This window comes from Nelumbo lutea, chromosome 2, assembly GCF_056320005.1.
Source record: "Nelumbo lutea isolate HS-2025 chromosome 2, American lotus-T2T, whole genome shotgun sequence".
Taxonomy (NCBI): Eukaryota; Viridiplantae; Streptophyta; class Magnoliopsida; order Proteales; family Nelumbonaceae; genus Nelumbo; species Nelumbo lutea.
Genome location: NC_142685.1, coordinates 15017104 through 15089192, shown reverse-complemented (window position 1 = coordinate 15089192; position 72089 = coordinate 15017104). Strand labels below are relative to the sequence as shown.

The window sequence follows — 72089 nt, the reverse complement described above, 5'->3', positions numbered from 1 at the left end:
GGTTTCACCCATTTCGGGTTAATGAGGTCCACTCTTTTGGTCTACAAGTTTCCATTTGCCAAATGGGAAAAGAAAGTTTTTTTTTGGAAAATTATAGTTAGAGCCGGTTCAACATTTCAAATTATGCTACAGGTTGTGCCAGAAATCAGCAAAACTCTAATAGTCGGCCCTACATTTCAAATTATAAAACCCCTGCTATGTCATTGGAGGCCTATGTGGCTGTTGCCAACATGGGACTCTTAATCCTTATTGGACACATCAAAATGCATCTTTCTCTTGATCTCCCTATTAGTCTCACAATCGTCCCTCTATGCTTAATGGAACTCATTTTTGTTTTTGTTTTTCTTGCTCTGCTCGTTCTCTTTCTTCCTTAATCATTATGTCAATCACCTATTCTCTCTCTCTCTCTCTCTCTCTCTCTCTCTCTCTCTCCCTCTCCTTTCTATCAATCTCTTCATCTCATTCTCCTTCATTTTGGATTTCCGTTTTCTCTCATTATTTTTCAATCTTTCTCTCTCAATCTCTATCTTGTTCTCTCTTAGTTGCTCTCTCCTCAATCTCTTTCGTTCTCTATCTCTGTTAATATTTCGTTCTCCCTTAATCTCTATTGGTTGATCTCCCCTTCTCCCTCAAGCAGTTGGTCCCTTGTTTAACATAAACACTTAAACTGTATTAACCAAACCGTATAAATAACATATGATCAACTTGATGAAATTCATAAATCATTATACAAGTTTGACAAAAATTTACAAGAAACTCTGGACCAAGTTGATTAATTTGATAAGTTACTACACCAAGTTCATTTAAATTTAGACATTATTTTTTGCCCTTATATAGTATTAATCAGATTGTATAAAGTAAAGCAGTTGAAAAGCTTAGAAGGTTAATGGTTGGATGTAAGAATAGAAGGTCTAATTTGTCTTTTATTGCTCTTAGAGATAGAGTACAACTAAGAAAAACTGAGAGAGAGAGAGAGAGAGAGAGAGAGAGATGAATTGGAGCAGAAGAGAAACAAAACTGGATTTTGTTGATAGAGAGAGACAACTATGCGAGGGAGTTCATTGAGCAGAGAGAGACGACTGTGAGAGAGAGTTTGTTGAGCAGAGAGAGATGACTCTGGGAGTGAGAGGGAGATCAAGTGATAGAAGGGGCGGGAGAGAAATTGAAATTTTTTTTTATTTTCAAATCACCTAACATTAAGGGCAATTTGGGTATAGGCATTTTGTTGTGTCTAACATGAATTAAGAGTTTCATGTTAGCAGTAACCTAATTTGAAATGTTGAACTAGCTCTGACTATATATTTTCCCTATATTTTTGGTCATGCTAAATCTTCCAAAAAGACTTGTCTAACAGGCCATAATTCTTAATTAACCCACATCTATATTTTCAAATTGACAAGAACCATGACCAGTATAGAGTGGTTTTGATCTTGTGGTCCAAGCACTTTTATGGTCTGCTCACATCAGCTCTTCAAGAAGATCCTCCATCAATATCTGTCCACTTTTTTTTTTCTTGTGGAAACAACACAGACCTACGAACCTCTGGACAAACCAACATGTTTCTACACTATTCAGGAGTTTCTATAGTGATGTTTGATATCATTGTCGATTTCTTAGAAATCAGCACCACGTCAGAGCCACATCAGTGATTCAAAAGTTGTTCATGAATTTGTTGTTTGGTTGGCCAATTTATGAGAAATATGTTAATCGCTCAGAAAATGATTATTAAAATTGGACCTAAAAGAAGAATCACCATTTTCGAAGATTCCTCTTTTTAAGCCCATTCCAACTTTTTGGATGACATGGCATGTGATGTGGATAAAGGAGACATTCCCATAAAATAAAAATTACTATTTATTATCACTACTAAACAAACATATTGCCAATTTCTCAAAAATTGGTTGACATGGCACCAATGATACCAAAACAAACAATTTCTCTGATTTCTAAAAAATCAGTAATTTATGAAAGGTTTCATTGGAGGAATCGACAATTAGTGCCAAACATCACCTATGCCAACCAGAAGAATTGAGATCCTTAAGCTTGCATGATTACAAATTAAGAACGTAAATGCATGCCGAATAATCAAAATTGTAAACTAAAAATGATATCCCAATGTTGGAAAATGGCGCTTGTGAAATTATAATCCAGATTAATTAGTTATTTCTTTCTGGATGGGAGTACTGCAAAGGACTAACTAGTTAGTATTAATGAAAAGTTATAAACACACCTTCTCTGACCATTGTTCCAGTAGGGGAAAAAAATCTCACATACTTATCTAAGTTCAATTCATTTGCTCTCCCATCCCATGTGAACTGTTTGAAGAGATAATTTCTCTGAAACTCTTTTTTTCTGGGTTTGGCTTTCTGCTGTTTTTCCCATGTAAGCTATTGGCTTCAGTATTAGGGGAAAACTCAGAAACTAAAACATTTGGGCACCGAAAACATTGCTTAATTTTTCAATCATTTTCAGATTGTTTAAACATAAAACAAGATAATGTTTTATGCAGAGGCTATTCAGTTGGGAATTACAAAGCATGTTGGCAGGAGCAAGCAACCTTCTTTGACGCAATACACAACACCTTCATTTGTATCTAATTTCAGACTAATAACCCTCTGCTGAAAGGTACTTCGTATCTTGTTTTATTGCTTGTTTTAAGCTAAGAATGATCCAAGAAAGCTAAGTGCAACTTTCAGAGAGGAAAATATAGGGTTTGAGAATGGGGTTGATATCATGATATGGGCATGGATACCTTTGACATGGTTGATCTACAGAATCCATACGCAGATGGACAAATGCTGTCATATCAACCGTTCACATGGCAGAAAAAACTCACGATATAGAGTACAGGCCAGCTTCAAAGACGGCAACGTCTTATTGGAATACTTTTCCCTGTAACATCGTCATCACCGTTGTCGCCATCCTTGTTGTTACGCTGTTGTTGTTAGTGAAGTAAGTTGTTAGAACTTGGAACAATTCTAGCTAGCCGGCGTAGTTTTAACTTTTAATCAGGGGATCGAGGAATCAAGAACTGGAATGCTAGCAGAGAAGTTTTCGGACTTCGTTGTTTGGGTTCTTTTAATTTTGTAGCAGGGCGGGTGGAATTCAAAAACTAAGGCATGCATCAGTTGGTATTCCAGGTTAAGTTTTGGTGGATTTAAAATTCCTACAAAGGCTAATCATTTAATTGAAGGCCCACGAAATTGAGGGGGAGAGTGGAATTTGATGAGCTCACGAAATAATGAACGTGGTTGGCCGCAGCCCAAATGTTAGGGACACGACACCCGGCAACACGCTGCGTGGCAACCGCAGGCAGCAGTGCGCACAGCAGCGCGCCTAGCAGCACACGCCGCGGTACAGGCTGCACGCACCGCTTGGCAGTGCGCCGCGGTACAGGCTGCCAGTCGCACGCACCGCACGACAGCAGCACTCGGCAGCAACACACATCACATGGCAGCAGCACGCGCCTCACGGCAACAGCAAGGTGAGACGCATGCACCAGCGGTAGAGTGGGCCCACACGATAGCTCATCTGGGTGGGCTCACACTTATCCGGCCACAGCAGTCCTGTGTGCCAACGCCAGGTGTACCTTTCCCTTATCCTCTATTTTTGTGTTCCCTTTAGAAATAGGAATTTGAGTTTCGATAGAAGTTTAAGTTGCGATAAGAGAGGGACTACCTTGGCCGAATACAAGAAGGAAACCCTCTTATAATCCCCACATACTGCCCCGTGATGAAATCCTATGCCCAGGCCCATAACACCAAACAGTTCATTTATGAGAAAATTCATCTTTCTTATAACAAAAGTTCATCATTTTCCTTCATTTTGACGTAATCCAAGAAAACGTCATATTGTTTCTACTTTCTACACGTAGTCGTTAACTCTGGTAAGACGTTAGTTTTTTCATTCTTTGTTTGAACCAAACGTGGGAATCACACCCGAACTACCAAAATCCAAAAGAGAATTAGAAAAAAAAAAACCCTGAAAGATCTGAAAAAATCCAGTACCATGCATATGCTTCTATATAACTCTCTACATGTTACATTTATTATTTAATAGTATCTGTTGTTATTTGGAATCTGGATCTCATTCTCATTCCCTGAAAGTTGTCCGAAAAGACTAATTAAAATTAGATCGAGGGCCAGGGCCAGTCTCAATATCAAAATCCTTAAACCGCATGGGTTTAGAAGATAAGATTGCAATCCCTTTCCGCGCGTGGTTCAAGTTGGATATTCTGCAATAATCTCACTACATGTTCAAGTAGTCAAATTCTCCTATCTCTAAGGTTTTTGGGTTGTGTTGAATCTCAACTTGGATTTAGTTTGAAATTCTAATGCATCTTCTGTAATTTTCACCTTCGAATTTGCTTAATTAATTATTAGAGCATGAACCATAGAATGAAATTCTTGTCCAGATTGTAGGATACATTAATTAATCAATATCTTTTCTGGTGGAATAAGTAAGAGAGGAAGACCAACTGACCAAGCAAAAAACTTGAAGTCTTGGGTTCATATGGACTGATTTTGCACTGGGATATGCAATTTCTGCAACTGTTAATGACGGGTTTTCTGCCATCTAGACGACTGAAATGGCCTATAGTTCCTTGTCTATATCAACCCAATAAACTAATTAATTAGGCATTTAATCTCTTACAAGAAGTAGCACTTGGGATTTTCTCTTGCTTCTTCTAACAAGTAAAGAAGGAAGAATTGCGATATGTGGAGAAGCACATGGGTCCATTAATTATGAGCTGCCGTGGCAGCCAATTGTCTAAACAAGGTCCTTGATCTTTTAGGTAGACAAAATTCTTAGGTAGAAACCAGCAAAACTAGAACACACTTATTAATAAACCTATCTTACCCCTCAAAGAAAACGTTGCCTAACCTAAAAGCAGTAATAAATTAATAATTAATTAGGTGAAGAGCTGATGAAGAACAATAATAGTTCAGTACATATCATAGACAAGATTTCTTTTACCACGTATCCTAATATAATTGGGTACCATCAAGCTTACTAGTTAGTTTTGGATGATGGATCACTTCCAATTAGACTTTAGACCCATGCAAAAAAAAGTTGACACGTGGACATTAATTTGGCTGGGAAGAACTTTAAAAGAGATGGTCAAATGACGAATTAGGGTTAGACCATCTTGATCTCCATGGCAGAATTTAAGGGTTAAATGTCGAAGAAGATTATTACTTAGTCAAATGTTTGATTAGGAGTCTTTCTAAATGCAATTAGTTAAGTAATCCATTACTTTTTAAAATAGAACAAGTAAGGTTCTTTGTTTGTATTGGATTTTTAAATGCAATATATCTGTTAGTTGTATGGTCTCTATACATATGTGAAAGCAAGCATGGATGATTAATTAGTCAATACAATTTATGTCCATATAGTTACAAGTTATAATTTCTTTTGTGCACTTTTGGCTTTCTGTGGGGCTCATTCTTTGAATGTTTGGAAGGTGGAGCGTTAGGGATGCCATGGTACTTGTTTTCAATCCCGCTTGGGCCTCTCCCGCTTTCTCATTTACAATATTGCCATGGATTGAATGCCATAGTACCTGTTTTCTCTATACACCTTGAGGGTTTTGCATAGTTGATTCAGACTCATTTGGTAGGAAGACACACTTGTTGGCTTTATCTTTTTTGAAGGTATTTAGCCGGCTTTTTTGGCGCTTCTTAAATTTGCGTTAGTTGTAGAGATTTCTCAAGTTGTTTTTCTCCATGTGCTCATGGTTACCAATTTTTGTCTCATCATGCATAACATGCTTTTTTGGTTGTATTTTCATTCCTGTTAATTTTTTCTACTTTGCAACCTGAACATTTATGAATGACTTGCCTTTAGGTGTAAAAAAATGCAATTTATGCATATAATTAATAAATAATTTGTTTTACCTTCCAAATCAATGTCTTAACACCAGAAACTTAAGTCGACTTCATGGTCCATGGAATCACTGTACTGGTGATTCTTGAGTCAATTAATTAATTACTTATTAAGACTGAATATAACTAAAATAATATTTTTAAGATGAAAAAATAACAAGATAATTTTAATAAGTGATTATGGGTCCACAGTCTAATCTAGTAAAATAAACAGGCAGAGTTTTGATTTGATTCATCTTGGTTAGTATGCCTTCTAGATTTATTTTATTGATTCATCATGGTTGGAGTATTTCTGCTCCATCTGAAAAGCTTGAAATTAATTCATTTTGAGAGTTTGAACTTATTGTTTGGTTGATGCAACACATCGACTATTAGGTTGCATAAAAGAAAATTTTGAAAAAAAAAGCATGAGGTCGCCTGTCTGTTTGTGCCTTACCAATTAATCAATAAAATAAAAAATAAAATGAAGAAAAATAATGCCAAATGTGAGTCTTGATTCAATTCATTTCAAAGTTATCAATATTGTATAAACAGTACCATTAAATTAATATTAAGGTTGTTATCAACTATTCTTAATTAAGCAGTCTCAATTTTGAACCCCATTTAGTAATTTTTCCTTTTCCTCCTTAAGAATTTACTTAAAGAAATTCAAGTAAGGCAATAAGTTAGGAGTGGAGTTATTACCAAGGAGAAGAAATGATTTCTCTGCAGGCACAAAATGCTAATGTTTCCTCAAATTAACAAAAGTGTTTATTATAAATCAGATGAACAATTGATCCAGTCACCCTGTGTCATGTCACACCCATTATACATGGGTGATGGGTCTCCTCCATGTTGTAGTCGGCAGAGATAATGTCTAGTTAAATATGTTTCCTAAGTTCTATTATAAAATGTCCTTGTTTGTCTTTATAAAGGTTTTTTATTTTTTATTTTTTTTTAATTCTGCTTCCATTTTTTTATCTTTCATTTTGTTGTTTCATGATCAAGAGAGAAGCTCAAAGGGAGGAAATGGGGGTTAAGAGATTAATTAATATCTTCTATTTTTTCAAACAAGTGGAGAATACAGACGTTTTAGGTAGAATCTGCCAAGAAAGGACGATATCATAAGTATTTTAGTAAGGAAGAAGCATTGGCCCTTATTGAAATGGCAGTTTTGATAATGAGGGGAAGGTATGTGTCCCTTCTCTTTTGTCTAATCCTTTGGAATTAATGGATTCTGGTCTTAAAAGAAATAAAATAGGAACCAGCATCTTCTCTCCTAAGCAACTAGCCAATTTAATGACTGTTGAAGAGCATAAGTATACTTCTGTAACTTTTTTATTAATTAAATAAATCAAAATTTGTGTTTAATTAATATTAAAATTTAGACTGATTAAGGAGATGGGCTCTTTCAGTCTTTCTTCTTCACCCAAAAGTTTAATCAACTTGTTGTACTATTTTGTCATATAAACGTTTTATTCTAATTTTATTTTATTTTTAATGACACTGAGGATTTCCATATGTTTGTCTTCCCCTCAAGATATGAGCTGTTTTAACTATAAAATTACAGAGGCAACATGTGAACCCAAATGCATGGGGACTTAATTAATTATGATTTTCCTCAACTCGAAGATGGGCCGGGTTGGTTCAACCATTGCAATAAGCCCCAACTAAATGCGTTGTGATGGTTCCATCGGATTTATCCTACCCTTGGACGCTTAACAATGTCTCACGGCCACGGATAAATAAATCCTCAATTCCTTGTACATACTTGTGAATCTCGTACGATTCAATAAATAAAAGAAGATAACAAAGTAAGAAAATCTGTAATAATGAAAACAAGCATTTTTACAAGATCACACAAAAGAATATATATATATATATATATATATATATATATATATATATATAGAGTTAGAGAGAGAGAGAGAGAGAGAGAGAGAGAGAGAGAGAGAGAGAGAGAGAGAGAGAGAGAGAGATCCAAAATGCAAACTACCAAACATTCAAGTGCTCTAATTGGGTCCATGAAAAATCGAAGGATCGGTTTGGTTTTTGGATAACTTATAAATAAATCGGCAGTTAATCGAACCGATCGATATATATATTTATATGTATATTTTATATATATTTAATATATGTCACATATTTTCTATATATTATATATAAATGTATACTTATGTTATATTTATAATAATATTTTTATAAATATATTATATATTTTTAAAATATTTATAATATATTATATATCATTTATTATTTATAATATAATATTATGCATATATTTATATAATATATATTATGAATATAAAAAACCAAAAAACCAAAGAACTGAACCGGTCACAAACAAAAACTGGCAGATTGGTTAATCGGTGGTACCGGTTCAATTTCAGTTTGGAGAAATGGAAAAATCAGTACCACTGGTTCGTTTTGCAAAATATGCCCATGGTTCGGTTCCATTTGTGATATATCCTCAGCAAAAATGAGTCAATTAGCTTAGCATAGCTCATCATCCCCGGCCCTGGTTGATTGTCTTAGTGAGATTCCCTAGGTTGAGCACATTGGTTTTTGTCTCCCAATGGACTCATGTGCCACGAGTGAAGCCATGTGGCTAGACCCCTCCACAACAGGGTTAATCTCATCCATCCCTTGATCCCCTCTAATTTTACAATGACAAAACCTTCTCTCTCATCCTGTGTACATCAAAGTAGGGGTGAGCAAGAAAAACTGAAAAATCCAATTGAAATCAAACCAAAAATTCGGTTAATCAAATATAGAAAATCAATGGTTAATTGAATTGACTGGTATACATATATTTTTAATATTATATATATTTTATATTTTTATATATTATAAATTAATAAACATGCATTATATATAAATATATATATTTATAACATACGATATACTATTAATTATTTAAAATATAATATTATATATACATTTAGTTTTTATTATATATTTATATATTTTTTAAAATATATATTATAAAAACAAAAAACCGATGAACCAACCAACCAGTTAACCGATCATCTTTGGTTCAATTTCAGTTATTGGTTTTTCATAAACTGTAGTACCAGTTTGGTCTAAAAAATAGGCCCATGGTTTGGTTAACCAAACCGTGAGCACCCCTTGATGAAGATAAGCTATAGGCTTAGGTTAAGTTGCGTTTGGGTAATCTTCGTTACATATTATACCTAAAAAATGTTTTAGGATATGTGCTTTTAAAGCCCCAGAAGACCAAAATCTCAGTTTTAAACATTTTGTTTTGGGCTTGAAAGTGTTTGGCTTTAAAACTACTATTATGTTTTTAAAGCGACTTTAATAAAACGGTCGCAATACATTTGGGCTCATTTTAATTTGTTTTTAACAGCCCCAAACTCAAAACCAAAAGGTTATCCAAACAGAGCCTGGCTCTGTTTATAATATAAGCAGCTCATAATGCCCGGAAAGGAGGTTTGACGTGAAGGTACCCAAATAAGAATTTACAAAAAGAATTAATAAAATAATAACAGCCATACTGCATGAATAACAATAAAAATGTACGTGAAATGCCTTAAAATGATTCCTTATATTGATTTGATCCTTCAGGGGATGATTTGGGCATTCCAAACACGTAAAGTAGATTAGAAAGAAAACTAAAGCCACTAATCAAGGTTTTAGCTAATTAATTATGTTCACTCAAAGTTTTTTTTTTTTTTTTAATTGGAACCTACTTATAGCTGTTAGCATATATAGCACGATTGAGAGATTTTGCACAGAGATCTCTTGTAAATTGAGCAACCCAAATGGGACACTCAATAAGTGACGGTCACCTTTCTCCATTCATTATTTAATTGATCAAGCTTTATACTTAATAATTTAATTAATAAACTAGTCTGCAAGGGTTTGTCTTGTCTGATCTCATCTTCTTCATATAAGTTTAACAGTGTTGCTATTGTCTCTCTCTCTCTCTATATATATAGTCTTTTCCTCCTACGCATTAATTGGTTATATTATGAGGATCACAGACGGAAAGTGTTAAAAAGAATACATACTAATCAGTAAGGGTAAGGAAAAAAAAACCAAAAAATTGAATCGATGAAAAAATTGATCGAAATTGAATTGAAAAATCGGTTGACTGAACCGATTGATTCGATTTCGGTTGTTGTTTTTAAAAACCGATAGTTAATCGAACCAACCCGTATACATATTTTTATATATTATATATATATATGTATATATATTTACTATTTTATATATATATTTGTAATACATATTGTAAAAATTAAAAAAACCGAAAACCGACATACCAAATCTGTCAATCGGTTAACCAATTGACTTTAGTTCGGTTTAAGTTACTGGTTTTCCAAAAACCAATAGTACTGATCAGATATAAAAAAAGGTTTGTGGTTCAATTAACCGAACTGTGAGCACCCCTACTAGTCAGACACCTTTCCTAACTGCTTAATTTTGTAGGTTAAACCATTAATTCTTTTGAGATGGTATGTATTAGAGTCAATTTAATCAAGTGGTCTAGTGTTCAGCCCTTATTACTTCTATTATAATTAATTAAATTTCAATACAAGATATTGAAGAGCCTATATTTGCCCATGTTTAAAATGCAAATGAATTTTAATATGAGAGAAAAAGAAACCTCAAGAAATCCCCCTGATTGGGAGATCACATTGGTGCCCCATAGATGCTCCCTCCACATACACATCTCACCGTGCATTGGAAATATCTCCTGCACTTATCATTGGGGATCAGATGTTCCCAATACATAGGTGGGTGGTGCTGTGGGGCGCCGATCTGATCTCCCTGATTGAAACAATTTAAATTATATGTTTTATGGACAAAAAAAAAAAAAAGAAAAACAATATATATGAAATACTCTTTCTTTCATTAATAGATTTTAAGGTAGCCGTGCTCCTTCAACCTGGAATGTTTGAGGTGAGAGAGAGAAAGAAAAGGTCCAGAAGGATAATTTGAGATTTGGGGCAACAATTAACCAACAACCGGCCAGCAAGACAGAAGGAACATGAGAGTGACGATTCACAGAGTTGTTGTTAGTGGGACCCAAACACTCTGGGAGTTTGAAATTAACCCAAGCTAGAGTGGGGGCTAGGGTCCCACAGCGAATAGAAACACTGGAATTCTTGTCGAAACAAACGTAGAACTGAGTCACATGAGTGTACATTAGACAACTATTTTTGCTTTCAGTTGTTTTGAAGTTAAAAGAAAAAAAAGTGTAGGGAGGATGTGATATACATACAAAGTTAAAAAGGTGTTTTGTTTGTGACAGCCTGACAGCCTATTCCTTGAGTCAAAGCATTTAGGCTGTACCATTCTATTGTCTTTGTCGGTGGGGCTGGTTCGAACTACAGAGCATTGTCTAAAGACAGTGGTTCACCTCACCTCACCGTGGTCCGTGGTGTTTGTCTCGTGTCAAGACTTAAGGCTTAAGAGTCTTATTTCCCAGCAATGGGCCCTAGCTAAAAGATTATCCAGCCCACGCATCAACTTCACCACATGATCCTAACTATGTCTCTTTACTGTACTTTCGTTTGAAATGCGTAAAATAAGACTGTAAGTCTGATGGGTTGCAGTGGAGATAGAATTTGGTTCAGGACATTCTGCTGTTTGGCTCCAATTCCATTGTAGAGAATAGAGATGATTCATGCTTCATGCTTGCGAATTTCAAAGCTTAATTAAATTCCATTCGATCGATTCAGTGGGAAGGATATATTGGGTTTCAAATCATCTCTCTCTTTCTACCTGTAGTATAGAAGGAGAAGTCATTCTCTATTACATGTCTACCATCATTGAAATCTTTACTTTAGAACCCATACAGGAATGGTTTAGCAGGAACCTCTCACTCAGAAAAATTTGCAGTAAATATTTCTCTCCAAGTCAAACATGGCCGCCTTTGAACTTTTGTCGATGGAAGTCTTTCCTTTTTCAGAAAAAATACCTCTTTTGCCACGTGGCAGGAGGAAATAGTTTGAAAATTTAAAATGGATTGCCATGTTAGCACCCACGTGTAAAAAACAGTATATTGTTAATTGTTCTGAAGAACATGACAGAAATTCTCAATCATTTCCCATTGTCAGAACTCAGAACTCAGAACTCAGAAGAGGAGGGTGTTACTTCATTAGTTGATAGCAATCATAGACAATCACTGTATTGATCAAAAGTATTTCCTTGCTTTGCGAATGCTTGTCTTGGGTGTTTTAGGACAAGGACCGAACATACGATGCGGACTATTAGGATTAGCCACGTCATCTCTCCACGTGGTTGATGGAGGGAAAGTCAGCCTGACAGCGGGCCTTATGGTCCCAGTGGAGTGTACGCAAACGAGTCGTAACGGCATCAAAAGCAGAATCTATGGCTCACATGCAGGGGAGCTGGGGCCCGGACGAGCGAATCATCTTATCTTTGCTAGGGTGACTTCTTCCTTGTTGGGAGATGATCACGCAACAAGCCGCCGTCTGATTTGATGTCCGAATAAATTAGCATGTTAATATATACTTTATTTGAGGTCTAATCAAGGTGGGGCCCCGAGTGTCTCATCACACTACGGATGGATGGAATACAACAAAGTATTAGGGGTTGATTAGACTCTTGGAGGGCGATACTCGAAGAATTGGGTGAATGGCGATGGGAGTGGGAGTGGTCATCAGTCACTCAGTCATGACTTTTCTACTGGTCTGGGCATTTTGTGATTAGAATCACCGTATCAGCATCGGGAGGAGAGAGAGAGAGAGATGGAAGTCTGTGGATGCTTTGCTGTTTGGGGAGTGCCACCGAAACGAGCAGCAACACCGTAAACGGTATCCACTTGGCGAGAGAAGGATAGGACACGAGGCCATTTATTTATTATATTGTCATTTTCATATGTGTCATTGATGAAAAAGGCCACGTGAGCAATTTCCTTAGCTCCATTTTCTTGAAGTTAACATCGTCGCCCCAAAGCATATACCAACGTGGATTGGGATCATCTCCCAATGACAAGTACCGGATTCATATGGGAGATGTTTCTAATGAGGCTCTGATGTGATCGGAAATGACCGTTCAGCCTAGGATCAGACTTTATAGGCATGGAGTGTGGTTTTTTGACTTTTTAAATGTTTATAGATTTATAAGGGAATTCAGAAATCTGTTTGTCCATACTTTTCCATTTTTTTTCGCTCACATAGTCACACGTCTAGTCACACGTGTGGCCTAAAGTAGTCTAGGCTTTCATTATAGAAAATGATTTGAAATTTTTTTAATGTAAAAATAAAATATTATTGAGCTTTAGTTCCAAAGGAAGAGTGAAAATACAAATATATTTAGTATAAATACAAAGTCTAGAAATATAAATAGGTTTTGCATATACATATTGCACTTTTTCCAAACTGAAAAAAATGTAAAAAAAAAAAACATTTTAAATCAATTAAAAACTTTAAGAGAGAAATGCTTCTCCTTTAGCACACGGTTAACTTTCTAGATCTCCTCAAGAAACAATTATTCCAAACAAGTCTTTCTTTTCCCACAACTCTTTTAATCCTGAATAACCTTCCTAATTCAGATCAAATAGTAAAAATAAGACAAGTTTATAAGCGAGTAATGTGAAATCATGGCTATGTTGTAGAACATGGAATAAGTAAAAAACCAAAAAGTCATAATCATCATCATTTTAGCCTTGTCCCCAACCATATGGGGGAGGCTACATGAATAATTTTTCATTATTATGCTCTATTTAATGTCATATCCATTGTTAAATTATGAGCATAAATCATTTCTTACCACTTTGACCATTAAATAAATGAAAAAGTATTTTTCTAATTTGTTTCTATAACAAATAAAAATTATTAAAAGAAGTCTACAATAATAAAAACTATTTGAAAACACTCAATTTTGTTTAGACAAAACTCTTATATTGAATAATAAGCTACAAATAGAGGTTGATATCATTTTACATATAAGTGGAGGAAGTTATTTTTCAAATTCTTAGATATTAAACAAAGGGAAAATCTATGATGCCTGAAAGACATGGTATTGAAGGAGTTTTGACCAATCAATACTCACCCATGAAATTTGATAAATTCCACCTGATTTGTTAACACATGCATTTATGATACTGGTTGATAGGTCACAAAATTTTCAGATATCATAGTCAAACCCTTTAACATATAGTTCACTATACTTGGTAGGACCATATTTATGATACTGGTGTAAATGCATAGGAGTTCCAAAAGGCTGTGTAAATTATGGTTTGGTTTTACTTCAAATTTGTCTGTCTTGTTTTTTTGTGAGAAGTAAAATGAAGTGACCTCCACTCTTTAAATGAAAGAGAATGGAGGTAGCTAGGAGGACGGAGCAAGGTAAGATACCAGGTGATGTGGTTTCCCACTTTAGAATTTAGGTAGTAAGAAGATGGTAAAAATTTTGCATCAATTGTTGGGATGAAAAATTTGTGCTACATGCCAGTGTATGCAAAAAAAAAAAAAAAAAAGAAAAAAGAAAAATTGCATTGGGTACAAATTTTGCACCTAGTTAAGATTTGCATTGCTACCAAAAGCAGCCTTAGGCTCAGTTTGGAAAAGGTACAAATACAAATAGGTAAAGTACAAATAGATACAGAATACAAGATTTTGCACTCTACATATTTGTATTTGTACTCCTTCCGGACTAAGCCTTAAAGGCTAAATTTGTTCTTCCAAAAGTGTATGTTTTCACTAATTATATAATAGAGACGTGGCTGGTTTATCAGAACATGGGGTGTCCCCAAGTCACCACCCTTTCTTTATTTTTATTTTTTTTACTTGGATATAGAGTTGGGGTTATAGACAATTGGACGCCCATCAAATAATCATATAAACTCGTCGAAGATATCAATGCAACAGCTAGGCATTGTCCATATATAACTCTATATAATGCATGACTTCATCTTTTGTTTAACAAAAAAAGAAAAAAAATCATTGTAATTCATAAACATACAAATTAGATAATGGTGTCACCTTGAGTCTCTTCCATTTCAACTCTATTTACTACACTCCAAGACCTACACCATCTTCAGCTCTAAAATCGATCATTAATTAACAAAAATGGACTATTGTAGAAAATAATAATTAAAAAAATCCACAGACGTAGAAAAATGACACACAAGCAAGAGATGCTGTCTCCATGAGGGGTGGCAGTTCTTGGTGGACCGGCTGTGCCAGCCCTTCCCTTTCAGGACTGATAAATCCCAACCCGTTTTAAATATGGTTCGAATATTTTCTAGCATTTACACTCACTGAGTCACTGTATGTCAGTATCCCGTTTTAGGTTTGGTAACTTGTCCCTTTTTATAAAGGGCCCACTGATCCTCCCATTTTTCTTTGAGTTATGGTTGGCCCATCCCGATTGATAAGGGCTTAGGCAATAAACTGGCCTGGTCGATGCAGCTCATTGCCACCTCTGTAGCTTCTAACTTTTATTGGATACCACTTAATTAGTAGATCTCTTAGCTCTGTAGTCAAATGATGTTAGCTAGTGCATTAACTTCAGTCTTTTTGTAAGAGTTGGGATTGTTGAGTTAGGAAAAGAGATGTCAGTGAGATATATAGGCAAGTGTATTTAGCTTTGATTGATATCAACAGCTATGGAAAGACAAATGTTATTGCCAAGTGGATTCTTTTGTTGCCAACGGTGATTCCATTCAACTGATGCCCAGCTGGCAAGCTTCTAAGTCTATCTAAAGAGAATCTTACACTGGCAAGACAAGAAATATCCATGACAATTTCACTGGCCAGCCAAGAGGATTAAAGAATTCCAAAGTTTTGGATTATTTTCCTTTCGAGGATAATTTTTTATTTCTATTTCAGTATAAACTATAAGGACGCACAAACTGATGAGAAAAATAATGATGAAAATATCGATAAAACTAGAGGGAAGAGAAAAATAGTGTTCCGAAACTAAAAGATAAGAACCATCGGACCAGATATTTCCAGTGCAAAAACGAGTCATTGTCGAATGAGAAATCCATGTTATTATAAATATATATATTTTTTCTAAACAAAATATGCTTAATTTTTAGTTATTAGTCCCACGTCAAAAAAACAACAATATTTCGTATATGATCTCAGCAGATTGAACATCTCCTATGGGAGACGTATGGTATGGAATACTGGGTCCCAGATTTAGAGGATCGGTGAGTCTCGCGTACTGTCATTCTCTACTTTTATTGGACAAAAATATATACACAAACCCAAAGATCCTCCCAATCGTATAACAGGTCTACCTAGCAATCTAACACAGCGAAATGCTACCCCACAATGAAGGGAACCACCAAGACTCACAACAGTGATGTTCTATTGTGAACCTCTCCTTGCGTGGGGTAGCCCATGTTGTACACAGACGCGTTATTAGGTTTTTCATGTATTCATGATCAATATCTCACGAGATGAAGGTTGCAATTTGGGCGAGAGAAGATGATTTTTCCACAATCCACATGCAGTGACGACTGTGTGTACTATTGAGCAAACCAGCTACAGGAGAAGGAAGAACCAAAAAATAAACAAAAAAGAAAAGGAAAGAAAAGGGAGCTAGCTTCACCAAAGCAGCCAAACAAGACCACCCAACAATTCGCCTTCCCAAACATAGCAGAGACTTTTTTCAGCTGAGCTCTCTCTCCCCCTCCTCATGGATTCCCATGTAGCTTTCATGTCTCCAACTTGGTTCGTCTAGAGATGCTCATCAGTCATCATCTCTTATTAGCTTCCATGTATATGCACCACTTCTAAAGAAGCTCCTACCCACCATATATAATAAGCCATCTCTTCTTTTACGGCTCCATCGGCCGACCTGATCAGGGTCACAGGTGGAAGTGCAATGGAACAAGGGCGGTACTGGATGTGGACGAAGAGGAAACAGTGTGTGGGGTCTCATCTTCCACCATCCACGACCTCTTTGTACAACGATTCATGGGAAGAACAAGCCTTTGCAGAAGACTCAGCTGGACATCTTGGAGGGTGCATATGGCCCCCAAGATCTTATACTTGCAGCTTCTGTAGGAGAGAATTTAGGTCTGCTCAAGCTCTAGGAGGTCACATGAACGTCCATAGGAGGGACAGAGCTAGGCTCAAACAATCTCCTCCAACTCCCCACGATGAAATTCTTTATCATCACCACCAGAATCATTACCCTAATCATCAGAACCCTTGTACATCCTTGGGTGTTCAATACCCTTCTCAGCTTTGCACTTTGGTTTACAGTCCTAACCCTAACTCTAACCCAGGTGTTATAGCATCACCTCTGTCACCTTCTAGGGTTTCGGCCCCGTCTACTCAAGAGAATTGCAGCGAACAGGCCTTGGTTTCTCCTTCTTATACTTCTCCTATCACTCAAGAACACCGAAAGAGTTCCCTTTTGTCTCCCCCATCATCGTGGTCGGACACTGTTGCTGTTAGGGTTCTTTCTCTCTCGGATGCGGCAAAGATTGATGGAGAGAAAAAACCCAAGACGCAAGAATCAGGATGCCATGTTCTTGGGGATTATGCTAAGCCAGATTTGGCTGTGAGCTTGAATTTGGTTGTCCATCGGAACCGACCATCAGAGTCGGCTGACAAAGAAGAGGAGGCTAATAGTAGGAAGAGAAGGAGAGCCGATGCATCAACGTTGCCTTTCCTTCTCCAACCAAGTTCAGTTGATATACACCATATTCAATCGGAAGTAGTTGCTGTTCGCCCGGGCTCCATGGAGGACTTAGATCTTGAGCTAAGGCTCGGTGATCGGCCTAAGGTGAAGTAGAATTGCAAACTCATGGGTTTAAATATATACATATTACTTGTTCATTGTGTTCGTAATTTCTTCTTCAGTTCTTCTCCATACATACACTTGTTATTTTTTCTTTATTTCTTCATCTTCTTCTTTATCTTTCCATTTTCTTTGGTTCTCTTTGCATATGCCTTTGACCTTATGGCCAAGGTCGCTTTGCTTGCCTTACTCTTTAAGTCCTTCCAAGTTTGCTGGTTGTAACAATAATAACCATATGGAAAATCACATAATAGAATGAAAAGTTCTTTTTCATCAACAAAATCTCAAGTTACCGCACCTGTTGTCTCTACATCTTAATGTATTCTATTTCGATCTATACTCAATTATCCATTTGGTAGGTTTCACAAACCCCAAAAGGTGATTCAATCTAGGAAGGTAAGAGATGAAGGTTGATGATGATCTCTATTGCCTTGTGGATATACTCTTGTAGTGCAAACATTCTGCCCTATTCCCTAAAGAAATTAAAAGTGATACTTGGGAGCTGGGAACCACATTGATGAGAGCTGGTTCATAAATCTAAGTTTAGAATTGCTGGGCCTGGGGTGAAATAGTTGGGGATAGATGCTGGAACATGTCTGATATCATCTACACTCTATACTCTCACAAGTGGAGATCAAGTTGGCAATTGCTGTGAGAAGATGGTAAGAGAGAGAGGATGGCCGGGTCAGTCTCTGCAAGAGTTTAGTAAACTGTAAACTGTAATAGTAAGGCTCAGGTTGGTGACGATATGAGCATGTGTGTGGGTTTTATGGGTGGGAAGAAACGATTGACTGAAAACTGCATGGGACAACGTGAGCTCTTTTCCACGCTCTGTAGCTCACTGACATTCTATCAGTACATCTAAAGTCTAAACAAATCCACAGAGATGGGTTTCTAACCACGTATAAAGCCAGATACATTACAACATTGATTCCCTTTTCTTTGCTTTGTATATTGTATTTGATAATTATCATCGTCACCGAATGACCACATGCATCTTTTTTACAACAATATATACATTTTTATATAGCTAGTAGAAGAGACACTGGCTAGAGAGAGTATCTCCACTCTGCACTTCTCCACAAAAATCCACACGCTTCCCTACTCTTCCTCTACTTTTTACTCCTCCTCAAAGGAGAGCATCAAAAGCGCCACCAACTGCGCTGAATCCATGGATTTTAAGTATTATCCGAGACGAGACGACCCTCTTTTAATCCCAGACAGAATATTACAGAATATTATCAAAGGCGCTTTCTACGCGTCTTTTGTTTCTTCTTCTGTACTTATTATTTGTTAATACCCCTATCGACGGGGAACCCGAGACGTTCCAAAAATATATACCAGGAAGGCAGGAAAATAATACTAAACACCCTACCCAGACAAAACCCTAGCTACCCTATTCGTAGCTAGTCCTGTAGCCAGTAGCCTCCCGTTGATGTCGAAGGTTCGGTGCAGGATATAGAGCGATCATTCAGTGTTGTTTCTCTTCGATCGCGTCTTTACAAGGAAGATCGATGGTGAAGATGTAACATCAGTCACGTTTGACTTTTATGGGTCTGCAGTCTGCAGACCAACAAAGAGTTGTAAATGAAGGGTTATTATGTTATACCTGACAAATATTTCCATAATTAGAAGGTTGGGAGTGGGAACTGAAGATGGTTTTAATGTTGTGAGAGTTACTTTGGAAGTCGATTGATCGATCGGTTTTTGTTTCAATTCCGACGTGATATAACAAGTGTTAATAGGGGAAGATGAGATTGTTTGCTTTGGTTTCTACGAAGTGCTACATCCGTGTAAGAAGGCTTAATAGTGATTGGTTGGGTTTTGTCTTTGTTCAGGGTTACGTTGTTGAATTGGGTTGGTTTTCTCAAGTAACAGGTAGCCAGGACTGATGAGTGCAGAGACGTCTGTGTGAGGTTTTAGAGCTGTGACAGATGTGCACATGGGCATCTAATGTCGTTTCTTTGTTTCTTTAAGAGTTATGGAATTCAGTAAGGGAATGAATACTTATTCTCGCTTGTGTGCGTTTCTTTGTTTAATTCATTTTGAGATTCCAAAGTACTGATATATTAATGAAAACCCTAAACAAAATTCTAGAGTATTTGCTTTTGGATTTTTTTTTTTTTAATTTGATTCTTTTAGTTTTAAAACTTTTGACAACTCAGGGTATATTTTCATGGGAATTCCTCTCTGACGAGCTCAAAAGAAAAATGAAAAATGGCTCCACACACAGTCCTCTCTCTCTCTCTCTCTTACAGAACTTACAACACACACACATGCACAATTACATTAACGAGCACCATCAGGAATGCCATAAAGCTCTGTTGTATGACCCCGATTGGTTCAATGGTTCATATATTAATGAAATTCGGAGAAGAAAGTACCACAACAAATTTGTACTGACGAATCTTGGCCTAGCTTGATGTGATCAGGTAGTGAGTTAAGTTAAACACAATTAGCACTTTATAAGAGAGCTAGGTAAGAAACAAGGCATCTTAGGGTACTGTTTGTGGAGCTTTTATTCATGGCCTTTTTTGATACTATGGTAATATCATGAAATCACTTCAATGTGGTTTTTCTTGCTTTTAAAAAGCACAAATATATATAATATCTGAAATGCAACTGTTGCCCAGGTGTTATAAAAAATCGTCCAAATGAAGTTATTAAAGATTTTCAGAAAATGGAATCATTTTCAAAATTACCCAACTGTGGTACATGATTTCATTCTGCCTCTGAGTTCAATTGCTGTGTAGAAGTAGGATCTTATGATTCGCTTCCAAACAGGCTATTTGAGGAACCATTTAGGGTTTGCTCTTAAATATGGTTTTCAAAAAAAAGGATTGGTGTTTCTCTACTTTATTAGTACTTTCCTGATGAGAAATAACACAACGCCACAACGGTGAGAACGGCGCTGAATGCCAAACGAACCTTGAAATAATGTAAGTGGGACAACGATTCCGAAATCAGTAGAGGAAGCAAAAGAAGGAAGTTAATGGTACTTTGGTAGGTCCTTAAAAAATATGTGCCCACGAAAGAAAGGGGGAAATATTTCTTTCTTTGACGAGTTTTCTTCCCTAACAAAATAATGCTCATGTCTCCTCAATAAAAACCTAGTTTTCTTCACCATAAAAAAAAAATAAAAAAAAGATGTTCATGACATCTCTTCCTCACATCCTTAAACTTTCATTAGTCTAGATTTTTTAGCACGACGATTACAAATAAAAATTGTTCTGGTGTAATTTGCATGGGAATGCAAGTAGGATAAAGTGTAAATCTAGTTTGCTTTTTTCTTTAGATTTGACCTTGTGTTTATTTGTAAAAAGTAATATATAAAGTAAAAATGTAAGATAGTGTGGTCCCACCATATATGCAAGATAATGGATAGGTAGGAAGAGGGTGTTATTTGTTTGGGAGTGACGTGTAGGAAGCAAGTTGGTGTGGTCCCAATTTTATATGAGAAAATTGAAGATTTGAGGTAGGAGGATGGTGGTGCAAATTTTCTATCAATTTGAGATGCAAAATTTACATCGCTAATGAGTACAAATAAGACAAAAAAGGTATAAATTTTGCATCATGCATAAATTCAAATCGTATTTATAAGCAAGGTTCAAAATATAGATACGTCTTATGTATCAGTAGGGGCATATCGGTACTTAAACTAGCACGCTTTTATATTATTTTAGTTTTTTCTTTTAATTTGGTTTTAGGGCATATTTTTAATCAAATTTTTTATTAAAAAAGAGTGGTTCCCGAAACCCCTTTAAAAAGGTGTATCATGAAGCCACCGATATGATATGATGCAATACTGAACCAGATGCATGGATCAGAAATGGATGCAATACGGGGGAGTCTTCACCCGTATAAAAATTTTGACCCTTTGGTTACAAGCAAATGGATGCAATGCTGAACCAGATGCAAAATTTGAATCTGATTCAGATTTACACTGCAACCAAACGCAGCCTAATGTACATTTGTCTCTATGTAATTAAAAAGGGTGGAAATAAATGTTTTCACCATTAGAAAGAGGTAGGAATATACTCTGTAGATTGAAAAGTTTCACATCCATGAATGCGAGAGCAAATAAATGTTTTCACTTGGGCTCACTTTGCTTGCATTGTGAATTTCATTCCTGTTGGTCTAAATGAATGGGAGTGCAAATAGGCTGAGCATAAATTCTCATTTACTTTTGCTTTCCACTTAATTTTGTGTGTTATTTGTTTGTTAGAAGTAAAATAATGTTGTCCCTACCTTATAATGTGAAAGAGAAAGGACCTAGGAGGAGGGTTGTTTGTTTGGGAGTGGCTAGGAAGCAAATTGATCTGGTCCCCACGTCATATGCAAGAGAATTGTGGTAGGACGAATGTGGTGCCAGTTTTGCACCATTAGTTGATTTATGCAAAAATTTTGCATTGCTATTAAATGCAAATGGCACAAAATACAAATTTCATATAAGGTAGAAGTGCAAATCATAATTACAAACAAATGGATGCAAAATTTGTATATGTTTCAGATTTGTACTTCTAATAAACAAAGCTTAAGGCTCAGTTTGGAAAGAGCACAAATATAAATATGTACAGTACAAATATATACAAAACAATACAAGATATAAAGTTTTTCACCTTACATATTTGTATTTGTAAGGCTCAATTTGGAAGGAGTACAAATACAAATATGTACAATACAAATATATACAAAATATTACAAACTACAAGGTTTTGCACTCTACATATTTATACTTGTGCTCATAGGCTCAATTTGGAAAGAGTACAAATACAAATATGTACAACGTAAATATATACAAAAAACATAAAATATAAGATTTTACACTCTACATATTTGCATTTATACTCCTTCGAAACTCAGCCTAAGGCTCAGTTTGAGAGGAGTACAAATACATAAAAATTAATACAAATATAAGACTTTGCTCCCTGTATATTTGTATTTGTACTCCTTCCAAACAGAGCCTAAGGAACGAATTTTATAACAAAGTTTTCTTTTTCTTGTCAATATATAAAATGTCTGTAAGAAAGTACGAAATTTTCTTCTTACATTTTCTTTGACTTTCTTAAACTCTCATCAACCAAATTAAGGGAGCCTCAGTGATCTCAGGGTTGAAGTCTATTTAATTTGCTGAGAGAATTCCAGGAGAGCTTGTGTGAAGACCCAAAACAGATTTAATCCTAGGTAATATATTTAAATCTGCTATTAAATTCAGTTCTTTACATTTAGTTTCATAGAAATAACTGAACAAAGTTGTTAAAACTGAATTGGACAAAGAACTGGTCAGTGATCTGGTTCTCGGGTCGAATGATTTAATCGTTCAAACCGAATAATAGCCCGTTCTGACAAAAAAAATTAAAAATAAATGGCCAAATCATTGAACAGTTCGAATGGTTCAACTGCTTAAATTAATAATTTGCTGACCAAATCAACAGTTTTGGCAAAATAAAGATTCTGGGGAAAACGGATCTGACCAATTCCCGGTTTTTCCGGTCCGGACTGATTTTGAAAACCACACAATTGAAACTTGGGCATGCATCATTTGGTGTAAAACACTAGTGCTTCTGTTGGAAGTATTTTGAGGAAAAAAAATGCTTCCAAAGAACAAAAAATACTATTTGTGCTTTCTGCTGCCCATCTCCCAAAAGCACTTTCAGTCATAATAACCAACTATGCTTATTGAAGTTTATATAAAGTTTTTGCCAAAACAAACAGTAATTAAGTTGTTGATTCTGATGCAACAACTGCACCAGGGGCGTAAGAATTACGAGGGGCATGGCCCCACGGCTTAATGAATCCAAAATAAAGGTCGGAGACAAGACGAACAATGTTATATGAAATTGGGGTCTTGTACAACTTTTCCGTTCCAATGACTGACATCGCAAGAAACATATCCACGTAAATGATCAAAAGGTTTGTTTCGTGGTCGATGATGGGCTTACTTCAAGTCAGAAAGAATATGTCGATCTGTTCAAACTCCCTTCCCCACTTGGCCTTTCAGCCCAATTTTCTTCTTGCCAACAATATCAGAAACTATTAGTACACGGGGATTAGTAACTTTCTTGTCAAGTTTTCGACTCCTCGATACATACTTTAAAGCTATGATTTATGACTTGATTTTTTTTTCTTCCTTTTCTTTTTCCTGGAGTCATATCTATAAAAACAGATATCGAATCAAACAGCATTCTTATTCGACAATGAAAGCTTAGAAACTGATGAAGACGTATGAGCCTACAACTTAATTGAGCGAAATTCAGCGGCCAACATTTCACTAGTTGGAAGATCTGGGGCCGAGCACTGTTTCTGTATAGTCAGTCCTGTATTTGTTTATTTATTTATTTATTTATCATTGTAATGCTCTGATTCCCTCTTCGGACTACTTGCTTTGTATCGAATATTTATTTGATTAGACTGTGTAATTTTAGTGTTCAGTTCTTTATAGATTCAGCAGAAAAAGTCGCTCCTGACTAGTTATATTATAGGCTCCGTCAATCGAAAGCTTAATTGACAAAGATTCATTGGGAATAAAGACTAGAGTTAATGCAGAAATTTAAGGAATTTCAAATTATTTCAGGGTGGAAAAAAGTAACAGTGTATATTAACATGACTAGATTAGTTGACCATGGAAAACTTGTTTTCTTGGATAGAAGCGATTTCAGATCACATTCAAGGAAACAATTTTTGTTTTTGGAAAAATGGGAAGAAACTAGCACAAAATGTCATCAATTTCCATATCTTGGGGTGCCATTAATTTTCTGTTATGTCCTCGCATCTACATAGACAGGAACTTGAAACGTTCTTTCAATTGGAGATGATAAATTGCATACCTTATAGAGTAAGGCATCCTTTGATAACAACTTATTGCTTGAAAGACAAATCACTTGAATATTTTATTTTTAATCTATTGAAAGACAAATCAATAACTTATTCAGTTCAGCCACTTCAACCTTTACCAAAAAACCTGATGAATTCTGATGAAAACCCACCTGATTCGTTACCATTTTTATGATGTCGGTTTATTAGTTATTTTGTTATAAGTTTTATTTTTCTGATATCATATCTTTCTTATATCTAGTCGAATTCTTTTTATATTAAAAAATTAAAATATTAATTAACGGTAAGAGTGTAAGTAGGATACCCGATTTAAAGAGTTTGCACAGAATTAGGCCCGGCAAGATTTTTCGAACAGGGCCCATTAAAATTTTAACAATTCCTGAACCCAATCCCACCCAAATTACACCCCTAACTAGGGGATTGTGGATATCTCTGGGTTATTCGTGTGCGACTATGAGATTCGTTGGCATTGATCTTTAGATATCTATCAGGCCCAACTTTTGAAAGGTATAAAACATGTGGTGGAGATCTACCCCTATCCAATCAATTAATAAATATTCATTTGGATCCTAAATAAACAGTAAATGCAAAAGTTGTATAGTGAACAGTAAATGCAAAGGAAGGAAGTAGGGCACTGAAGCGTAGATATATGCACTTGCCGATAGAGCACATTACATATACAAGGAAGGAATGATGGCATCAAGGGCTTGACTTTCGAAGAAATCTGAATATTCATGAAGATGAATATGGACCGATTCGGTTCGGCCGGACACAGGTATTGGGGTCGGTAGAGCATCAATAAGGACGGATGTTCGTGCTACAAGTTGTCAATGTTTTGTTTACATTCAGCATGTTTGAGCGAGACGCTTTGGATCCATTTTCACTTGAAAAGATCAGAGCCTCATCGCCCTCACCAGCCAATTTGATGCAACTCCTCTTTGAAAAAGTAAAATATTTGTATGGGGATTCTTTTGCACTCGTGTCAAACCCACGCATTCATTGGCAGTAAGTAGTCCCTTCACTTGCAGCCGCAGGTTATGCGCTACCACTATCAATATGTCACGCCACCAGAGGGTATGAATCAAATAAAGAAGGTGAGACTATGCTGTTGCGACCTTTAGCCGAACACCTGGCTGTGAATAGTCTGGGTCCATGTATGTCAAGGCTCTGGGAGTAGGGGTGCAATTTGGGCGGTCTCAACCCGAGGTTGGACCAATTTGGTCCGATATTTTATATGGGATGGGCTTAGATTTTTTGTTATCAGTTAGGTTCTGACACAAGACTTTGCATATATATAGAAATGTATTTACATATATAAACATATTTATTTGATATATATATATATATATATATATATATATATATATATCATGCGTGTATGTATTTGTAATTTTAGAATAGATTAATTGACCAATTTAAACTTAGCCTGATCCCAAAACCAACCAGAATGCATCAACTTATACTGCAGGTTAGTCTCAGGTTAAAAAGGTTGGGCTTGACCTCGTATTCAGGTCTTAACCCAAAGTTTAAGTTTGGGCTCAGATTGACCATAAATCTGACCCACTAGCTGTAACTCTGTAAGCGCTGGTGCTTGTACTTTGTTCAAGTATTTTTTCTTCATTGTCCCTTGCTGGTCTTTTTATTTCATAAAAATCTTAACTGTGCAATTCCATATAAAAAAGAAATAAATACTTGTATCCGTGGGCCTAACCTGAAATACAAGGCCTGGGCCCTGGGCCAAGATATCTTTTCAGATTTCTTGGCGAAGCGGGGCCCAGACTGTAGGCTTCGCATGGTTCGGCCACCTTTTAATTCATCCTGGAACAGATTCAGCAAAATGTAAATCGTTTCAGCCTACAATCAGCAAAATAAAGGCAGTATCAGTTATTTACGACCCCGGTATTTCACAACTTTTCAGACTGGCCTGGAATGCACACTGGCCCAATCTGTTATTTACAACCCCAAAATTCAGACTGACTGCCCCGAGTCCTCAGATGGGCTGGCCCCGAGTCCTGACCGAGCCTGAGGCCCCTCTGAGTCTCTGACACCCAATTAAAGGGTGCAAGTCAGGTTGTCTGATTTGAATTTTAACTACATCAGGTTCGTTCGGATGCAGGTTCTGACTCATTCAAAATTTCACACTTTCAACCTAATCCAATCCCAAGTTGCACGCTTGCACCCGGTTTTGCAAGGTTTACTGCTCGTCAGACCTGCAAATCGGCCGGGCTGGGTATGCGTATGAGGCTTGATGACTGGGTCAGGAGACAAGGACAAGTCCGTTTGTAACCTATGCCAAGTCTTGGAAAATTGCTACCTGTAATCCGTATCTTTTCAAAGGGTGTTTCGATCTGTGTTGCCACTTGTCCCATTTTTAAGAACCAGGACCCACTTCCAATGGGTCCCATCAACAACATTGACTTTGCCAAAAAAACCAGCGTGTTCAGAGGATTTTTTTGTTTTTTGTTTTTATTAACTGTAGAACTCCCTTAGCTTTAAGTAAAGCCTTTTCTTGTCGTCCAGTTAAATACACTAAAAATAAGATGGCCATCAGCCCATAGTTAATTTTCTTCTAATGTTGGTAATTTCGCAACTGATGAGATCAGCACAGCCTCAAGTGGAGGCCCAGACCCACCTACTCGTATTGTGTCACCAGATCCAAGATTTGGCTCTTCTCAGTTTTCAAATACTGAATCAAAACCACTCTTTCATCGGGGGCCAAGTCCAAAAGTCCAAGTCGGTCCTGGGGCTAAAACACATCACCGACAAAAAGACATTTGGCCTTCTCTTTATCTTTCATTAGAAAGAGAAACTCTTGGCTTTGCGCTGTTTTTTTATTTGTTTTAGGGGATTAAGTTGATTTGTTTTCTTTATGAGTCACAATTTATGTGGTAAGCCTTTCAGCCATTTGATTTAGATTGGGTTTATTTATTTATTTATTTATTTAGAAAGTTAATATGATTTTCTTTGTTATTAAGGCTGTGTTTAGTTGCAGTGCAATTTTATTTGTTCTTGTATAAATGCATGGGAGTGAAAATGAAAAAAAATGCAAATTTTTGTTTAATTTTATTTTGAGATTTACTATATTTTGCTTCATGTTTTAATTTACTTTCATTTGTATTATAATTGAACAAAATAAACTAAAATCTAAAACAAAAATAGGTTACACTCAAATCATTCGCATTGCAATCAAACACAGCCTAAAGAATTTAGTTGCATCGCAGTCAAACACAGCCTAAAGATTTTGAGCTACCTTTTCAATTCGAACTAAACTACCCTAGATGTATTTTTTTTTTTATCTTGAATTAAAACTTATTTTTTTAGGACCAACCCACTTGGATTGCTTCATTGGATTAAGGAGAAAACGTCCCATTGGATTGCTTGATTTAATATAGATATTATGGGGCAACTTACATGTAGCAAATTTTAGAAGTCTTAGAGCTGGGTTTTTAATTGACCTGGGAAATTTGGTTGGGTTAATCCTCTGGGATAGATTTCTTATTATACCAATATAACTTAGTCCATTTTTGTATGAATACAGCTTAGTCATGTGTATGAAGGAGAGATCTTCTATATATGTGTGTGTTCATATTGTATGTAACATATATAAACGAATAACTATGCAAATATATTATATTATGTTATGTATGTATTAACAGATTTATACAAATACATTTTAATAACAACTGAAAAATTATTTGATAGATTATTGGTTAGTATAAAGTTTTGAGTATTATTTATAAACCTTAGAACCAAGTTAATTCATTTTTACTTATAAGATTATATTTGTTTATACAATATTAATCATAAGGGGGGCCAATTAAACATAATGAGTCAAAATCATGAATTTAATTAATTTGAAGACTTGAGGCATAAACCTCCTAGTCATTAATCAGATAACTAAGATGATTAGACATCCACTTCTCATTCTATTCTTCCATTGAATTCTTTTAAGCAACTATACATATAATGAATATAATTGAAAGTACAGTTAAACGACCATATCTCATGGATTATGTCTCACCCATAAGCAACTAAAACCACACTGATGTCATTGATTGATCCCCGTCATAAACTATAAATCAGGGATTCCTCAAATCAGCTTCATTTTCCTTCATTTCCCTATGTTTCCATGGACATGTTTCTATTAACTAGGATTGAGACAAGCCATTTTTATGCTTACCTTTCGGGGTTCATCTACTGAAATCTTGAGTGCTATATTAAAATATTACTTTGCTGAAAGTATTTCACTAAATGGTGTCAGGTGCATGTAATTGGGACTCGAGAACAAAATTGGGAAAAGAGAGTGGTGTGAATATATGTTTTTGTTACTTTGGCCCTGTTTGTTTACTGGTAAATAGGAGGGGGAAAGTTGGTAAATTAATATCTTTTTCCGCTAATTTTATGATGTTCTTTTTGCATTAAGCATTGGGCCTTATGATAAAAGGAGTTTTATTTACATTGATAAAATTTTTTCACCTAGGTGGATAAGTAACTTTTTCACCTTGAGTAAAACATTTATAAAACATAATGTGTCAAATTTGTCTTCTTTAACAGTCTTTTTGTAAGTAAAAAAACTCAATATATTATTTACATGGGAATCAAAAGAACATGAATAAGTGAACTTACTTAAGTGTTGCTCGATAAACATTTACTCGAGTAAGTAAATGTTACCCAAGAAAGGCTTAATTAAAAAATTTTAAGGTACAAGGCCTTAGGGTTATCTTCTTCTAAAATTATGAAATTAAACTTATTTTGTTTAGTTTTAAACATATAAAATTAAGAATGATTAATTAAGAAAGATGGCAAATATGCAAGCCTCACCGATTAGGTAGGTTTTCTTAAGTATACCAGGAGGGGCGGAACACCTGCTGCTGCTTGTTTGTGAATTGTGGTTGGCCGGTCAAATTGTAGCAGTTATCCAATTAGGTTAAAGAAAATGAAGGTAATTAAAAAATGACTAACAACTTCTTGGTGGTTGGACAGACAAACATTTATCCGATTAAGTTAAAGAAGATTTGGAGAGTAAAAATTGACGAGTATAGCAGAGGGAAAGTAACAAAGTGGTTCCTTTTATATATATAGTAGTAGGAACATATTTAGACAATTATAAATTGATTATTAATAAAAGAAAATGGAGATTATGATAACAACTTACAGCTTCACTAGCTTATATTGCTTCACCCAATCTGCTTATGGGGCAATTTTCGGCCTCACAAGCTTCACTAGCAAAAAGGGAGAAGCGTGCGCACACACACACAAAAACAAAAAAAAAAATAAAAAATAAAAAAAAAGCAAAAAGCAAAAAGCCAAAAACAAAGGCCAACCCCCAAACAAAAGAAACTATACAATCTGCAAAAAAACTGGATCCAAGCAACAAAATAACACCAACCAGCCCCACAAAAAGCTCCAAAGTCTACCCTAATCAAGACCACCTATTCTTGAGACAGAAGAGACCAAAATGAATGGAACTAATCATTCTAAGCTCATTTAGTAACGAACACTGAGTTATTTACCTACCATATATTAAAAATCATTTCAGCGGTTTGCTTTGTTATTTAAATTTCACACTTTTAACAATCATATTATTAGTTCATCAATCTGAATCGTGGGTATACAGATGCTGTGGGAGATGAGGAAGCGATTGCTTGACCAATATAATTCAAACTCCAAAGGGTCCCCCATTTGGTGAGTGGTCTGAATTAACTTCAATGTCGTCCATCCATGAGGCCAAAAATAAAAAAGAAAAAGTTCTCGAGTGACACATGCCTGAGATACCAATTCTCTTATTATCAATCATCATCATCATGTATATCCAGATATGATGCCTAAAGTGTTTGTTATTCATGAACATCAGCTGATACTAAATTTGGGCGAAGTCAGAAGTATTAATCCAGCAGAGCAAACTATATATATTCTACCAACAAGTATAGGCAATAGAGAGGAATAATAGAAGAAGACAAATGATGATGATTTGTTCCTCTTTACCAAGGTCTACTGAAGTCTGAAGAGGGGATGGGTATTAATCGATCAGATGACTTGATAAACAGGTGATGTATATATCGCCCAACTTATTCTGATTCGTGTAATAGTTTTAAAGAGTTGGTGTTCCTTTTAATTAGACAGGGATGCATATCTATTTCTTACAGTGATAGATCATGATGCTGAAACTGAAAGCAACAGTCAAAGGCGACAATGGTTTAGCAAAATGGAATTTCAATTATATTTCAGGAAATAAAAGAAGGACGGAAGACTATTTCAATTCAGAGTTTTGGACTCAGGAGAGAATTAATACTTAAAACCATTATCGCTTTCCTTGATTACGTTACTGTGTTGTTGTCTGATTCACGATCTGACTGTGATTAGATCACATTACAATATTGGGTGGGTATTAGACTTTCGTTAATCTACACGTGTCTGGTCTTTTTTTATTCATTTTCTTCTCGGCAAGAAATTAAGCCATAGTAGTGCATCATGGAATTGGAATCCATCTGATTATCAAATTAAAGCGTCACCTCTTCGATATTCAATAACAACAACATTGTCGCTAAGATCGTACGTCATCAGACGCCATGTCTTCCACGAAATGCATTACCACTCACTGCTAATTATAATTAATGCCAAACACATTCAGATGTTAGCCCACGTAATCTTCTAATCGGACGGTCATGCTTCTCTGTTTACTTCTCCTTTTCCTTTACTTTATGATATAATATTAATGGGAAGGAAGAAGTGAAAGCAATATATATATATATATATATATAGCAAGACAGTTCACTCATCATGCCTCTCCTTTCATTAAACCCTCGTTAATTTCCTTTTTTACTTTTTTAATTTTATATAATTATATATTAAACAAATAAAAAAATAACATAGGCTTAATTATTTCTAACAACCATTAAAAATGAGGGATTTACTTTTCTAATGTTTGGCCAACTGGCACCATTTTCCCTTACTTTTTCTTAAATTGTCTCCAATTCGTATTTATCTCCTAAATTATCTCTAACTCCTATCTATCTATTAAATTATCTATAAATTAGTAAAGAGATACTCTCCTAAACTATCTCTAATTCCTATTTATCCTCTCCTTCACTTTTTATCCATATTTATCTAAACAAAGTGTCAATTAAAAATTTTCACAATTATTTAAATATTATAACAAAATTAAACACTAACTTTAAAATTTTTATTCAAAACATAAAAATTAATTTTAATAGATTTAATAATATTTATATTATTATATCTTTTACAAAATTCATCATGAAATTATGTAGTAACAATATAAGTTATAATTTTAAAATAAAATATAACATAAAAAATAAAACATTATTTAAATATTTTAATAACTAAATATCTTAAATAACAAAACATTAAAAATAGCTAAATAATTATATAACAAAATATTTAATATTACGTAACAACATTAAAATAAATATAACTCAAATAATGAAAATTTTTAAATATTTTACGTATTATTTAAATATTTAAATAACAAAATATTTAACATGACTAAATGTTTATCAAGAATATAAAATATAAATACATGAAAACATAAATATTATTGAAATAGTGGAGGTATATTAATTAACTTAGAGGTATTAAAGCTTTTTATTAGTTATTTATTATATTTTCATTATAAATATATTTTTCAGCAATTGTGTATTTTCACTATAAATTTTCAATAATTATTGGAAATGAAACTATTGATATTTGCTAGAGATTAGACACTTAATTTAACTAAAACTAGGAGTATTCACTAGGAAATTCACTTCAGGTTAGAGATTAATTCATTGGTTGGCCAAATTGATTTGGTCGGCTTAAGGATTTGGCCACTCAAAACTGACTAACCATTAGTGAAAACTAAAATTTGGTTAATTAATAAACATTCAAATTTTTAATGTTTAACATAATTTACATTAATCATTCTAATTTAATAAATTTTCATTAAATTTTTATAACAATTATTTATTCATAATAAGATATTACTAATTGGTGTAATTTACTAATTTCTATAAAATCAACAATTATAGTTAACAATTATCAAATAATTTTGGAAAACTATTTAACTAATAAATTAAATAAATAATAATTAAAAAAATTTGAAAGTTAATCTACAAAAAAAATTCTCCAAAACTATTTAAATAATAGTTCATTATTATTATTCGACTAAATAATTATTAAAATTTTAGGAAAAATAAATTAGGAAATTAATCTATCAAAAATTGTTTCATATTTATTTAGATAACAACCCATTTTAATAAATAATTATGAAATAATTAAGTAAAATTATTAAATCTATCAACATTGGTCTAAACCACCTGGTTGAAATTTATTTAGATAACAACCCATTATAGTAAATGATTTACTTTTAATTAAAATTAATGTAATTTACCATAATTACATTAATTTACTATAATTACATCACATTGATTATAGTAAATAATTTAGGCTAAAAAATAACTAATCTGCATTAATTCACATTAATTTATTGCTATGTAAATAACTAATTTACTATACATTTTTGCAAATCAACAACAATTTTCCCTATAAAGAATTAGGGCCCTATCCTGCCCCACCCCGAACGGGGTAAGTTTTCTTGAATTTTAAATAGGGATGGGGAAAGACAGGGTGGGGGCGGGAAAAATATTTTTGCTCCAAATCAAGGACGAGGAAATGACAGGGTTTGCATATAATTCTCCAATCTCGATTTTTAATGTTGATTTTTAAAATATCTATAAAATTTCTTCGTATTCTTATAATATTAGCATCTGAAAATTCTATTTATAAAATACCCTCAAATTCTCATAATCATATTTGTAAAATATCCATAAATTATCATTTTTAGGTCCTCCGGTGGGGAAAATTTGGGATCTTCCATCCCCAACGAAGAATGAGTGCCTTGCCTCGAACCCACCCCACCACCGCGATATGGAGTGTCCCATCCCGTGGCACGGGGTCTGCTAGTTTAATATATTGTGGAATGTGGAATACTCGGCTTTGAGTCCGGATATGCTCGTTACAGATTACATCTCATATCTGGTGTTTCCACGTGGCAAACCCAATGACCCCACCTGGTTCGAATCACCTTATCTCCAACTTTTGTTTAACGGTGGCTTCTCGCATTGAATCACTGAAAAAAGCAAAGGAAATGGAGGGCTGGGAGCGGCCAAAATCAATAAAAACAAACAGATTCAAACACGTACGACATTATATTACATTACATGACGTCGCACAGAAGGTGATGGAGCTCATATTTTAGATTCAATTTGACGTACCTACCCTCGCCACCTCGATGGGGATACCTGAACCGAAGAATTAATAAGCGTTGCAACAACTAACAAGTCAACGGAAAATAAGGAAAGACAGGGTGGTTAAGCTTTCCATTTTATTCTAACTAATAAGAACACAGTTTAGTTTAATGAACAAATACATAGTTGATGGAATATGAGTCTGAACTTAGTCAATGGGACTGCGGAACTGTTCATTTAATTACATTGAAACCCAATGAATCTCTCTCTCTCTCTGGTGGTATGAATTTTGATGCATGACCAACGACAAATTAAATGGGGTTAATTAGTCTTGACTTTGTTTGCTCGAATGGTTGACGTACTTGATCAAAGCGATGAGGTCACGAATAGAACACAGAGAGTTGCACGCGCCGGTTTTCCATTTAACAATATTAATACTTGAATTTATTGTTGCATTGAACTGATTGATCCAACTACATGTATAGTCTACAGAAACAACCTCTATTAGCATCTGGATCTTAAGAAGTTGTTAAACATTCGGTTCTGAGATGTTGGTTGAATTTTTAATTTAAAAATAAAACACAAAAGATTTAAAGTTTCATAAGAATCAGACAACATGTGAGATTTTTATTCATGTTAAGTAATTAAAAACGTTAATAGCAATTTATGAATCAGTTTTGTAATGCTTAGTTAGAGGAGTTTCGCAGTAGGGTTATCCTGGGGGTATGTTGCGAAAAAAATCTTTATTGTGGTTGGTTGGTTCTTGTTTTCTTTTTCTATTTCATCTAATCTAATAAAGGTCGGTAATACAGAGAGGAGGTCTCATAAAGACCGAGCATAGAACCTTAATGCTAACTTTTCTACTACTTAATGAACTTACAATGATTTTAATTTGTCGTCAAAATGTGGTTGGGTTCATTGTCTTTCTTTCTTTCTTTTTTATTGGGTAGATGGTTCATTTTCTGAACAAGAATCTAAATCTTGGATGTGTGTAATTTTCTTGAAATAACAACAATTCATGTTGGATAACACCCCCTTCATCAGAAAAAAAGAAAAAAACATCTTTTCAGGTTATTAATATTTCATCTTGATTTTTTAACTGCATAAATATTTCCTTTTATTACATATCAGCTTTTTATCCCTTAGGCCTTAGCTTGAGAGATTTAACCACCCAAATTAAAAAAAAAAAAAAATCAGGCAAATAATGATTCTTTGACTATAGGGTATTTTGGTCATTCGAGATTAATTGTATAATTCTTGTACGTAATGACTCCAATCTCCTTCCCAAAAGAACTCTATCCACTTTTACCCACAACACACTACCCCCTGTGAATTGGGAACATCTCCCCCTACATGATACTATATAGGAGGATGAGATGTTCTACTTGTGTGGATGCGATGTTATATGGGTAGACGTGGCAGAATTTGTGTGAGCAGGAGATCTGGACTGGTAAGTAATACGTGTAGTCTGACTATGTCATTTAATTGGAAGACCAGAAATCAACCCTAATAGGCCATTGCCAAAATAGAATTAATACTCAACAAAACATGGATCCTCCCTCCCATCGTCACCTACCTGTTGGGCATCCCTACCGAGCCAGGCCTCCTTTCCCCTGTCATCTGCTTCTTCATGCTGCAATCGTTGCTGGCCTGGTTGAAATTAAATGGAAACTGATCGTCCAAGCCATGAAATTTCAGACCAGGTGGCCGGAAGCTCAGATAAGCAGGGCCCAAGCCCGGCTAGGTCCTACGAATGCACCTTCTGCAAGCGAGGATTTTCTAATGCACAGGCACTAGGGGGGCATATGAATATTCATAGAAGAGATAGGGCAAAGCTCAAACAACCATCGAATATCAGAAGCCATCTCACCTTGGATATCGCCAAGAAAATTCCCAGCTCCCATCCTCAGCTTTCCTCGGGGTATGACATATCACCCATTTTGGAGTCTAGGGAAGAGAGAAGTGGCAGCTCTCTTAATTGGACATGGATTGTTAACAGAGAAGAAGATGTTGCTGCAGCCAGACAGCAGGAAACTCATGTGGGAGAACTCCGGCAGCTGTCCTTGTTTGTCGAGACTCCTTCAGACGGTGAACATCGGCAATCATCGAGTGATGGGCATGAAGAGAGGATGCAATCAACAGATGGTTATTGGGCAAGAGAGGAGCCAGACTTAGAACTTCGGCTGGGGCCTGAGCCTCAAGATACATCAACAACGGGTACCATAGAGTTCTTTTAATTTGAAACTCAAAATCTCTTGGCTCTTCTCCCTTCTTCTTCATGTGATTATCTTTGTTCTAAGATAATCACTGTTATATAGTTTCACAGGGAAAGGCAATTTATCTGATTCTCTTTCTAATCAATCTTGTCACGAGCTTTCTTCCCATCGAAGAATACATGATAAGACTACCAATAGAAGTCTATTTCCGTAGTTGGTTCTACAGTAATATATTATTGTATAGCCTTTTCCCATGTCCAAATTAACCAAGCTTCTTTTACGATCAACAACTGATCAGAAATATTATTTAGTTTCACTTGGTATCAACTGTATAGATCTTTAATTACTCTGGTTTCATGTCTTTCTCCAAGACTGAAAAGGCACCAGCCCAAGTCAACGTCTTTCTGATGTTCCTTTCTAAAGAGTGATGCATTTTCCATCCTGAAGCTTCCTCATCTTTTCCATTTTCATGCTACAAAAGCAATGAGATAGAAATATGGGAGAAACAATTACCCTTAAGAGTGCACTAGTACTGGCCTGCAGTTCAGAACGTTCAACAAAATATAATCATTTAAATTATTTTTTATCATGAAATATGAGTAATTAATACAACACATGAACAAGGGTCCTTTACCATCTTCCCATTATCTATCTTCTCTTTTTCTCTTCACGTTAATTACAATCTTTTTTTTTTTTATTGAAATTCATATATTATAAGCCTTATATAATAGGGAAACACGTTGATCTGCATTTGCATTGGTAAGCCAAAATGTAATCAATGAAGCGGGTTGCCTATCCAGTTTCATATATTTAAATATTGATAAGGACCATCTGTTTTTCAATAAATTTTTATTTACCTATCAAAAAAAATGGTCACCATTAAGGGGTATTTTGGGTATATTAAGATACATATGCATGAAGAGTATAAAATGGATGATGGGTAGAATAGTAATTTTGCATTTTCATTTGTTATTCCATCAAGCTCCGGTAAGAGATCCTTGGAGGTATCATAAAACAATGGGAAGTTTTAGTAGGTGTTTGACATCAATGCTATTTTTTGAGAAAACGGTGTCATGTAGGTGCCACATCAGAGAAAGAAGTGCTTCAAACAACGCCCTCTTGTTTGATACCATTTTTCTAAAAAAAAAAATGTTGCTTTAGACTAAGCCTTGAAAATCGGGAAAATGTGGTTTGGAGCAATGCCAAATTCAATATTTTCTGAGAAAAGGGTGTATTGCTGCCAGTGGTGCAATGATGTGGCATCATCTTGGACACTGGATAATGTAAATCAATGTTAAAAATGTTGCTGCCACCGATGCCAGTGGTGCAATGATGTCAGCACCGATTCTAAAAAGAATAAGCACTATTTTTATGAAAATGGTGCCATGTTCGCGACACCGATGCCACACACCTACTAACAGATTGTCAGTGAAGTCAAGGGAGTTTTTGTTAGTTATAATTTTCCTTTCAAGTGAAGATCAAATGATTAACAGGAAATATGCATTTTCATTATACATGATCACTAAACCTTGTTATGTGCAGTCTTCATAACATCAGCCATTTGCTTACGTGTAATTGTATACCACCTGAAACAAATTTCCTAATCAGTGTTTCAGTTCAGTTTTTCCTACTGAACCTCAATGTTGTTGATAATGATGAAACCTAAATACAAGATTGACTTTTGTAAAGGAACATTAGACTCTAAGTACCATTGATAATATCAAGTTTGTAGGACAACTAGATAAGATGATTTCCAATTTTGCTATAGTCAATCTAGATGTTAGCTCAGGCTTCCTACAAATTTTCCAGGTCTTTCAGAAGAAATAAGTGGTCATGGTAGTATTTCTTTTTCGTCTTATTTTTTCATAAAATTTTCCTGGTTGTATTTGAAATAGATTTTAACTTTGTTGTTGTTTAACACCTTTCACAAGGGTTTCTGTTAGAATTACATAAGCAAAGGATCCATTTAGAAGGAGTAAAAAGACAAATATGTAAAGAGTAAAATCTTGTGTTTGTATTATTTTATGTATATCTACACTGTACATATTTGTATGTATTTATACTCCTTCCAGACTGAGCCTAAGTGATGTTTTGCATATCTACGTTATATTTTCACTTTGCGAAATTGTTGAGAGGGGAGAAAGTTGGTCAATGGGATAATCCCATGTTCTTTTTTCAGATTAATGCGGGGACCAGGGAAAGTTTATTTTCCTGGGTATCTCTTACCCGGTAAATAATTTTTCCACCAAGGGGAAAAGTTTTCAATATTTTAATGGGACAAAAATGCATCTTTTAATAATTGACTTTTATAGCTAAAATGGTCATTTTCTTTTTTATTTGAAAAATAAAAGAACATAGGTAAATATAATTACTTGGGTAAGTGATTCCCAGGAAAAACTTATCCAGGTAAGTAACTTACCAAAAAACAAATGAGGCCTTAATTAACATATGAAAAATATGCGAACAATTGCAAGGGGAGAGTCCACTCATTGGGGGTGCTCATCAAAAACCAAGAAAATAAATAAATAAATAAAAATCCAGTTAACTGAATCGGTCGGTTTGTTTTAAAATATTGAAGGGCCAGTTTGATTTCAGTTAACTTAGAAAAAATTCTTGTTAATCAAACCAATGTTTTGTAATTTTAAAATAATTAATACTTTAAAATTTCTATTTCCCTTCCTCCCATTCACAGCTCACCTTTGCCTTTTGTTTTTGAAAGATACCTGCATCCTCGTTCTCAACCGCTCCCAATCTCACATCTATCTCTCAGACACTTACTGAATCCTGAACACTGGAGAACACCAACTCCCCGACCACCAAACCTATCCTCCAGTCTCCGGCGCTCTGCCGTTTGCCCTCTTGGTGGAATCATTACTCTCCACAAGAGACAAGAACACTGGTTCGGCGACCATTTTTTGAGACCTGAATATTGAATAAGAAAAGGAATGCGACCTAAAAATTCTTTTGTCCCTCACTCTCTCTAATCTCCAATCCTCACTCTCTCTCTCTCTATTACTTCCATCTGGTCACACAAGGAAGAAGGAACGCTTAAACCGCTACCTTTGTTTTTTGCTTTTGGACTTGGCTAAAGGTTGAAATTGAAGGCTCCTCTGTTTTTGCACTTGATTGCCGCCTCACCACCGCTGTTAATCTCTTTGTTTTTGGAAGAAGATTTTTTTGAACGAAAATTACATCATAAAAACCAAAGAGAGGTTAATGGACTAACTAGTTAACTGCTTGTTTTTGTTCTAAGCAATGCAAAACCGGTGATATCGGTTCAGTTCTAAAAATGTGTTTATGGTTCGGTTAGCTGAACCATGAACATACCTATCGTCATAACTAAAAATGATCATTTATAACCTAGCCCAACCTAAAAGAAAACCTGGTCCAGGCCCTGCCTAAGAATATTCCTAGATATGGATGGAGTAGGTAATCCCTTCTAAAACAGATAACATCTCTAAAATTGAGAAATTTAAATGTTGCATAGAACTTTTAATAAAATACTACAATAAAATTATATTGTTGTCCTAGAGGAATATATGTTTGAAGCACTTATAATGTTAAGGTATTAAATATTCTCTTTTTTATTTAACCGATTTTTGTTTCAATGTACATTAACAAGTATTGGGCTAATGATTATATTTTTTTTGAATTATTTATTTTCTGTGAAATTCTATGATGAAAATACCCTGATAAGAGAGTTGGCGAATCTAAGGGTGTTAGCATCTCTTAATAAATAATATAGAGGGGGGATTTATCCTTACTTTGTTACTTACTGTTCATAGCTAACATTTTTTTTTTCAGAAGAAACATATTATAATATCTTGCCTGAATTGCATGTGAAAAACTAAAATTGTTGCTAAAATTAGAAATGTATCGTGAAACTTTTTTTTAATATGATCATTATTATTTATTTTGAAATATATAATTTTAATTGCTTTGTAATTGTTAACAGTTATACTTATTTAATATCCAAATAAACTTAAATAAGATACCTATAGTAGTAGTTCTAACTCAAAAGGGCAGCCCAATACACGAGGCTTCTGCCAGTTTAGGGTTTGGGGAGGGATAGATGTATGCAACCTTAGTCTTACAGAAGTAGAGATACATAGACAGACTGTTTTTAAGATTTGAACTCTAATCACCTAGGTTGCAATGAAACAATTCAACCGTTGTGACAAGGCCCACCCTCTAGAAGAAGTAGTTCCAACTTCTAAAGACATCATCACAGGCTTTGTTGTAGACTTTCCCTTGCTATATGCTTTTCTTTGTAGGCCAACTCATCAAAATACTTTGAAAATTTTCAACCATTTTGAAACATTTGTAGATTTAAATATTCTTATATTTTATTTGCTTTTAATAACAATGTAGCTAGCCTATGATATATACAAAAACAAGCAGTAGTGCTACAAAGAGATAAATTACAAATAAATATTTTTTTTTGTTTTCAACCATTTCAAATTTGAGATAATGGGAGATTAGGTATAAATTCTAGACTAAGAATGGTTCTCTAAGTCCCAAATTGACCAAAAGGATCGACTAGATACATTCAAGTTGCAAGGATGAAGGTATATTGCAGAAGGTCCAATTGAGCTTTTCTTTCTAGAATGGTTAATCTTTTTAGTTTAACCATCTTAATCAACTGTCTCTTTACATGCAAGCAGTGCAAGAATTCCTCAAAAGGAAAACAAAATTATACTTCTTTCCAACTAAAGCTTCTAAAAGTTAATTTCATTAAACATACCATTCCAAATCTCTCATCAGTCATCACGATCTTTCTTATATAATTAATTTAATGCAGTGGGTCCTAATAAGAAAATAAAAGCAAAGAAAAAGCATTTTTCTGTTGCATATTTTCTCATTGGTTTTATCCTTTAATTTCTATACCAGGCTAGTTGCATTTTCTTCGTTTTTGTTAGTTTGGTTCCTGTATATATTCTTTTAAACAGTATTGTTATATTTTGATATATAATACGTTCCTTCAAGCTATTTGTCTTGTATCTTGGAAGAAAATTCGGACCTCCACCAATATAGTTTGATAAGGATCCATTTAATTTGTTTCGGATGTAAAAGGACAAGTACCTCAACCTGTAAATTTTTCCCGCACGAAACAAAAAGCGGAATCTTAAGTCTTAACATAAAATGTGGGTGCTCACGGTTCGATTAACTGAACCGTGGGGTATTTTTTAGGACCAAACCAACATTATTGGATTTTGGAAAATCTGTAATCGAAATCGAACTGAAACCAGTTTGTTAATCGGTTGATCAGTTTGGTTAATCGTTGGTTCTGTTTGTCTATTTATCGGTTTTTGGAAAACCGGTAATCAAAATTGAACTGAAACCAGTTGGTTAATCGGTTAACAGTTTGGTTAACCATTGGTTCTGTTTGTCTATTTTTCGGTTTTTCAGTTTCTATAATATATATTATAAAAATATATAAATATATAATAAAAATTTATAAATATATATAATGCATATTTATTAATTTATAATATATAAAAAATATATAAGATATATATAATATACATAAATATATATAAATCGAACTGATACTTTAGTTTTTTTAAACATCGAATCAAAACGAAACCGATCGATTCAATTTACCGATTTTTTGATTCAATTTCAGTTGGTTTTTTCAGTCGATTCGGTTTTCCGGTTTCTTTTACTCACCCCTAAAAATGGGTGAGGCTTTTTGTTAGGTTCATGTATCTGAATACAATTTATATCTGATGGAGGACGATTTGGCCCAACCCCATGGACCAAGAACACGTGCGCATGACCTGGCTTGGTGAACAGTCCAGCCTAGCAGCATGATCTCGACCCGACACGAAGGAAGCGCCAAGTCAAAGACTAACAACTCACTGAGGACTAACACCTCGGTGAGACCGACTCCTGCCTAGCTCGGAGAGCCCAGGCTCCTCCAAAGGAACCCCAAGATTTCCCCCGCCTGAGAGGGAGCACCTCAGTGCTTCGAGGTGGGGACCGATCTGCCCTGAAGCAGCCCGGTATGTGGTAGCTCGGTAAGCTGCATGAAGGAGGGCAAGAGAATCTCCTGCCAACTGCCGTACCGGACAAATCTGGTGACAACAGCCATGTCCCCCGTCAGGCAGCGTCGTGCCTGCCACCTTTAGAGGGTGTCTTACACCTGATAGGCACGTACCCTACGGTGATGGCCCCATGCGTGCCAACTCAGCCCTGCCCGTAACTGCTGTGGCAGCTTGACAGTGGCGGTTATACACGCCCTATTAGAGGCCAAGGGGCTAGGGGTAACCGATTTCTGCTATAAGGAGTTTAGTATCAAGGAGAACAAGTATGATCTTGATTATCTTCATCCTCAATACTTGCGGTATCTGCACTATTAGCCTTCATCTTCTCCTTGCTTCTCCTACTGAGTACTAACTTAATCATCGAAGTGTTCCCGTCGGGTAACTCCCCCGGGATTCTTCTTTTTCTCAGGTATCTTCTAGGAGCCACGTGAGTGCCAGCTAGGAGTGACTTGATTGCGCTATATCATTTGGCGTCGTCTGTGGGAATCACTTCGAAAAGCCTTTCTCTAAACCTTCATAACTCTTTCTCCTTCAAAAGCTCAACACTCATGGCATCCTCAAGCAACATCGGAAGAAGCATGGAGATGGATAACTCCAGGGAACAGCCCCTGGTTCCTACTGTCTACATTGGACAGTTCATCGTCCCCCTCTCAGCGGATGCGATCGCCAGTTTGAACGTGCCTCTTACAGGGGCACCCGTCATCACTCCACTCCCTACTACAGTCGGAGTCACCTTCACTGAACCCTCGGTTGTACCCCCAGTGGCCAACTCGAACCAACTAGAGCTCTTGGTGCAGTGCATGTGGGCCATACAGGCTCAAATGCAACAGTTTCAACAGTTCCAGCTCTATCAGCAATAGGTGCTACACCAAGTCTCTCAGTACCAGCATCAACAGCAATTTCCCCAACTGCCTCAACCTCAGCTTCAACAATCGTAGCTCCCTCCTCGGCACCCAGCCTCGCAGCGTGCTAGGTCTTGCCGTCAGGAGGCGCACCTTTCTCGCCAAGGAGAGGCCCCCCAAAACCCTCCTAGGAGCCAGGCCTCCTCCCGCGGTGGACAAGAAAGACTTGCCACTCCGGCCTCACCGTGGGCGGTCAGGTCAGGAGGCCCTCAGCTTGCCAGGTCCATGTCGTCTCAGCCCTCCAAGCCCGATACCCCATTCTTAGAGAACCGGTTTGAGATTCTGGCCACAGGCTCTAAGCAGGATCCCTCTGTCCGCAGTCACCATCAGCGGCCCGAGCTACTTCGTGCACACACCATTCCAGACAACACAGAGGTGATCAGTACAAACGCCGAGCCCAAAGAAGCAGAGACGTCGTCGTCGAGCTCGCCGGTCTGCCACCTACAACCTACCCGAGCCCGGAGGCAAAGAAGAAGTAAGCTCGGGCGAAGTCAAGGCTCCCATCCTTTCAGTTCAACCCCCTATCTCCCGAGCTCCTGGCAGTCCCAATGCCTAAAGATTTCAAGCTCCCCCCTCTTGACAAGTATGATGGGTCGTTCGACCCAAATGATCACGTATATGCCTTCCAATCGCAGATGCACCTGGCGAGAGCCAGCGAGTCGTGCATGTGTGTGGCCTTCTCCACCACTTTCAAGGGAGCAACCCGCACATGGTACCGGAACCTAGCGCCCGGATCAATAAGAAGTTGGGCGCATTTCGCAAGCCTTCACGTCCCACTTCGTTTCCAGCAAGCGATGTTCGTGGACTGAAGAAACACTCCTCAACATAGTGTAGAGAGAGGGAGAGTTCATCTGGAACTACATCAAGTGGTTCAACGATGCTTGCATGCAGATACCGCACCTGGACCCGGCTGTGCGCCTCGCAACAGCCAAGAAAGGCGTGACGCATAAAGAGTTCAAGTGGCACATGGTTGTCAACCAACTGACGACCATAACCGAATTTCTGAAGCTCGCGGACAGGTTCATAGCCACCGAGGAGGAGATCAACCAGAAGGGCGAGGGCGCGCCCGGAAAGAGGAAGAGGGAAGGAGAGCCTTCCAGTCAAGGGGATAGCCGAAAGAAGAAGGATGCAGCTCGGGGGCAAAGCCGGGTCAGTCGTTCTGAGCTCCTATAGCGGACCGAACTGATTACACCCTATTGAACGCAAAGCGGGCCGAAATCCTGATGGCGATCAAGGATGCCCCATATTTGAAGTGGCCACCCCGTTTGAGCGAAATCCCAGTGAGAGAAATAAGAATTTGTACTGCAGTTTTCACAGAAATCACGGTCATAGTACCAAAAATTGTAAAAATCTCCGCAACGAGATTGAAGAGCTCATCCGTCGTGGATATTTAAGGAACTTTGTACAAAATAGTAAAGAGCTCATCGGCAAGGGGAGCACGGTAAGGATGCTCCCGAGTCCAGTAGCAGGCCGGCCAAACAGTCGCAGAGGCAGCTCTGGAAGAGAGGCCAATTCGGGGCACCATCCACATGATAGTGGGAGGTTCGATCGTCGCGGGTTGTACTTCAGCAGCAGCTCGGACATCAGTTTGTGAAGCCTCCTGGGAAGAACAGAATCCTCTGAAGCGGCCAAGGACAGAAGAGCCAATTTTCTTCACGAAAGATGATGCGCGAGGGATCCACTACCCCCACGATGACGCACTTGTGATAAAGCTGAGAATCAACGACTTCGAGGTCAGGCGCGTACTTTTTGATTTGGGCATCTCAGCCGACATCCTCTTCAAAGCCGCGTTCGACCAGCTTTAGTTGAAAAGAAGTGACTTGAAGCCCATGGACACTCCTTTGGTGGGCTTTAGCGGAGAAGAAGTCTGGCCCCTTGGAAAAGTAACAGTACCTGTCGAAGTTGGCACATGGCCTTGCGTAGTCAGACTCAGCCACGACTTCCTGGTGGTCGCGACCCCCTCCCCATACAATGCCATAATAGGCCGGCCAATCACCCATGTCCTGCGGGCGGTGGTTTCCACCTATCATCTGGCTATGAAGTTCCCGACAGACTTCGGTGTGGGGGTAGCGTGGGGCGACCAGCTCGAGTCCTACAAGTGCTATGTTGCCTCCCTTAAGGGAAAGACCAAGGTGGTTGATGACCTCGAATTGGAGCAGCCTATGGAGCAAGGCGAAGAACGAGCCGCACCCACGGAAGAAACAATCGCAATCTCGACCTCAGCAGTAGACCCAGATCGGATGCTTCAGATCAGTGCTTCCATCCAGGAACCTCTACGATCCGAACTAATAAGCTTCTTACTTCAAAATTTAGATATTTTTTGCATGGTCCGCGGCAGAGATGCCCGGTATAGACCCCGACCTTATAACTCACAAGCTGAATACTGATCCTGTAGTTAGGCCCGTTAGACAGAAGAAACGCAACCTAGCCTCGGAGCGGTGGAAAGCGGTCGATGAGGAGGTCAAGAAGCTTCTCGTAGCTGACTTCATAAGAGAAGGCCACTACCCTAGCTGGGTAGCCAACTTCATCCTGGTAAAGAGGGCCAACGGCAAGTGGTGCATGTGCATCGACCACACCGACCTAAACCGGGCTTGCCCAAAAGACTGCTTCCCGCTCCCTAGAATTGACCGCTTGGTGGATGCGACCTCAGGGCATGAGTTTCTAAGTTTCTTGGACGCCTATTTGGGCTATAACCAAATCAAGATGGACTCAACGGATGAAGAAAAGACTGCCTTCATCACGGAGTTCGATCTATACTGTTACAAGGTTATGCCCTTCGGGTTGAAAAACGTAGGGGCAACCTTTCAAAGACTTGTAAATAAGTTGTTTGTGCCATTAATTGGCAAAAAAGTAGAATTCTATGTAGAAGACATGGTTGTCAAAACTCAATTTTCACATGAATTAATACAAAACTTGAAGTTTGTTTTTGAAATTTTGCGTAAGTTTAATATGAGATTGAACCCAAACAAGTGTGTATTCAGTGTGACCTCGGGCAAGTTCCTAGGATACATCATTAACCGGTGTGGCATTGAAGTCAACCCGAATAAGGTTAAGGCCATCTTAAATATGAGACCACCCCGGATGTTGAAGGAGGTTCAGAGGTTGAATGGCCGCATAGCCGCCTTGTATTAATTCATGTGAAGGCAATCAAGAGCAAAGGGTTCGAATGGACCCAAGACTGTCAGGTCGCGTTCGACGAGCTCAAGAAATACCTCGCTAGTGTGCCGATCTTAACCCGGCCTGAGGAGGGTGATGTTTTAGAACTGTACCTCTCAGCAAGCGACAAAGTGGTCAGTTCGGTACTAATAAAAGTGGTGGATCGGGTTCAACGACCCATCTATTATGTTAGTAAAGTATCGCAAGGAGCAGAGACGAAATACCCAGAGATAGAAAAGCTAGCATACGCACTAGTAATTGCAGCTCGGAAGCTCCGCTCGTACTTCCAGGCTCACACTGTTATCATTCTCACTGACAAACCTCTGAGGCAAGTCTTACTTAAGCCTGATGTCTCTAGTTGATTGACGAAGTGGGCCATTGAACTCAGCGAGTACGACCTCCAGTACAAGACGCGAACTGGCATCAAGGCCCAAGCCTTAGCAGATTTCATCACCGAGTGCACATTCAGCTCCGAAGTCCCCAGGCCAGTTGAGCACGAGGCTCCCAGCTCGGGTGAGCCCGAAGCTCCTAGGCCGGTCAAGTTCGAGCCCCGTAAGGTAGCAGCCAGTGTGGCATCTCTCCTAGTTCGGCCAAGCATGAGCTAGAATGAGGAGCCCTGGATCCTTCACGTAATGGCTCCTCGAACCAACAGGGCAGCGGAACCGGAATAGTTCTGCACGACCCAAGTGGCACGAAACTGGAGTATGCACTACGCTTTGAGTTTGCGGCATCTAACAACGAAGCGGAGTATGGGGCATTGATAGCTGGACTAGCTCTAAGCAGAGAGGTAAAAGCCAAACACATCGTTATGTGTAGTGACTCACAGCTCGCGGTCAACCAGGTCACCATCGAGTACGAAACTCGCTAACCAACCATGATCACCTACTTAGCCAAAGTCAAAGAGGCCCTGCTCAACTCCCAGTCACACTTTATCAAACAAATCCCAAGGTTGGAGAACGCTGAGGTCGACGCTTTGTCCAGATTAGCCAGCGCCAGCGACATCAACATGAAAATCGTGTACATAGAGGACTTGCCTCGGCCTAGAATTCTCAGGGGGGCAGAGGAAGTCGCTCCCGTCGTTCAAGCAAAGCCGAGTTGGATTGACCCTCTCACGAGCTTCCTACTACACAGGACCCTCCCTGTAGATTGTAATGCGGCCAGAAGGGTGCAACGCCTCCCCTACCTGCGTTGCTTGCGATCTACCGAAGCCGTGCTCGTACTCCACGACACTCATGAGGGGTTGTGCGACGGGCACTTGGGGGGCAGGGCCCTCGCCCAGAAAGCACTTCGGTAGGGGTATTATTGGCTAACAATGAAGGCAAGTGCTATTGGGCTTGTTAGAAAATGTGACAAATGCCAGAGACATGCCAATATTCACCACCAGCCCGCTATCGACCTCAAGTATCTCACCAGCCTGTGGCCCTTTGCACAATGGGGCATCGATCTACTCGGGCCCTTCCCGCCAGCAACGGGCGGGAAGAAGTTCTTAGTAGTAGCAGTGGACTACTTCACCAAGTGGGTGGAAGTTGAACCCCTTGTAACGATCACAGCCCGGAATGTCCAAAAATTCATTTGAAAGAACATCGTGTGCCACTTCGGATTACCTCGGGTATTGATTTCTGACAACGACAAGCAATTCGAGGACATCAAATTCCAAGACTGGTGCCAAGACATGGGAATCCGACAGAATTTTACTTCAGTCGCACACCCTCAAGCAAACGGTCAAGCAGAAGTCACGAACAGAGCCATCCTCCGCGGACTAAAGGCACGACTGGACCGAGCTAAAGGATTGTGGACATATGAACTACCCAGTGTTCTATGGGTCTACCGGACCACGGAGAAGACTGCAACAGGAGAAACACCCTTCAATATCACATACGGCACCGAAATAGTGATTCCCGCGGAGGTCGAAGTACCTACGCTGCGATTAGAAGCATACAGTGATCAGACAAACAAAGATGAGCTACGTACCAACCTTGATCTACTCGACGAAGTAAGGGACTGCATCCTACCAGCAAAGAGTAGTTTGGTACTATAACGCCAGGGTCAAGAAGTGGAACCTCCGCATTGGTGACCTGATCCTTCGTAAAGTTATGGTACCTGAGCCCAGCATTGGAAAACTCGGGTCCAACTAGGAAGGTCCTTTCCGAGTGAAACGAGTGCTCGGAGAAGGAACGTACGAGCTCGAGACCCTCGAAGGGAAACAAGTACCTCGGGCATGGAATATTGCCAACTTAAGACAATACTATCTGTAAGAACTGAGTAGGCCACGAGCCACTCCCAAAGCCTAAGGGCCAGAAATACCGAGCTAGCATGACCTCGGCACAACAAGACCCAGTCGCCTCTATGGCATGGGCAGACTCCGAGAGTGGGCCAAGAGCCACTCCCCTAGCCTAAGGGATAAAACGTCGAGCTAATGATGTGACATCGGCAACATACAAGACTTAGTCACCTCATCAGAATGAACTAAGTACTTGCAACGCCCAAGGTGCAGGCGGTTCGGGCGTGAACCCTGCAACGAATACCCTGCCCCGACATGCAACAAGTTGAACCCGTTAAGGACAACTGATGTTAACTTAACCCGAGTGCAGACAGGTCGGGGGTGTACCCTACTATGTCACTCACCTCGGCATGCCCTATCGCATCACCCTTGCTAAACATTAAGAGGCGGTTCGGGCTGATGGCAGTTGAGGAACACCCACTTCGAGAATTTAACTCGATAGGATAACAGCTTGGAGACAACCATTCCGGCTAAAAACAAATTGCACAAGCACTTGGCAAAAAAATATTCCTTCATTACATTACTTCAATATGTATAGTACAAAAGAGAAGGGGATTGAGATCACAGGCCCAAAATACAAGGAGAGTCTGATTATTTGGGAGTCTCATCAGCCTTACTCGGGGTTTCTTCAGGGGTCTCCTCGGAAGAATCAGTCAAATCAGTGGCGTCAGCCTCCCCGTTGCCACCATCATCTTCAAAGTCTAAATCATCCACGGTGTGACGTGCCATGTCATCTGTGATGTTGAAAGAAGTGAAGGCGCTTATATCCAAGTTGGGGTAGGCATGCCTTATCCACCATCGGCCGAGCTTGAACTCCTATGGTAGGCCTTTGACATTACATTGTCAAACCTCGAAGACTTGATGTAATCGATGACGGACTGAACCTTGTTCTATTCTAGAGCGTCATGAAAGATCTCCATCTTCTCCTCGATATCGGCCTTGAGAGACTCCACCTCACGCTCTAAGGCCTCCTTGGTTTCCTTGAGAACCTGCATCTCGAGCTGTGAAGCCTTCTGGACCATTTTGAGGCTTTCCACCTCGAGCTTTAGGGCTTCTTGACCAACTCGGAGCCCGTTCACCTTAGCCTTCAGTTTGTCTCGTTCACGGGTCAGCTCCTCCCTCTCTAGCGCCAAGGCATCATTCAAGCTTCTCTGAGCGGCAGCAACACCCTCCAACTAATGGACCTTTTCCTGTAAAGCCTTCAGCTCCATGCGAGACGACTCCTCGGCAGCCAAAGCGCACCTCAAGTGTCTGTCAGATTGTAGAGTCAAGGCATGAACGGTAGTGTTCGCTTGATAGAGTCCCACAGAATGTGAACTTACCACCATCATGTGGGTTGTAGCGCAGCCCCCGAGCTGACCTGGGGAGAGTTCAGCCCAACTCACAACTTCTGCACTGATGATGTCCTCTCCGGTCCAAGATGGACTCCTCCTCTCCGGTCCCCGAATTGGACGCCGCCGCATCTGTAGCATGGTGAGCCAACTCCTCGGTGGCCTCAACAGCCACCCCGGCAGAGCTCGGAGCCTCAGCGGCAGCCCCGGCTGGCTCGTTCACCAACCCCTCCACAGCTTCAGGCTTTTGGGGCGAAAAATCATCCTCCAGATCTATCACTGGAAGGGCATTGTTGAGCTCGGCCTCAGGGGCAGAAGCCTGGGAGTGATCGGGTTCAGGGGAGGGGGCCCTTGGTGACCCCACACGGGCCTTTTTGGCGGCCTTCTTGGCAGTCCGCTTCTTCCTCCTCTTCATTTGGTTGAGGAGCTTAGTGGTTGTGATTCTCTCTTCCTCATCCATGGAGACTACAACAAAGTTGGCATCAGTAAATCCAAAGACAACAAGCGGGTAAAAGCAAGGCGCCAAAAGATAGAAATAAGCCTACCCGGGCTCAAACCGGCCTGAACGAGCTTCTCTTCGGTGATGTATTTCTGATGATCGAGCTCAGCCTGAGCCCATGAATGGAAGGTCTCCCACGTCTGCTGGTTGAGGGCGATGTTGGTAGCTTGAGTAGCCACCCTCCAGCTGGTGAGGAAGGGCCACCTTGTGCTGGCCCGAACCATGAAGTAGTCCCGCTTCAAAGCCGGGACTTTGCTCGGGAACTTATGCAGCAGCTTAAAGCCTGGGCGAGGAGACAAGTAGTAGACCTGCCCGTGTTCGGGGGTAGCACTAGAGGCGGTCTTTTTATCAGTAGTATGGAGCAGAGTATGTCCGCATCCAAGGAGAACTACTTTTCGTGGCAGAGGGAAATGGTTCTCACCAAATTCCGAATAGAATTGGGGTGGAGCTGATCCAGCGTGATACTGAAACGCCCCATCACCTCGGGAATAATGGGGTTAAGAGGGAGGTGAAGCCCACCGACGAGATGTTCTCTGAAGATCACGATCTCGTTCGAACCATGCTCCTAGGGGAAATTGCCGGTGGGAATACTGTAGGAGTATTTAGAAGGGAGGTTGAACTGATGGACGAGGTCTTTAAGCCTCTCCGGCGTCAGGGTAGAGAGACCAAACTGGTCCTGCACCCAACCTCGATGAGAGGTGGACGCCAACTTACCCGAGGTGCCCACTTCGGGATCATCCGAAAAGCTACTCTCACTAGACATAAGGGAGAATGGGTTGAGAAAAGACGTAAGGAAAAAGAAAGAAGGAAAGACTCAGGGACTCAATAAAAATAGGCGAAACCGAGCTGAAAGACCTGAGCTGGAGACCTTAGACACGAGCTCTAGGCAAAAAATGCTTAGCAGCGAAGAGAATGCCAGAACCCAGCTATTTATAGACGCGGGGCCCGGAGACCAACAGTCAAGATTGGATCAATCCAACGGACCTCAAAAAGACCGGTTGCGGGACTCTCAATGCGAATTTCCCTGCCAGTAACGGCTGCGGTAGGTTGACAATGGCGGTTATACCCACCCTATCAGAGGCCAAGGGGCCAGGGGCAACCGATTTCTGCTATAAGGAGTTTAGTATCAAGGAGAACAGGTATGATCTTGATTATCTTCATCCTCAATGCTTGCGCTATCTGCACTCTTAGCCTTCATCTTCTCATTGCTTCTTCTACCGAGTACTAACTTAATCATCGGAGTGTTCCCGCCGGGTAACTCCCCCCGGGATTCTTCTTCTTCTTAGGTATCTTCCAGAAGCCACGTGAGTGCCAGATAGGAATGACCGGATTGCGCTACATCAATATCATTTTACAGTGAAAACATTTTCCTTGCCATTTATATCAAAGAAAATTAGAACAAGTTGAAAACAAAGTTTTCTCTTTTTAAAAAGGGGAGGCATAATAGCTAATGTATTTGAATCTAATAATATTTATAGTTTATTTTGAGAAGAAACACATGCAGCCTAAGGAAAAGGAAAAAGGAAATCATTTAACACGCAAAACATATACATAGCCTCCTCTAGGCTCCCCTTGAGAATGGATTTAAGAGCTAGGGGTGTCAATGGACTAGTTTTGGGTTGGATTCGTTCAATTCAAAATCAATTTAGACAGACTGAAGAGACAATAGGACATATTGAATTGGATCAGATCAGATTTAATGGTCCAATGTATTTATTGGATTGGACCTGGTCCATCCATAATGGATTTATTTTTGAATGGGTCAGATTGAACAAATTTCTGATCCACTGATAGAAGAATATGGGTGTCAGTGGACCAGGTTTGAATTAGAACAAATCTAAAATAAAATCAACTTGAACAGATTGGATGGTCCAGATATTGAATTTGGATTGGTCCAAAATGATTCAAAGCATTCATCAAATTGGATTAGACCTAGTCCAATTGTAATGGACTCAGTGGGAGACCTATATAGAAGATAGTGTAGGCAATTCCCCCCACTGAGGTTTGAAAATGTTTTATATGTATATGAAGAAATCTAATTTTTTTACAATTATCCCCATTCATGGTTTTAAATGGCCTAAGAGATGAGGCCAAACAAAAATATGCCCCCACTGATCGAAGGTCCTAGATCCAGCACTAAAATAGATTCATATTAGACCGAATCAAATTGGACCAAATCCGATCCAATTGACACCCGTAAAGGAGGCATGCATGTTTGGGTTTCAAATAACTCCACAAATTTGTATTAACATTTTTAATGTGGGCCTTGTCGATTATGAAATACAACTGCATCTCTTGGGCCTACCAACCAAAGCCCATCAAAATCTTGTTCGCCATTAAGTAGCTACACGAAAGGGCTAGGGGCTAGGGGTTTGGGGGAGGGCAACCCTTTGTTGTGTATTCCATTACCCAAAGAGAAGGTTGGGTTATACCCCTGTTGAGTGTTGGATTGAATAAATAAATAAAGGGTAAAAGACTTAAACATACGCTGAGTTTTCAAGAAACTCACTAAACATACCTTAAATTTTTAAAAGAATTAAATATACCTTATGAGCTGATAATAAAATCCTACTTTCCCCCCACTCTTCATTATGATCCTTGTGGCGACATTCCTCTACTTATTCCAACAGAGGAAGAGAGTGGGAGAGCTAAAGAGACAGAATATTCAGATAATGTGGTGTGTTGAATGACCTGATATACATGTAGATATGCCTTTCCTTAATCAACTATTTCTCGTAATCTAACATTAATTTGAGTTGCAAAATACAACTACTCTTTGCTGGATTTAAATTTGCTCTTTCATGAACGGAAGAAAACATCCTTCCGAGTGCCTAGAGAGACAATGGCCAAAGTTCAAAAAATCTTTTTTAAGTATTGCAGGATTTTGAGTTTCTCGTAGTTGCCCGTCCGAACTCCAATCCAATGGAGGTTTTGCCGAGCTCTTGGTTTGCAGATAGCAAGACAATCAGGGTCATCAAATGATGAATTTGTGGTACCAGTAGAATAAGATAACATTAATATGCTCAATCACGTTGGTGGCCAAGTTGATTGGGGCAACAGATTTGCTTTCTTCAGCGCCATCGCTTACAGTATAGCCTTTGATGATGAGTGTTTGAAATATGACTTAATCCAATCTCCAACACATTAGTAGTGATTAGACCCTTTCTCTTCTATTGGATCTCCCAAGCTAGTATTAAATATCCCATCTGGGAAGACATCAATGTCTTGTTGAGTCGGATGATGTTCTAAATATTAGTGGCATGTTGAACTATATTAATGGCATATCTGATGCATTGTCCCTTCATAGCTTTCATATATAAATCAATCAACGCACAATTCCTTTCTACCGCCTCTTGTCCAATGGTGGGAAACACGAGTGGCGTTTTGGTGGATTTGGAGTCTCCTACCCACCAGTTGTACCCACAGAGCACTACCACCATGTATTAAGAATATCTCCCCATGAATAATGACAAGGGATATATTCCCAATGTGCAATTGTCATGTCACCACCTGACTAACAGATTCGAACTGATTACTAGGATGTTGCCTTGCCCCAATAGAACAGGCCTGGTTAAGTCTATTTTAAAAATTAGGGGTATGTTTGAGTTAATTTATGAAAACATGGGGTATTTAACTCTTTTACCCATAAATAAATAAAGGCCGGGATGGGCGAGAGGTGATGGGTATGGGGATAGGCTTCACCCTAGTATATAGCCCATTACCAAAAAGGGTTGCAGGTTATGGGTATTGGGGATGGGTTACCCTGCAGTGGATAAGACCTGTTCACATATTAGGTTGAGTCAGGCTCTGTCTATGTATCAACAGAATACATTTAGGCCCAAGTCCGGCCTGACCGTTCGGTCTAGGTCTTGAGTCCGAGTCCGGCCAGAAATTTGAAAACAGAATTTTTTTTTTCTATTCAATAAAAAAGTGTTTTACTTGTATTAAAAATCTTTAAAAACTCAAAAATAATAAACATTTCACTACTTTTACTAAATAAAATATGTTTTTATTATTAATATATAGTATCAAGTCAGGCCCAATCTCGGGTCAAGATTTTTTGGGAAAGCCCAAGCCTGTGGGCCTAAAATTATGACCATGCCTGATTTAGAACTGGTCGGGCCGATCCATTGGGCTACACGACCCAACAACAGGTCTACTATGGATCCCAAAAAAGGTTGAGGTATGGGTATAGAGAATGGGTTATCCTCGTTGTTGTAGTCCCATCCCCATGAACCAAAAACTTTCAAACTATTTATACATACGAACGCTCTATGGTCCACATGTATGAACATTATGTGACTCTTCTTATTTTCTTTTTATTGATAATATGAATATAATTTAAAGAAGATTGGTTGAGTGCCTTCGCATAAAAAAAAAAAAGATTTTTTTGAGCGTTCATAAAATTAATTTAAGGGTAAATTGGAGATAGGCACTTTATATTTTCAAAAAGGACTTTTGAATCTGACAACCCTTGAATTTTGTGAAAATGTCGACTCTAAAGAATTAAAAGACCAACGTTAGTTCAACTCAAAAAATAATAAGAAATGCTGATGTGTCACTATTAAACTCAAAAAAAATGAAAAAAAATTATAAGTTGATCTCACTTGAAATTATATCATGTTAAATTTCATATATTATCAAGAATAAAATAAAAATATTTAATATATAAATAAATAAATATTAAAAATAATATATAAACGGGTAAAACTTAAAATTTCCTCAACAGAAAAATAATATGTGGGTCCCACAAAAAGACACTACACTTCTTATACATGGTGGGCCCCACTCTCATAATAAGATGTGCGGTGTCGAATCATGTTGGGAGAGTGTTGGAACGTATTTTATTGGCAGGTGATCAGGATTCCCTTTCAAACCTTTTGAGTTTCGAGTTAACTCTACTTTTATTTCTTTTCAATGTTTCAAAATTTAATAATAATAATAATAATAATAATAATAATACATTTATCATTGGTGATTGATCCATGGACCCAATAAAAAGAACCATGTCAACATGGAGTCTATGGTATGAAATTCCATTATCCTACAGTTCAAGTCCAAATACTGAGGCAATCACCATAGAACACATCAGCTCCTTTCTATGATCAGGCTGACATGGCCTATCCTAAATGGTCGAGTACCCTATGTTTTTCAAAGAGGATGTGGACATGGCATCAACACCATGCGAGACCAATCAAATTATTAAGAACACCTCCAATGACATGTTTAATCTATGCTATCTATAAAAGCGTGAATTCAGTGTGAAACATTTTTTTGGACTAAAATTAACCATTATTTTTTTGTTTAAAAAATGGTATAAAAGTCAATTTTTATAGTTTTAATGCTAGCTTTAATGACAACTATAATGGCCATATTTGTGTATTTAGTCCATCTCTAGTTGTAAAGGTTGAAAATGAAACTTCAATTATTACTTTCCACCTCATTTAATCCCCTCTCATTAAGTCTTATACTTAAGGTATTAAATATCATTTTCTGTTATTAAATCCTATATTTTTAAGTTATTTTTCACTAATAAATGAAACTAATTAGATCTATGTCAATATTTTTTACAATATAAACTCATATATTTTAAAACTGATTCAAAAACAAAACCATTCTTTATCTAGGTGGTGGCTAAGCAATTCAACAATCTAAATCAAATTAATCAACCTATGAAGTCATAGTTAAGTAATAAATTTTTTTAAATAGAAATAAATATAGAAATTTACAAAAAAAATGTAGAAAAAATTATACACATTTATGATATTTTTATTAATCAAATTAGAAAAATAAGTGTAATAGACAAGATTTATTTTTATTCATAATGAAAATGAAACACAATTTAGAACTGACCAAAAATAAAATATAAAAATTAATTATAAAAGTATAATTTTTGAGTCAAATGTGTTGACCTTTAATGTCATAAATAAATAATAAAAATTAATAAAATATAAAAATACAAAAACAAAAAATGCATAAATTTTGCAAGAAAAAAACATTCAAGTACACATATAATATCATGTATTTATCATACTAAACAAAATGTAAGTGTGACATTTCAGAATTATTTTTACACGCAAAAATGCAAAATATATATATATATATATATAGAAAAAATTGAACACATCTATAATTCTATATTTATATTACTAATAAAAATGTGAATAAGTTTATGGAACTTTCTTTTGCCTAAAATTAAGGTTTTAAAAACTGACCCAGAAATGGATCAGCTTTGGCATTTGGTTTCCGGGTCAGGAGTTCAACTATCCAATTTGAGCGGGTCAAACTAGTAAGATGTAAAATATAATGTAACTTTTTATTTTGACCGTTAGATTAGGATTATGTTAAATTCCATCGTATATATACATTATTAAGAGAGGAGAGTATAAGACTTTGAGAAAGAGGAGGTTGTTAAAGTTATAGAGAGAGAGAGAGAGGAGAAGAAGAAGAATACAAGCGTCGTCGCAGGTGGTTGTCACTATGTTCACCAATTGTTGTTGCATAACCATTTTGCCTTGAGAAGAAGAAGAAGAAGAAGAAGAAGAAGAAGAAGAAGAAAAAGAAGCCATTGGCAGTTATCTCCATGTTCATCATCACCGCCACCATTGCACCATTTGCCCTCTTACGTCTTTCTCATTTCTCTAAATATCTCTAAAATCCCAGATTGTTTGCTTCATTAGTGACTTGGTTTATCTCAAATTTTAATATACGATCGGTGTTTAATTTTTCATATCTTGCATCGATTTTTCGATTTCTTCATTATAGTTGCAATTTTTTTGTTGTTACAACTTCAAAATTATTACAGCAATGAGAAAAAAAAAAAAACTAAAAACCCTAACTAATTTTAGCCATCGGGAATAATTGAACAAGATTATGAGATAAGAAACTTTTTTTCATTTTTTATTTTCTAAATTCTATTTTAAATTAAATAAAAATTTTCAAAATTTGTTTGAAAGCAACCTGATGACCGTTAGTTGGGTTTAACATTTTAGTGGTTAAATCGTCCGGGTCAATGATTCCTTGACCATTTCAACAATTTTTTTGTAAAATGGTGGGTCAAGGCCAAAATGGAACTAGAGACCTAATTGGTTCTTAGGCCAAAATGGTTCAACCGTTCGGTCTGGTCCGATTTCTAAAGTAGTGACCAAAATACTCATTTTTGAATTTAGTCCCTATTTAATTGTAAGATTTAAATTGTAAATAGAACTACTACTTTTCGCTTTGTTCCTTTTATTTAAATCTTACATTTTTTTGATAAATAAACGAAAGAAAAAAATATATACAAAAAAGATCAAACACTACAGAAATAGGAGTCTAACAAAGCAAGTAGATATGTCAATGATACTTAAAACTTCACAACTCGATTTAATTATCACATATTTGAAAGAGATATTTATGTAATTAGATTTGAATTCTACAATCTGCAATTCATTAAAAATAAAAAACAAAAATTATATATAAAATAAAAAATAAAATTTATAAAAAAATTTAAATATAGTATTCCTATAATTATCATCTGCTACCTACACAATATACACACACTTGTTAAAAGTCCAAATACAACAACATGAAGGAAGAAAAAGTTAAACAGACATTGACATAATTGATTGATATCGAAATGTAACACATCACAAAATAACGATCGTTGCTCCAGTGCATTGAATTTGATAGCGTAGTTGAGTTAGTCAGTCGACATTTGTCCTTGCCATATGGCTATTCACATGGGCGTGTAGCTAGCCAATTTCCTGAAGCTGATGATGAAAGAGGAGGAAACTGCAAAATTCTTTACAGAAAAATCTATCACCGTATAGAAGACGAGCGCGTTTCCAACTTGGCAACTTATTCGTCTTGTAACAACATTCTCAAGTCAAGTCAAGAGAGAGACCGAGAGAGAAAGACATGATGAGTGGACAGAAAACCACAAACGTACCCCAAACGTGTTCAACTGGGAATGGGAGTAAATAAAATCAGATATGGGTGACTCTGGGCGTGTAGTTTGGGTTTAGGGTTTGTTTTATTAATGGGCACACCGCCTAGGTAAGCCCGCCTACTTATTCAAAAGTCTTTAAAAATACTTGTTGTTTTTCTTGCTTAAAAAAATTCCGTCAGTATTGTTACACCTACACAAACCGGAACCAATTATTAATTGGAATATACTTGATATCTATAATAATTTAACTTCTGATAATAACAACCTAAAACTTAATTTTTTATAACCTAATTTTAACAAAAATGACAATAAAATAAGTGATGTTTTTATATGTTGACAATCTTTATGCATTATTACTGGTTCGGAACAGTAATGGAAGCTTATTCATTTAGATTTTTCCTGAGTTTCGGTTTTTAATTTTCTATCTTCAGATACTCTGTTTGAGTTGTTTTAATTCTTCCATGAAGAGATGTTTAAATCCTGGAAATTTTTTGCATCTCCAGCGGAAAAAGTAGGTGGTATATTCTCACTATTGATCAAAGCAATATTAGCAATTTTGCTCCTGGCTTCAGTATCTATCGTCTTCTATTCGAGCTTCTCAAGCCGAGCCCGATGGCTGAGATACTCTCGATGCGAAGGCAGAGTTAGAAATTACGGTGACCAGAGTGAAACTGTCCGTCGCATTTCCAGCGAAGGCTACAACGAGAGGATGGGCGTATCCCACATCCTGTTCGGAATCGGAGGTTCGTTAAAGACATGGAAGGACCGCCGGTATTACAGCGAGTTATGGTGGAAGCCAAATATTACTCGTGGGTTCGTTTGGCTGGACGACGAACCCGACAACAAAGATCCCTGGCCTGAAACCTCACCGCCGTATCGTGTATCAGATCACTCGTCGACGTTGAAGTACGCCAAATTGTACTGTTCCCGGCCCGCACTTCGCCTTGCGCGAATCGTACTGGAGAGCTTCCAATTGGGGTTAGAGAACGTGAGGTGGTTCGTGATGGGAGACGATGACACGGTGTTTTTCGTGGAGAATTTGGTTTCCGTCTTATCCAAGTACGATCACAATCAGATGTATTACGTCGGGGGAAACTCGGAAAGCGTAGAGCAAGATGTCATGCATTCGTATGATATGGCGTTTGGAGGTGGCGGATTCGCCATCAGCTACCCCCTCGCTGCCGAGGTGGTTAAGGTTCTGGACGGGTGCATTGATCGGTACGCATCTCTCTACGGCGCTGATCAGATGATACAGGCATGCCTGAGCGAGATCGGGGTCCCCCTCACCAAGGAATCTGGTTTCCATCAGGTATGCATGCATGGTATCAGTAGTATCAGTCTCTCTTTCACAGTGCCCTTTAGACTTAATCTCAGTGTGAGCTGAGACTTGTGAGGTACCAATTTATAAGAGTAATTAAAGAGATAATTACTGATATCATATCCCCCGTCGTTGTTCTTCAACCCAAATATCAGGTCGATATTCGCGGAGATCCATACGGTCTATTAGCGTCACATCCGGTGGCGCCGTTGGTGTCGCTCCACCACCTCGACTACGTGAAGCCCTTCTTCCCAACCGAAACCCAGCTAGAATCGGTAAGAAGGCTATATGGGGCGTACAAGGCGGACCCCGGTCGAACCCTGCAGAGGAGTTTCTGCTACGACCTCAAGCACAACTGGTCTGTGTCGGTTTCTTGGGGCTACACCGCCCAAATATACCCTTACTTGTTGACAGCCAAGGAGATGGAGAGTGCACTGCAAACGTTTCAGACATGGAGGAGCTGGAGTAACGGGCCATTCACTTTCAACACTAGGCCCTTGAGTGGCCTAGCTTCATGTGAACGGCCGCTTATTTACTTACTGGAGCAGGTTTATAATGATGAAATAGGGCAGTGCCAGACGCTGACCACTTATAAGAGGTTTGTAGAAGATCCAGGGCCAGGGATGGTCTGTAATCAGTCCATCTACGATGCTGCGTTGGCTGCATACTACGTTAGCGTCTCCGCTTCCAAGCTTGATGCTGGGGAATGGAAGAAGGTGAGAATATTTGAAAATGAATGGGTCCATGGTTTTTCACTCCGGCCAGTACTAGTTACTAGTTATCATATCACTTGCACTTGATGATATATGCATGCCTTCACTCTAGACCAGACCAATTACTTAGAGAGGCAACCATGAATTTGGCCCTTCAAATTTTCCACACCAAGAGGTCCAATCACAATTCCTTCCTAGCTTAAAGTAATAGGGGATGTTTTAATAATGCACGTAGGTGAAATTAGGGTTGTTCATAAGAAGGCCCAACCCGGACCGATCCAATCCGAGTCGATCGGGTTTTGATCAGCACGGATCGGTTTCGGGTTGTGCAAATTTATAAACCGATGATTTGGGTTGGTTTCGGTTTTCACACAAGAAAATCGAAATTGACCCAAACCGAATCGATTTAGTTCAAACATGAAGTTCCAAAGCCTATTAGGCCACCTAGTTTTTGAACGGTTGCAAAAAACTTTGGATTAGTGAATAGTGATTAATGAACAACTTTTGTGATTAACTTTTCATTTAAATTTTAACATAGGAGATGGCTGAAAATGATGTTCAATTTATGATTGTTTTTAAAATTAGCAAGATTTTATCACAGGGATGAACTTAGAACCGAAACCGACCCAACCCGACTCAAACCGACCAGATCGGTTTTGCTTAACACCGGGTCGGTTTCGGTTTCTATGTCAGGTAACCCGACCAAGTCGGGTCGGTTGGAAAAATCACAATAAACCGACCCAACCCGACCCATGAACAACCCTAGGTGAAATATCATTTTAAACTGAATTTGGTCCAATCCCATCCAATCCAATCTAATGTGAGTGAAACACGGAGTCTATTACAAATAGACCAAGTCCAATTTAATGCAATGAATACATATTCATTGGAATGTTTTATATTTTGGACCGGTATAATTCAATATCTAAACCAAACCATCCAATTCAACCTATTAAATTTGGACTGATCCAATTCAATGTATTTCATTGAACGAGCTATTAGGCTCAGTTTGGAAGAAGTATAAATACAAATAGATAGATAGAAATTAGAATATAAGACCTTATATTTCGTATTTTTGAGTTTGTATTGTTTTGAACCTGAGGCTTTAATTAGAGAGTTAGAAACTAACATGCATGAATAATGATTTGATGAAGAGCAGGCCCCACGTAGACAATGTTGCGAGATAATCCACACAAATGGAACGGACAGCATTGTTCAAGTCAAGATTAGAAGCTGTAAACCCAATGAGACCTTCACTCTGCCTTGGACATAAATCCACATCGCTTCTCCCTTTCCTCTCCTGGCCGTAAATGTTTTTAGTTCATGGGATGCTAATCCTACAACCAGCCCCCTGGTCATGTTGAACGTGTGGCTGAACAACTACGTACGTGTCATAGAATATTGGGATCTCGCAAATTCTACAATCAGCTCTGGTTTTCCAGCAAGCATATTCCCCTTGAACTGGCTGTCTTGTACTTTTGAAAAGAATTTGCACTGTTTACGATGGATATCCCTTCAATTTGTTTCTCCATACAATTTAATTTTAAGACTGAAATATCTCATCTGTTATTTCCATTCCTTTCACAGCAAAAACCTTCGATTTCTACCCTTGTTATTTGCATTGATACAACTAGCGAGGAAATTAAAGCAAAAGTCTTGTTTCCTTCCCATTTACATCAAGACAAATTATAATTAGGTGGTAAGCTAAGTTTTAGTTTTCCCTGTAAAAAGGGCATAAATAAACAAATAATAACCGAAGTTTTTTGAATCAAATTATTTGGGTTTCAAATAACCCCACTATTATTTCTTGCGAAACGTGGGCGCTCAAACCCTCAAGAAATTTGATTATATATTATAAACAATTTATATACAAAGTATAAGTATGAAAGTAACCATTATAAACAATTTGTAAATATATGATGCCAGAATATATATATTATAAACAATTTGTAATAACCATTTACAAAGTATATATATTGTAAACAATTTGTAAAAAGTATGACAATAACCATTTACAAAGAAAGCCTTATCCTCTCTTCTTTCCCTCTTTATATTAATATAACATCTTGTCTCAAAAAAAAAAAAAAAATCTATGATGCCAGAATTATACCGGAAGAACATTGACCAATCAAAATTTGTCATAAATTTTGATACCAATTGATTAGGATTCTGGATCACCTACCCACGGACATGCCTCCCATGTATAATAACATGAAAGAGGATGGGATGTTCTCTATGTGTGACTGCAATGTTATGTGAGTAGATGTGGATAGGGAATCTAGACTTGTTGATTGGTTATACATTTTCTGGTATCATACACAAAAAAAAAGAGTAAATTGCTAAACCCTCCTTTGAAGTTTTTCACCATTAAAGAAACTTCTCATGAACTTTGGTAATTACAATCATTGATGGTGCACAAGGTGTGTACTCCAATGCTTAAGTCAGCTATGAGAGTAAATAAAGCAAAAGAGTATGAGTGCACAATCGCATGTACCATATGTCGTTGAAGGATGTGTCTTTATATAGGCATGGAGGCCAACTCCCCTGAACATTATGACACGGTTGCAAGTAAATCCTCTGTGTTAAAATCCTTTAACAAGAGGAATAAAAATGTCCAAAATGCCTATTGCAGTTACTATTGAGGATCATTCCTACAGAAAAAAAGTAATACAAACTTTATAAACAACAAAAGAAAAAAGAAAATTTAAAATTCCAACTTTAACTTCGAGTGATTTATATAAGGGCAAACCTCATCTATTTGGATTAACTGAAACCAAACCGATACCTTAGATTTTCTTAAAATATTGAACTGAAAGCGAATCGGCCAGTTTAATTAACTGAATTTTTGGTTCGGTTTTTTTGACTTTTTTCTTTGCTCTCCCCAAAGGGCGAGGTTTCAGTAGGGATGCAACTGGGATGGGCTTAGGTTGGGGTTTTGTTAAAATTTGAATGAACCCGATCTGAAGGTCCGATCTTGAAGAAATATAAAATGAAAAACTCAATCCAACGCAAGTTGCAGACCTGAAATGGTATCTCATGCCATGACCATTTCTTGGGTGATTTTAGATGGATTTATACGATTTTTGGCTTTGGCTTTATTGGGCCTACCAGGTGTAGCCCATAAAAGCTTGTAGCGTACTAGCGTGTCTTAAGTTAAAACAATATAAAGAATTGTATAATAAATTATCGTTTACAGGTACAGGTGCTGGATCCTTTTTGCTGGAATGGTCTTATGGAAGTCAATGAGTTAACTTCAAATATCTTTTGATATAGATTGGAGATAATTGGATGATGGTGGAAGATATTTTAAACATGTATCTACAAATATATTCAGCCTGGTGGGTTTTATACATGTTCATGGTCATTAAATGAGGCATCTCATAGAGTGGCCCAGTTTTGTAAATCTGTTAGTTCTGATATATGGCTGCCGCTGGGCTTTACTCCTATGTCTTAAGTTTTAAATTATTAATAGGCACTCTTACGATGTATGAGTTTTTTTAAATAAAAGTTAAATAATAGAAATATATAAAAAAATTATATATTTATTTATTTTTTAACTAGTAGGGACTCGTGCGATGTATAGGAAAATCTAAAAGATTGAATAATTTTATTTATTATTAATTAATTGATGAATTAATAATCAAAATTTGTTGTTAATTAATTAAAAGAATTCAAAGTTATTTTTAATATTTAAAATTTTAATAATTGTCTGTTCATTTAATGTTGATTTACAGAAAATAATAATTGTTAATTTAATATGAATAAATTTAATTTTATTAATCATTTGTAGTAATTTTAATATCTGTTATTATTTTTGATATTTTTAAATGAAATTTTGATTGAATTTAAATAAATAAAAATAATTACAAAAGCTAATATTTTTATTAATTTCACTAATAATTAACAATTATATAGGAATGGCAATGGGGTGGGTTGGGTGATTTCAGGGTAAGACACCAACTCCTCATCAAGGATGGGGAATCTCAAATTTTCCCCACATCGTCTCCAATGTCGGGTAGGTTCAAGTCAAAACACCCACTCCCTATCAACCCAATATTAAATTTGATTATGAAAATGATCAAAACAGTATAGTGAGTATCTACCACATGGTAAATTTTTAAAAGTATACAAATTATATTTAAATTTCAAAAATATAATTTTATGAAGAATTTTGGAAAATTTATTACATTTGTGTAATTTAGAAAAATTATTCAAATTTATTTATAAATTGTTACAAATAAATTATTTTATTTTTAAATGGTTTACTTACAGAATTACACTAATTTATCCTACATTTTCTAATATAAACAAATCAATAATTTCATTTTCCAATAGTATACTAATTTATCTTAATAATTTGGGTGATTAGTAGTTCAAATTATAGCTTTCCCTTTTCTATACTCATTTATCGTTAATAGTTTACAACGAAAGTTTCATAAATTTTCAATAGTTTTCCAAAACCTATCAAATATAATAAATGTTACTAAAATTTCCAAAATAATCCAATAATTTTCAATAATTATTTAATACATTTTAAATAAACTTTAAAAATTTTATTTCTATTAATTTTCAAAATGATATTTTACAAAAATGTAGTTTTATGAAATTTTTTGAAAAATGTATTACATTTGTGTAATTATGGAGATTTATTGAAAAGTATTTTAAATTGTTATTAAATATTCATTTTTATTATGTATTTTACTAACAAAATTACACTAATTTATTTTTTATTTTACAATATAAATTAACTAATAATTTTATTTTTCCAACATTATAATATTATATTCCCCAATTTGAATTTGGTTATTAACTATAATAATAGCAATAACTAAAATTTTATACTTTTTTTTATAATTGTTAAATATAATTCTCAATTTTATAGAAAGTTGTTAAAGAGTTTTCAATTTTTATAAAACGTTGTTAATTAACATTGATGAGGGTGGATTTGGCCCTCCAATAAGCTCATGACACATGGCATCCTAAAAAAGCTGAACGACACCCATATGCCACATAAGCGATGATTTGGAGTCCCAGATCGTAGTTCGTCTTTGCCCTGACCTAGCAACCTGCCTTTATTGTTGACTTGGCAACCTTGACCACAACTTAGGTCAGCTTATAGCACATCGTCTAGGGCCAACCTGCAGCACCTCGTCACCTGCCGAAGCGACCTCGACGCAAGGCACGACCTCTCTCGTGGGCTTGCCAGCCTAACTGAGGACCAAGTGGTGACCTACAAGATGTGCTTATCGACAAATTCGGCATGCATACCCCGACACTCCCATGTTTCTCTAAAATTGGCCCACGTATCGAATGTTCCGGAGGATGGTCAACGTGCATAGTGGTTACCTCCGAGGATTTCGGACTAGTAAGGCACGACCTCTTGGAAATCTTAGATGCGGTGTATGAAGCCTACGCCAAACAATGCCTATATAAAGGCACTAACCCCAATGACACATGGTGTGCACAATTATTTGCTCACTAGCTTACTAGCATAAAAACTTTTAGCTCGCACAACCCAGTACTAAACTTGCGCCATCTGCACTCTTAACTCTCTCTTTGCATTCTCTACAGTTCTCTCAGAGATCTAACTTAAGCATCGGAGTGTTCCCACCGAGCGAGCTCCCCGAGAATTCTTCACCTCCCTTGTTTTCTCAGGTACCATCTGTCGCCAGGTAGGAGTGTTCGGATCGCATAGCATCATTTGACGTTGTCTATAGGAAACACTACAAGAAGCTAAGTTCTCACCTTCTAAAAAGCTAAGTCCTCATCTTCCAGAAAGTTAAGATCTCACCTTTTAAAAATTTAAGTTTTCACTCTCTAATTTTCATTTTTTATGAATTAAAAAAATCATTTTTTAGCAGCATCAACATCTAGAGCGAATATCAATTACTAGGGTGAAGAACATTTGTGATGAACCTTGAGAAATACCTTGTGACAATCAGACAAATTCAGGTCGAACCCAGCATTCCCAGTGCCCCAAATATATATACCGCTACCGCATGTGAATGCCCCTCAACCCATGGTACAGCTATCAGTAGCTCCCACCGGGATTGAAGCGTGGAAATTCTATGAGATGAAGCATGAATTTCCATATCTGAGCATGGGAGAAGCTCGATGTAGATAGCAGCAAAACGACCTCAACTCATCCTCAATACCAATCAGCCAAGACAAGCCCTCATCAGCCCCGTTTCGCGAGGTTGTCTCTACAAGTCAAACTTTTCGTGGCTCCCGCAGGAGCCGGCGGCCAACGGACTGCATGGACGCCCTTGCAGGTCAAGCCTTCCAAGGCTCCCGTGCGAGTTGGTGACCTAAATTCAGTAGTGCTGCCCCTGCAGGTCGAGCTCCAAGTGACTTCTTATAGGAGTGGGTGACCAGCGTCACTATGAGGCTGATGCAGTGCAGTCGTGGCCCCGAACTACCGACTCACGCTGACAACAACTCTATGTATCAATAGCCCTCACAAGGGGGGGCAGAACATTTACGTTGTGGTCTCGCAAGCACTCACCTAGGAAGATAATCCCACGGGGTGACATAGAAATAGCCATTTGAGAAGTTACTACAGAATGACCACTCGCTTAGGCAGAGAGGTCAAGCCACACATCGGCTAGATAATATTATGGGGAGTGGACTATGAGTCGCTCCCAGAGCCCAAGGGCCACAACACCAAACAAATAGTGACCTCGGCGCTAAACATGAATAAGACCCAGTCGCATCTTCGGCACAGGTGGAATAAAAAAGCAGTTTGCATTTAACCCCATCGTTGTGCAGACAGGTCGGGTACATACTGTTCCACCTCAGCCTCATCGGTGTGCAGAAGAAGAAAGAGAAAAAAAGGACAAAAAAAGAAGCATAGGAATGAAGAATAATTCAGCACAAGAAAGAGAAACAAAGGAAAGGCTAGACCATGATAGTCGAAAACTTGGTCGATCTCTTCACAGTAGACCTCCACCTCAGTTTTAGGCTCCACATTGAATTCACTAGCTACTCTTTTGAGAACCAACTTGAGGGACATTACGTCGAAGTCTACCTAAGTGGAGCAACCTGATAAAGTAGTCACACAGAACCCCTTCTTGAGGACGGCATGATGAGCTTTGCTCTTGAGGTACTTAGTAGAATTGCAGAAACCCTTGATGGTCGCATCCCTAATAAGGTAGATGTCCTCGAGGTACCTATTCCACCTCCCCTCGAGCAAATGAATTTGCTCTTGTCACCTGATAATCAAGACTGCGAGGTCCTGCATAAGGCTGCAAACACTTGGACTCTTCCGACCTGAAGAGCAAGTTGGATTGAAGCCAACGACTACGAGCTCATCAAACAGTCATTTTGGGCCAAAGGAACAATCTACTCCCTTCGCTAATTTGCCCTCAGCTCGGGAGTGGGGGGCAATTGATGAGGGCGGATTTGGCCCTCCAATAACCTCATGACACATGGCATCCCGAAACAGTTGGACGACACCCAAATGCCACCTCAACGATGATTTGGAGTCCCAGATCGTAGTTCGTCTTCGCCCCGACCTAGCAACCTGCCTTTATTGCTGACTTGGCGACCTCGACCACAACTTAGGTCGACTTGTAGCAACTCATCACCGACCGAAGTGACCTCGATGCGAGGTACAACCTCTCTTGAGGGCTTGTCGATCTAACTGAGGACCAAGTGGTGACCTACGAGATGTGCTCGTCGACAAATTCGGCATGCATACCCCGACACTCCCAGGTTTCTCTAAAGTTGGCCCGCGTACCGAATGTTCCAAAGGATGGTCAACATGCATAGCGGTTACCTCCGAGGATTTCAGATCGGTAAAGTATGACCTCTTGGAAATCTCAAATGTGGTGCGTGAAGCCTACGCCAAACAATACCTATATAAAAGCACCAACCCAAAAGACATAGGGTGTGTGAGATTATTTGCTCACTAGCTTACTAGCATACAAACTTTTAGCTTGCATAACCCAGTACTGAACTTGCGCCATCTGCACTCTTAGCTCTCTCTTTGCATTCTCTATAGTTCTCTCAAAGCTCTATTTAAGCATTGGAGTGTTCCTGCCATGTGAGCTCCCTGGGAATTCTTCACCTCCCTCTTTTTCTCAGGTACTGTCCGTCGCCAGGTAGGAGCCAGGTTTCCGCCAGCTAGGAGTGTTCGGATCGCACAACATCAAACATGAATATAGCAGTATTTATCCAAAATACCTTAAAATTTCATGATGAGTTAATTAATAACAATATTTATTAATTTTTGGTAATAACACTATTTAATACTCATTATGGGTTGGATTAAACATTAACCGTATTTAACCAATTATTAATTAATATGAATATTTTAAATGAGAGAGAGTGGATATAGATTGTGGAGAGATTTTAGGAATTGATTGGGGAGTGGGGTCATATGATATGTTCCTAATGGCTTAGAGGAGGAGCTCACACTAGGGCAAGCCCATTAGTGCAAACTTTACAGCCTTGCGTTGAGAATACCTTAGGAGAGAGATTGCAAATGTAAGGTTGGAATGAGGGTTGGAACGGTATGGGCACGGGGTTGCCCTAAGGGAAGCTGATTTATTAGAGGAGATACCTTAGGAGAGAGATTATAGGTAGTTAGGTTGGGAATGGTGAATGGTGACATGGCTTAATGGGAGTGGTGGGAAGAGGATAGGAGATAGAGAGTAAAAGAGAATGTAGGGTGGGGGTAATGGATCAAGGAGAGGCACGTTGATGTGGACCGTAATGCTAGTATATATATATATATACTAGCGGAGAACCGTGCCATGTACGTGCTTTGTTAAACAAAAGTTAAACAATAGAAATACATAGGAGTATATAATTGCTTTGTATTTTAACTTTAAAATAACCAATCTCGAATTTGACCCAAGTTGGTCGATTTTCTTGTATTTTCGATCGACTTTGGTTTAGCAATTTTCCAATTCGACCAAGTTAGGTAAGTTTCGATTTGACCATTTGTAAACCAACCAAAAATGAACTGACTGGATCATATATATGTATATATATATATATATATATATATATATATATTTATATTTTAAATATAATTTTTTTAATAGAAGAAAGTGGGAAAATTCCCATATTTCTTAGTTTAAAATATTTTATATCATAAATTTAAGTTTTTTAAATTTATTTTTAAAATAACACTATAATTTATTAAACTTAAATATAATTTTTAAGTTTAAATATTTTGAACAAACAAATCAAACCGAAAATAAACCCAAGCTGATACAACCTGAATTGGCAGGTTTCACTAATGGTCAATCGATTTTGGGTGACAAACTCCCAACCTAACCAAGTTTATTTGGTTGGTGAAACAGCCTGCAACCAAACTGAACCAATCCTTGAACACTCCTAATACAAATACAAATATATAAATTGCAAATACAAATAAAATAATATAAAATACAAGGTTTTACACTCTACAAAATTGTATTTATACTTATTTCAAATTGAGCCTTAGGTCAATTTAAAAAAAATATAAATACAAATATGTACAATACAAATACATATAAAATAATACAAAATAGAGTTTTTCACTCTACGTATTTTTATTTATACTCCTTCTAAACTGAGACTCACGGAAATTAAATTTAGGGATTGCATGAAAGATAAAGCAATGGCGTGATTGTAATTCTAATTGATTTATACGCACAAAACTTGAAACCAGATAAGTATTTTGGTCATGGTAATGCTTGAACAATCCTTGAACACTATAGATATCTAATAAAAATACAATTAGTACAAAAACACAATAAATACTGAAAATATACTAAATTAGTCAATAAATAGGGTAATCTCAAATAATAGTTTAATCTCTTATAAATATTAATCAATAAATTATAAAAAATACATAATTATTAAAAATAAATTTGTAACAAATATACAATAAATTCGATAAATTAAATTTCAAAAGTTAAATAATAGTTGTTTAATCTCCAATAATTTATCCTGATTTTTTATCAATAAATTTAAATATAGACGAGTAAATTTTGTCATAAATTCCAGAATATTGTTGAGACCATTGGTGCTTTTTAAAATAGTATATATATATATATTAATTATTCCGTTTTTCTTTAAGATGTTACTTTGTTGATGTTATCTAATTCTCAAAACAAAATACCTTTTATGTGGGTCCCACAAGTTTTATTTTAGGGATTTTATGATTGCAGTCCAAAAATCCCTTTATTATTTCTTATTTTCTGACTTCTCTGTGGGCCCCAATACCACAATGTATTAGAGCTGCTTGAGAAAATGAGAAATCATCTTCAATATTGATTTATTTTTCCTGACATATATAGGCGCCACCATCCCTGTGCGGTTGTGCACGGAAACATCGTGTGAGGATGTCTGGGAAACCCCTCCCTCTGTAGTCTGGCCCGTCTGCACCGCGTCAAAGTCTCACTCTTATCAGTGGTATGGATGGCCCGCCCAAAGGTTTGAATAATTGAACCGGTCTCACGGGTGTGGATCACATTATCAGATACTAAATTAAGCCCTAAACAGTCCAGATGAAACCAGGGGCCAGCCCAGGTTTGGTATACGAGGACTGTTAATCATGCACCTTCCATCCAACTATTGGTTAGATTAACGTTGGCATAAATAATCTCTCCAGATCTAGATCATGGTATACGCAATCTGCAAGAGTTACGGTAGACCATGACCACCTCACCAGCCACCAGGTATAAGGTGACGTGGCCTATCATGTTCTTACAGCTACAGTTACCGAAGAGGATCGTTGCAGAACTTGTCTGAACACGGGTAAGTCAAAAAACACAAAGACATCTCCTTACAGGAAAGTGAATATTATTTAGCCAGAACTTGTAAGACCAGGTCCACCAATGGAAGCCGGACTAGCGTTTTCCTGATCGTGTTGAACTGAAAGGCGAGAAGGAATGGGCTTTGACCAAAACTTGATTGCCACCGCCACGCCACCTACTCGACCCAATTACCATCATCATAAACAAAGTTTCTATAGTTGTTTGATTTCTTTCTTAAACCCTATATATCCGCACGTAGTTGCCGAACAACAAACCACAGACGTGAACCAAACGCGTTGAATTTGGAGTAATTAAGATCTGGGTGGAGTTGAACTTCGAAGAGTTCTGGGCGTGAAGTTTGGGTTTGGGGTTTTATTAGTCGGACCCATGTCATACATGGGCTTTGTTGTGAGAAATTGAGTTAAGAGTCTTATGACATTCGTAATTGGTTAAAGTCAGATTAAATCCATTTCAAGTTTTTTTTTTTTGGTATGTATTGTTTGATAAAGTTGCCTTAATTTTCATTAATTTCTTAATAATGTTTATTGAGTTTTATTCTTGTTAGATAAATTTGATTTTTTAGCACTTTTCAATTAAATTTAAATGAAAATTTATTTATTTATTTATTTATTGTTTGCAATGCATGCACTTTGTTAAGTGAAATTAAAGTAGAGGCTAGATACTTAAGACATTTTGAGTTGGTCCCGGTCCAATGCAAATGTTTCTTTTTGGGTTATGCATTGTTAGATAAATTTGTATTATTTTAAATTTAAAAGTAGTATTGAAATTATTAATGTTTTTATCATTTTTAAATGGACCTAAACTGTATTTAAAAAAAAAAAATTTTTATTTTTTAATATTTTATATTATTTTAAGTGAAATATAGGTAGATAACTCAATTAAGTTAAGTTATTAAAATTAAGTAAATTCAATCAATTAAATAAGTTAAGTTAATTAAGTCAATTTTGTCCATCAAGTTAAGTTAATTAGGTTAATTAACTCAAATTAATAAATTATGTTAAGTTAAATCGTTTATTTAAGCATTAAGTCATTTAAGTTAGTTAAGTTACCTATTAGGTCAATTAAATTAATTTATAATAATAATAATAATAAAGTCAATTAAATAAACTATGAATTACATCCATCAAAGGATGTGGATCGGGTTAGGATCCCGTAGGCAAAGTAACCGTCATCTAACTCCCAAGGTTATAATCACCGACTCTAAGATCTAAAGGTGAAATA

At 37.3% G+C, this 72089-nt stretch overlaps 3 protein-coding genes across 3 annotated transcripts; all 3 read left to right on the top strand.

Moving 5' to 3' along the window:
- Positions 1–16440: 16440 nt before the first annotated feature.
- On the top strand, positions 16441–19642 carry LOC148868767 (zinc finger protein 10-like). Its single transcript, XM_088972799.1, has 2 exons — positions 16441–17609; positions 19463–19642. The coding sequence occupies exons 1-2, from the start codon at positions 16701–16703 to the stop codon at positions 19514–19516; spliced, it is 963 nt and encodes a 320-aa protein (XP_088828925.1). The 5' UTR covers positions 16441–16700; the 3' UTR covers positions 19517–19642.
- Positions 19643–35293: 15651 nt separating this feature from the next.
- LOC148868766 (uncharacterized) lies at positions 35294–36184 on the top strand. Its single transcript, XM_088967984.1, has one exon. The coding sequence runs from the start codon at positions 35368–35370 to the stop codon at positions 35938–35940; it is 573 nt and encodes a 190-aa protein (XP_088824110.1). The 5' UTR covers positions 35294–35367; the 3' UTR covers positions 35941–36184.
- A 22196-nt stretch (positions 36185–58380) lies between these two features.
- LOC148868765 (uncharacterized) lies at positions 58381–61665 on the top strand. The gene is made up of 3 exons (XM_088973523.1): positions 58381–59374; positions 59539–60099; positions 61256–61665. Exons 1-3 carry the CDS (start codon positions 58535–58537, stop codon positions 61367–61369), a joined length of 1515 nt encoding a protein of 504 aa, XP_088829649.1. The 5' UTR covers positions 58381–58534; the 3' UTR covers positions 61370–61665.
- Positions 61666–72089: the final 10424 nt, after the last annotated feature.

Excerpts from the sequence above, each read along its gene's own strand:
- LOC148868766 (XM_088967984.1), top strand. The coding sequence starts at position 35,368 with ATGGAAACTGATCGTCCAAGCCATGAAATTTCAGACCAGGTGGCCGGA.
- LOC148868765 (XM_088973523.1), top strand. The coding sequence starts at position 58,535 with ATGTTTAAATCCTGGAAATTTTTTGCATCTCCAGCGGAAAAAGTAGGT. Across the intron at positions 59,375-59,538 it reads AGGAATCTGGTTTCCATCAG|GTCGATATTCGCGGAGATCC; the intron begins GTATGCATGCAT and ends CCCAAATATCAG. Across the intron at positions 60,100-61,255 it reads ATGCTGGGGAATGGAAGAAG|GCCCCACGTAGACAATGTTG; the intron begins GTGAGAATATTT and ends GATGAAGAGCAG.
- LOC148868767 (XM_088972799.1), top strand. The coding sequence starts at position 16,701 with ATGGAACAAGGGCGGTACTGGATGTGGACGAAGAGGAAACAGTGTGTG. Across the intron at positions 17,610-19,462 it reads GGCTCGGTGATCGGCCTAAG|GGTTACGTTGTTGAATTGGG; the intron begins GTGAAGTAGAAT and ends GTCTTTGTTCAG.